At 38.4% G+C, this 70,609-nt stretch overlaps 1 protein-coding gene and 1 long non-coding RNA gene across 2 annotated transcripts; one reads left to right on the plus strand and one right to left on the minus strand.

The window, feature by feature from the left end:
- The first annotated feature begins 26,486 nt into the window (after positions 1–26,486).
- LOC136673297 (uncharacterized) lies at positions 26,487–26,851 on the plus strand. Its single transcript, XR_010795919.1, has 3 exons — positions 26,487–26,599; positions 26,681–26,716; positions 26,803–26,851. It is a non-coding gene; the product is annotated as an uncharacterized lncRNA (long non-coding RNA).
- A 7,791-nt stretch (positions 26,852–34,642) lies between these two features.
- On the minus strand, positions 34,643–35,950 carry LOC136674121 (uncharacterized protein F54H12.2-like). Its single transcript, XM_066649990.1, has one exon. The coding sequence runs from the start codon at positions 35,948–35,950 to the stop codon at positions 34,643–34,645; it is 1,308 nt and encodes a 435-aa protein (XP_066506087.1).
- Between the last annotated feature and the right edge of the window lie 34,659 nt (positions 35,951–70,609).

The raw sequence follows: 70,609 nt of genomic DNA on the forward strand, positions 1-70,609 counted from the left end.
AGTTCAGTTAATAAAACTGTCTTTCTGGTGCTCATTACAAGCAAGCCAGAAAGTGTTTTTCTGTGTTCTACTTGTTAGTATAAACAAAGATGCAGTTTGCTGGAAATAAGCTGTACTCTGACAGTCTTTCTTATGGAGTGCAGTTCAGCTAATAAAACTCTTTCTGCCTTTCATTGCAAGCAAGCCCGAAAGTGTTTTTATGTTTCATACTGGATTGTAAAAGCAAAGTTGCTGTGTGCTGAAAACAAGTTGTTCTTTGACAGTCTTGAATACTGAGTGCAGTTCAGTTAATAAAACTGTCTTTCTGGTGCTCATTGCAAGCAAGCCCGAAAGTGTTTTTATGCTTCATACTGGATTGTAAAAGCAAAGTTGCCGTGTGCTGAAAACAAGTTGTTCTTTGACAGTCTTGAATACTGAGTGCAGTTCAGTTAATAAAACTGTCTTTCTAGTGTTCATTACAAGCAAGCCCGAAAGTGTTTTTATGTTTCATAATGGATTGTAAAAGCAAAGTTGCCGTGTGCTGAAAACATGTTGTTCTTTGACAGTCTTGAATACTGAGTGCAGTTCAGTTAATAAAACTGTCTTTCTGGTGCTCATTGCAAGCAAGCCAGAAAGTGTTTTTATGCTTCATACTGGATTGTAAAAGCAAAGTTGCCGTGTGCTGAAAACAAGTTGTTCTTTGACAGTCTTGAATACTGAGTGCAGTTCAGTTAATAAAACTGTCTTTCTGGTGCTCATTGCAAGCAAGCCAGAAAGTGTTTTTCTGTGTTCTTCTTGTCTGTATAAGCAAAGATGCAGTTTGCTGGAAATAAGCTGTTCTCTGAGAGTCCTTCTTATGGAGTGCAGTTCAGCTAATAAAACTCTATCTGCCTTTCATTGCAAGCAAGCCCGAAAGTGTTTTTATGCTTCATACTGGATTGTAAAAGCAAAGTTGCCGTGTGCTGAAAACAAGTTGTTCTTTGACAGTCTTGAATACTGAGTGCAGTTCAGTTAATAAAACTGTCTTTCTGGTGCTCATTGCAAGCAAGCCAGAAAGTGTTTTTCTGTGTTCTTCTTGTCTGTATAAGCAAAGATGCAGTTTGCTGGAAATAAGCTGTTCTCTGACATTCTTTCTTATGGAGTGCAGTTCAGCTAATAAAACTCTATCTGCCTTTCATTGCAAGCAAGCCCGAAAGTGTTTTTATGTTTCATACTGGATTGTAAAAGCAAAGTTGCTGTGTGCTGAAAACAAGTTGTTCTTTGACAGTCTTGAATACTGAGTGCAGTTCAGTTAATAAAACTGTCTTTCTGGTGCTCATTGCAAGCAAGCCCGAAAGTGTTTTTATGCTTCATACTGGATTGTAAAAGCAAAGTTGCCGTGTGCTGAAAACAAGTTGTTCTTTGACAGTCTTGAATACTGAGTGCAGTTCAGTTAATAAAACTGTCTTTCTGGTGCTCATTGCAAGCAAGCCAGAAAGTGTTTTTCTGTGTTCTTCTTGTCTGTATAAGCAAAGATGCAGTTTGCTGGAAATAAGCTGTTCTCTGACAGTCTTTCTTATGGAGTGCAGTTCAGCTAATAAAACTCTATCTGCCTTTCATTGCAAGCAAGCCCGAAAGTGTTTTTATGTTTCATACTGGATTGTAAAAGCAACGTTGCCGTGTGCTGAAAACAAGTTGTTCTTTGACAGTCTTGAATACTGAGTGCAGTTCAGTTAATAAAACTGTCTTTCTGGTGCTCATTACAAGCAAGCCAGAAAGTGTTTTTCTGTGTTCTACTTGTTAGTATAAACAAAGATGCAGTTTGCTGGAAATAAGCTGTACTCTGACAGTCTTTTTTATGGAGTGCAGTTCAGCTAATAAAACTCTTTCTGCCTTTCATTGCTAGCAAGCCCGAAAGTGTTTTTATGTTTCATACTGGATTGTAAAAGCAAAGTTGCTGTGTGCTGAAAACAAGTTGTTCTTTGACAGTCTTGAATACTGAGTGCAGTTCAGTTAATAAAACTGTCTTTCTGGTGCTCATTGCAAGCAAGCCAGAAAGTGTTTTTCTGTGTTCTTCTTGTCTGTATAAGCAAAGATGCAGATTGCTGGTAATAAGCTGTTCTCTGACAGTCCTTCTTATGGAGTGCAGTTCAGCTAATAAAACTCTATCTGCCTTTCATTGCAAGCAAGCCCGAAAGTGTTTTTATGTTTCATACTGGATTGTAAAAGCAAAGTTGCTGTGTGCTGAAAACAAGTTGTTCTTTGACAGTCTTGAATACTGAGTGCAGTTCAGTTAATAAAACTGTCTTTCTGGTGCTCATTGCAAGCAAGCCCGAAAGTGTTTTTATGCTTCATACTGGATTGTAAAAGCAACGTTGCCGTGTGCTGAAAACAAGTTGTTCTTTGACAGTCTTGAATACTGAGTGCAGTTCAGTTAATAAAACTGTCTTTCTGGTGCTCATTACAAGCAAGCCAGAAAGAGTTTTTCTGTGTTCTACTTGTTAGTATAAACAAAGATGCAGTTTGCTGGAAATAAGCTGTACTCTGACAGTCTTTCTTATGGAGTGCAGTTCAGCTAATAAAACTCTTTCTGCCTTTCATTGCAAGCAAGCCTGAAAGTGTTTTTATGTTTCATAATGGATTGTAAAAGCAAAGTTGCCGTGTGCTAAAAACATGTTGTTCTTTGACAGTCTTGAATACTGAGTGCAGTTCAGTTAATAAAACTGTCTTTCTGGTGCTCATTACAAGCAAGCCAGAAAGTGTTTTTCTGTGTTCTACTTGTTAGTATAAACAAAGATGCAGTTTGCTGGAAATAAGCTGTACTCTGACAGTCTTTCTTATGGAGTGCAGTTCAGCTAATAAAACTCTTTCTGCCTTTCATTGCAAGCAAGCCCGAAAGTGTTTTTATGTTTCATACTGGATTGTAAAAGCAAAGTTGCTGTGTGCTGAAAACAAGTTGTTCTTTGACAGTCTTGAATACTGAGTGCAGTTCAGTTAATAAAACTGTCTTTCTGGTGCTCATTGCAAGCAAGCCCGAAAGTGTTTTTATGCTTCATACTGGATTGTAAAAGCAAAGTTGCCGTGTGCTGAAAACAAGTTGTTCTTTGACAGTCTTGAATACTGAGTGCAGTTCAGTTAATAAAACTGTCTTTCTAGTGTTCATTACAAGCAAGCCCGAAAGTGTTTTTATGTTTCATAATGGATTGTAAAAGCAAAGTTGCCGTGTGCTGAAAACATGTTGTTCTTTGACAGTCTTGAATACTGAGTGCAGTTCAGTTAATAAAACTGTCTTTCTGGTGCTCATTGCAAGCAAGCCAGAAAGTGTTTTTATGCTTCATACTGGATTGTAAAAGCAAAGTTGCCGTGTGCTGAAAACAAGTTGTTCTTTGACAGTCTTGAATACTGAGTGCAGTTCAGTTAATAAAACTGTCTTTCTGGTGCTCATTGCAAGCAAGCCAGAAAGTGTTTTTCTGTGTTCTTCTTGTCTGTATAAGCAAAGATGCAGTTTGCTGGAAATAAGCTGTTCTCTGAGAGTCCTTCTTATGGAGTGCAGTTCAGCTAATAAAACTCTATCTGCCTTTCATTGCAAGCAAGCCCGAAAGTGTTTTTATGCTTCATACTGGATTGTAAAAGCAAAGTTGCCGTGTGCTGAAAACAAGTTGTTCTTTGACAGTCTTGAATACTGAGTGCAGTTCAGTTAATAAAACTGTCTTTCTGGTGCTCATTGCAAGCAAGCCAGAAAGTGTTTTTCTGTGTTCTTCTTGTCTGTATAAGCAAAGATGCAGTTTGCTGGAAATAAGCTGTTCTCTGACAGTCTTTCTTATGGAGTGCAGTTCAGCTAATAAAACTCTATCTGCCTTTCATTGCAAGCAAGCCCGAAAGTGTTTTTATGTTTCATACTGGATTGTAAAAGCAAAGTTGCTGTGTGCTGAAAACAAGTTGTTCTTTGACAGTCTTGAATACTGAGTGCAGTTCAGTTAATAAAACTGTCTTTCTGGTGCTCATTGCAAGCAAGCCCGAAAGTGTTTTTATGCTTCATACTGGATTGTAAAAGCAAAGTTGCCGTGTGCTGAAAACAAGTTGTTCTTTGACAGTCTTGAATACTGAGTGCAGTTCAGTTAATAAAACTGTCTTTCTGGTGCTCATTGCAAGCAAGCCAGAAAGTGTTTTTCTGTGTTCTTCTTGTCTGTATAAGCAAAGATGCAGTTTGCTGGAAATAAGCTGTTCTCTGACAGTCTTTCTTATGGAGTGCAGTTCAGCTAATAAAACTCTATCTGCCTTTCATTGCAAGCAAGCCCGAAAGTGTTTTTATGTTTCATACTGGATTGTAAAAGCAACGTTGCCGTGTGCTGAAAACAAGTTGTTCTTTGACAGTCTTGAATACTGAGTGCAGTTCAGTTAATAAAACTGTCTTTCTGGTGCTCATTACAAGCAAGCCAGAAAGTGTTTTTCTGTGTTCTACTTGTTAGTATAAACAAAGATGCAGTTTGCTGGAAATAAGCTGTACTCTGACAGTCTTTCTTATGGAGTGCAGTTCAGCTAATAAAACTCTTTCTGCCTTTCATTGCTAGCAAGCCCGAAAGTGTTTTTATGTTTCATACTGGATTGTAAAAGCAAAGTTGCTGTGTGCTGAAAACAAGTTGTTCTTTGACAGTCTTGAATACTGAGTGCAGTTCAGTTAATAAAACTGTCTTTCTGGTGCTCATTGCAAGCAAGCCAGAAAGTGTTTTTCTGTGTTCTTCTTGTCTGTATAAGCAAAGATGCAGTTTGCTGGAAATAAGCTGTTCTCTGACAGTCCTTCTTATGGAGTGCAGTTCAGCTAATAAAACTCTATCTGCCTTTCATTGCAAGCAAGCCCGAAAGTGTTTTTATGTTTCATACTGGATTGTAAAAGCAAAGTTGCTGTGTGCTGAAAACAAGTTGTTCTTTGACAGTCTTGAATACTGAGTGCAGTTCAGTTAATAAAACTGTCTTTCTGGTGCTCATTGCAAGCAAGCCCGAAAGTGTTTTTATGCTTCATACTGGATTGTAAAAGCAAAGTTGCCGTGTGCTGAAAACAAGTTGTTCTTTGACAGTCTTGAATACTGAGTGCAGTTCAGTTAATAAAACTGTCTTTCTGGTGCTCATTACAAGCAAGCCAGAAAGTGTTTTTCTGTGTTCTACTTGTTAGTATAAACAAAGATGCAGTTTGCTGGAAATAAGCTGTACTCTGACAGTCTTTCTTATGGAGTGCAGTTCAGCTAATAAAACTCTTTCTGCCTTTCATTGCTAGCAAGCCCGAAAGTGTTTTTATGTTTCATACTGGATTGTAAAAGCAAAGTTGCTGTGTGCTGAAAACAAGTTGTTCTTTGACAGTCTTGAATACTGAGTGCAGTTCAGTTAATAAAACTGTCTTTCTGGTGCTCATTGCAAGCAAGCCAGAAAGTGTTTTTCTGTGTTCTTCTTGTCTGTATAAGCAAAGATGCAGTTTGCTGGAAATAAGCTGTTCTCTGACAGTCCTTCTTATGGAGTGCAGTTCAGCTAATAAAACTCTATCTGCCTTTCATTGCAAGCAAGCCCGAAAGTGTTTTTATGTTTCATACTGGATTGTAAAAGCAAAGTTGCTGTGTGCTGAAAACAAGTTGTTCTTTGACAGTCTTGAATACTGAGTGCAGTTCAGTTAATAAAACTGTCTTTCTGGTGCTCATTGCAAGCAAGCCCGAAAGTGTTTTTATGCTTCATACTGGATTGTAAAAGCAAAGTTGCCGTGTGCTGAAAACAAGTTGTTCTTTGACAGTCTTGAATACTGAGTGCAGTTCAGTTAATAAAACTGTCTTTCTGGTGTTCATTACAAGCAAGCTAGAAAGTGTTTTTCTGTGTTCTACTTGTTAGTATGAACAAAGATGCAGTTTGCTGGAAATAAGCTGTACTCTGACAGTCTTTCTTATGGAGTGCAGTTCAGCTAATAAAACTCTTTCTGCCTTTCATTGCAAGCAAGCCCGAAAGTGTTTTTATGCTTCATACTGGATTGTAAAAGCAAAGTTGCCGTGTGCTGAAAACAAGTTGTTCTTTGACAGTCTTGAATACTGAGTGCAGTTCAGTTAATAAAACTGTCTTTCTGGTGCTCATTACAAGCAAGCCAGAAAGAGTTTTTCTGTGTTCTACTTGTTAGTATAAACAAAGATGCAGTTTGCTGGAAATAAGCTGTACTCTGACAGTCTTTCTTATGGAGTGCAGTTCAGCTAATAAAACTCTTTCTGCCTTTCATTGCAAGCAAGCCTGAAAGTGTTTTTATGTTTCATAATGGATTGTAAAAGCAAAGTTGCCGTGTGCTGAAAACATGTTGTTCTTTGACAGTCTTGAATACTGAGTGCAGTTCAGTTAATAAAACTGTCTTTCTGGTGCTCATTACAAGCAAGCCAGAAAGTGTTTTTCTGTGTTCTACTTGTTAGTATAAACAAAGATGCAGTTTGCTGGAAATAAGCTGTACTCTGACAGTCTTTCTTATGGAGTGCAGTTCAGCTAATAAAACTCTTTCTGCCTTTCATTGCAAGCAAGCCCGAAAGTGTTTTTATGTTTCATACTGGATTGTAAAAGCAAAGTTGCTGTGTGCTGAAAACAAGTTGTTCTTTGACAGTCTTGAATACTGAGTGCAGTTCAGTTAATAAAACTGTCTTTCTGGTGCTCATTGCAAGCAAGCCCGAAAGTGTTTTTATGCTTCATACTGGATTGTAAAAGCAAAGTTGCCGTGTGCTGAAAACAAGTTGTTCTTTGACAGTCTTGAATACTGAGTGCAGTTCAGTTAATAAAACTGTCTTTCTAGTGTTCATTACAAGCAAGCCCGAAAGTGTTTTTATGTTTCATAATGGATTGTAAAAGCAAAGTTGCCGTGTGCTGAAAACATGTTGTTCTTTGACAGTCTTGAATACTGAGTGCAGTTCAGTTAATAAAACTGTCTTTCTGGTGCTCATTGCAAGCAAGCCAGAAAGTGTTTTTATGCTTCATACTGGATTGTAAAAGCAAAGTTGCCGTGTGCTGAAAACAAGTTGTTCTTTGACAGTCTTGAATACTGAGTGCAGTTCAGTTAATAAAACTGTCTTTCTGGTGCTCATTGCAAGCAAGCCAGAAAGTGTTTTTCTGTGTTCTTCTTGTCTGTATAAGCAAAGATGCAGTTTGCTGGAAATAAGCTGTTCTCTGAGAGTCCTTCTTATGGAGTGCAGTTCAGCTAATAAAACTCTATCTGCCTTTCATTGCAAGCAAGCCCGAAAGTGTTTTTATGCTTCATACTGGATTGTAAAAGCAAAGTTGCCGTGTGCTGAAAACAAGTTGTTCTTTGACAGTCTTGAATACTGAGTGCAGTTCAGTTAATAAAACTGTCTTTCTGGTGCTCATTGCAAGCAAGCCAGAAAGTGTTTTTCTGTGTTCTTCTTGTCTGTATAAGCAAAGATGCAGTTTGCTGGAAATAAGCTGTTCTCTGACAGTCTTTCTTATGGAGTGCAGTTCAGCTAATAAAACTCTATCTGCCTTTCATTGCAAGCAAGCCCGAAAGTGTTTTTATGTTTCATACTGGATTGTAAAAGCAAAGTTGCCGTGTGCTGAAAACAAGTTGTTCTTTGACAGTCTTGAATACTGAGTGCAGTGCTCATTGCAAGCAAGCCCGAAAGTGTTTTTATGTTTCATACTGGATTGTAAAAGCAAAGTTGCTGTGTGCTGAAAACAAGTTGTTCTTTGACAGTCTTGAATACTGAGTGCAGTTCAGTTAATAAAACTGTCTTTCTGGTGCTCATTGCAAGCAAGCCAGAAAGTGTTTTTCTGTGTTCTTCTTGTCTGTATAAGCAAAGATGCAGTTTGCTGGAAATAAGCTGTTCTCTGACAGTCTTTCTTATGGAGTGCAGTTCAGCTAATAAAACTCTATCTGCCTTTCATTGCAAGCAAGCCCGAAAGTGTTTTTATGTTTCATACTGGATTGTAAAAGCAACGTTGCCGTGTGCTGAAAACAAGTTGTTCTTTGACAGTCTTGAATACTGAGTGCAGTTCAGTTAATAAAACTGTCTTTCTGGTGCTCATTGCAAGCAAGCCAGAAAGTGTTTTTCTGTGTTCTTCTTGTCTGTATAAGCAAAGATGCAGTTTGCTGGAAATAAGCTGTTCTCTGACAGTCCTTCTTATGGAGTGCAGTTCAGCTAATAAAACTCTATCTGCCTTTCATTGCAAGCAAGCCCGAAAGTGTTTTTATGTTTCATACTGGATTGTAAAAGCAAAGTTGCTGTGTGCTGAAAACAAGTTGTTCTTTGACAGTCTTGAATACTGAGTGCAGTTCAGTTAATAAAACTGTCTTTCTGGTGCTCATTGCAAGCAAGCCCGAAAGTGTTTTTATGCTTCATACTGGATTGTAAAAGCAAAGTTGCCGTGTGCTGAAAACAAGTTGTTCTTTGACAGTCTTGAATACTGAGTGCAGTTCAGTTAATAAAACTGTCTTTCTGGTGCTCATTGCAAGCAAGCCAGAAAGTGTTTTTCTGTGTTCTTCTTGTCTGTATAAGCAAAGATGCAGTTTGCTGGAAATAAGCTGTTCTCTGACAGTCTTTCTTATGGAGTGCAGTTCAGCTAATAAAACTCTATCTGCCTTTCATTGCAAGCAAGCCCGAAAGTGTTTTTATGTTTCATACTGGATTGTAAAAGCAACGTTGCCGTGTGCTGAAAACAAGTTGTTCTTTGACAGTCTTGAATACTGAGTGCAGTTCAGTTAATAAAACTGTCTTTCTGGTGCTCATTGCAAGCAAGCCAGAAAGTGTTTTTCTGTGTTCTTCTTGTCTGTATAAGCAAAGATGCAGTTTGCTGGAAATAAGCTGTTCTCTGACAGTCCTTCTTATGGAGTGCAGTTCAGCTAATAAAACTCTATCTGCCTTTCATTGCAAGCAAGCCCGAAAGTGTTTTTATGTTTCATACTGGATTGTAAAAGCAAAGTTGCTGTGTGCTGAAAACAAGTTGTTCTTTGACAGTCTTGAATACTGAGTGCAGTTCAGTTAATAAAACTGTCTTTCTGGTGCTCATTGCAAGCAAGCCCGAAAGTGTTTTTATGCTTCATACTGGATTGTAAAAGCAAAGTTGCCGTGTGCTGAAAACAAGTTGTTATTTGACAGTCTTGAATACTGAGTGCAGTTCAGTTAATAAAACTGTCTTTCTGGTGTTCATTACAAGCAAGCTAGAAAGTGTTTTTCTGTGTTCTACTTGTTAGTATGAACAAAGATGCAGTTTGCTGGAAATAAGCTGTACTCTGACAGTCTTTCTTATGGAGTGCAGTTCAGCTAATAAAACTCTTTCTGCCTTTCATTGCAAGCAAGCCCGAAAGTGTTTTTATGCTTCATACTGGATTGTAAAAGCAAAGTTGCCGTGTGCTGAAAAAAAGTTGTTCTTTGACAGTCTTGAATACTGAGTGCAGTTCAGTTAATAAAACTGTCTTTCTGGTGCTCATTGCAAGCAAGCCAGAAAGTGTTTTTCTGTGTTCTTCTTGTCTGTATAAGTAAAGATGCAGTTTGCTGGAAATAAGCTGTTCTCTGACAGTCTTTCTTATGGAGTGCAGTTCAGCTAATAAAACTCTATCTGCCTTTCATTGCAAGCAAGCCCGAAAGTGTTTTTATGTTTCATACTGGATTGTAAAAGCAACGTTGCCGTGTGCTGAAAACAAGTTGTTCTTTGACAGTCTTGAATACTGAGTGCAGTTCAGTTAATAAAACTGTCTTTCTGGTGCTCATTACAAGCAAGCCAGAAAGAGTTTTTCTGTGTTCTACTTGTTAGTATAAACAAAGATGCAGTTTGCTGGAAATAAGCTGTACTCTGACAGTCTTTCTTATGGAGTGCAGTTCAGCTAATAAAACTCTTTCTGCCTTTCATTGCAAGCAAGCCTGAAAGTGTTTTTATGTTTCATAATGGATTGTAAAAGCAAAGTTGCCGTGTGCTGAAAACATGTTGTTCTTTGACAGTCTTGAATACTGAGTGCAGTTCAGTTAATAAAACTGTCTTTCTGGTGCTCATTACAAGCAAGCCAGAAAGTGTTTTTCTGTGTTCTACTTGTTAGTATAAACAAAGATGCAGTTTGCTGGAAATAGGCTGTACTCTGACAGTCTTTCTTATGGAGTGCAGTTCAGCTAATAAAACTCTTTCTGCCTTTCATTGCAAGCAAGCCCGAAAGTGTTTTTATGTTTCATACTGGATTGTAAAAGCAAAGTTGCTGTGTGCTGAAAACAAGTTGTTCTTTAACAGTCTTGAATACTGAGTGCAGTTCAGTTAATAAAACTGTCTTTCTGGTGCTCATTGCAAGCAAGCCCGAAAGTGTTTTTATGCTTCATACTGGATTGTAAAAGCAAAGTTGCCGTGTGCTGAAAACAAGTTGTTCTTTGACAGTCTTGAATACTGAGTGCAGTTCAGTTAATAAAACTGTCTTTCTAGTGTTCATTACAAGCAAGCCCGAAAGTGTTTTTATGTTTCATAATGGATTGTAAAAGCAAAGTTGCCGTGTGCTGAAAACATGTTGTTCTTTGACAGTCTTGAATACTGAGTGCAGTTCAGTTAATAAAACTGTCTTTCTGGTGCTCATTGCAAGCAAGCCAGAAAGTGTTTTTATGCCTCATACTGGATTGTAAAAGCAAAGTTGCCGTGTGCTGAAAACAAGTTGTTCTTTGACAGTCTTGAATACTGAGTGCAGTTCAGTTAATAAAACTGTCTTTCTGGTGCTCATTGCAAGCAAGCCAGAAAGTGTTTTTCTGTTTTCTTCTTGTCTGTATAAGCAAAGATGCAGTTTGCTGGAAATAAGCTGTTCTCTGAGAGTCCTTCTTATGGAGTGCAGTTCAGCTAATAAAACTCTATCTGCCTTTCATTGCAAGCAAGCCCGAAAGTGTTTTTATGTTTCATACTGGATTGTAAAAGCAAAGTTGCTATGTGCTGAAAACAAGTTGTTCTTTGACAGTCTTGAATACTGAGTGCAGTTCAGTTAATAAAACTGTCTTTCTGGTGCTTATTGCAAGCAAGCCCGAAAGTGTTTTTATGCTTCATACTGGATTGTGAAAGCAAAGTTGCCGTGTGCTGAAAACATGTTGTTCTTTGACAGTCTTGAATACTGAGTGCAGTTCAGTTAATAAAACTGTCTTTCTGGTGCTCATTACAAACAAGCCAGAAAGTGTTTTTCTGTGTTCTACTTGTTAGTATGAACAAAGATGCAGTTTGCTGGAAATAAGCTGTACTCTGACAGTCTTTCTTATGGAGTGCAGTTCAGCTAATAAAATTCTTTCTGCCTTTCATTGCAAGCAAGCCCGAAAGTGTTTTTATGTTTCATACTGGATTGTAAAAGCAAAGTTGCTGTGTGCTGAAAACAAGTTGTTCTTTGACAGTCTTGAATACTGAGTGCAGTTCAGTTAATAAAAATGTCTTTCTGGTGCTCATTGCAAGCAAGCCCGAAAGTGTTTTTATGCTTCATACTGGATTGTAAAAGCAAAGTTGCCGTGTGCTGAAAACGAGTTGTTCTTTAACAGTCTTGAATACTGAGTGCAGTTCAGTTAATGAAACTGTCTTTCTGGTGCTCATTGCAAGCAAGCCCGAAAGTGTTTTTATGTTTCATACTGGATTGTAAAAGCAAAGTTGCCGTGTGCTGAAAACAAGTTGTTCTTTGACAGTCTTGAATACTGAGTGCAGTTCAGTTAATAAAACTGTCTTTCTAGTGTTCATTACAAGCAAGCCCGAAAGTGTTTTTCTGTGTTCTACTTGTTAGTATGAACAAAGATGCAGTTTGCTGGAAATAAGCTGTACTCTGACAGTCTTTCTTATGGAGTGCAGTTCAGCTAATAAAACTCTTTCTGCCTTTCATTGCAAGCAAGCCCGAAAGTGTTTTTCTGTGTTCTACTTGTTAGTATGAACAAAGATGCAGTTTGCTGGAAATAAGCTGTACTCTGACAGTCTTTCTTATGGAGTGCAGTTCAGCTAATAAAACTCTTTCTGCCTTTCATTGCAAGCAAGCCCGAAAGTGTTTTTATGCTTCATACTGGATTGTAAAAGCAAAGTTGCCGTGTGCTGAAAACAAGTTGTTCTTTAAAAGTCTTGAATACTGAGTGCAGTTCAGTTAATAAAACTGTCTTTCTGGTGCTCATTGCAAGCAAGCCAGAAAGTGTTTTTCTGTGTTCTTCTTGTCTGTATAAGCAAAGATGCAGTTTGCTGGAAATAAGCTGTACTCTGACAGTCTTTCTTATGGAGTGCAGTTCAGCTAATAAAACTCTATCTGCCTTTCATTGCAAGCAAGCCCGAAAGTGTTTTTATGTTTCATACTGGATTGTAAAAGCAACGTTGCCGTGTGCTGAAAACAAGTTGTTCTTTGACAGTCTTGAATACTGAGTGCAGTTCAGTTAATAAAACTGTCTTTCTGGTGCTCATTACAAGCAAGCCAGAAAGAGTTTTTCTGTGTTCTACTTGTTAGTATAAACAAAGATGCAGTTTGCTGGAAATAAGCTGTACTCTGACAGTCTTTGTTATGGAGTGCAGTTTAGCTAATAAAACTCTTTCTGCCTTTCATTGCAAGCAAGCCCGAAAGTGTTTTTATGTTTCATAATGGATTGTAAAAGCAAAGTTGCCGTGTGCTGAAAACATGTTGTTCTTTGACAGTCTTGAATACTGAGTGCAGTTCAGTTAATAAAACTGTCTTTCTGGTGCTCATTACAAGCAAGCCAGAAAGTGTTTTTATGTGTTCTACTTGTTAGTATAAACAGAGTTGCAGTTTGCTGGAAATGAGCTGTACTCTGACAGTCTTTCTTATGGAGTGCAGTTCAGCTAATAAAACTCTTTCTGCCTTTCATTGCAAGCAAGCCCGAAAGTGTTTTTATGCTTCATACTGGATTGTAAAAGCAAAGTTGCCGTGTGCTGAAAACAAGTTGTTCTTTGACAGTCTTGAATACTGAGTGCAGTTCAGTTAATAAAACTGTCTTTCTGGTGCTCATTGCAAACAAGCCAGAAAGTGTTTTTCTGTGTTCTACTTGTCTGTATAAGCAAAGATGCAGTTTGCTGGAAATAAGCTGTTCTCTGACAGTCTTTCTTATGGAGTGCAGTTCAGCTAATAAAACTCTATCTGCCTTTCATTGCAAGCAAGCCCGAAAGTGTTTTTATGTTTCATACTGGATTGTAAAAGCAAAGTTGCTGTGTGCTGAAAACAAGTTGTTCTTTGACAGTCTTGAATACTGAGTGCAGTTCAGTTAATAAAACTGTCTTTCTGGTGCTCATTACAAGCAAGCCAGAAAGTGTTTTTCTGTGTTCTACTTGTTAATATAAACAAAGATGCAGTTTGCTGGAAATGAGCTGTATTCTGACAGTCTTTCTTATGGAGTGCAGTTCAGCTAATAAAACTCTTTCTGCCTTTCATTGCAAGCAAGCCCGAAAGTGTTTTTATGCTTCATACTGGATTGTAAAAGCAAAGTTGCCGTGTGCTGAAAACAAGTTGTTCTTTGACAGTCTTGAATACTGAGTGCAGTTCAGTTAATAAAACTGTCTTTCTGGTGCTCATTGCAAACAAGCCAGAAAGTGTTTTTCTGTGTTCTACTTGTCTGTATAAGCAAAGATGCAGTTTGCTGGAAATAAGCTGTTCTCTGACAGTCTTTCTTATGGAGTGCAGTTCAGCTAATAAAACTCTATCTGCCTTTCATTGCAAGCAAGCCCGAAAGTGTTTTTATGTTTCATACTGGATTGTAAAAGCAAAGTTGCTGTGTGCTGAAAACAAGTTGTTCTTTGACAGTCTTGAATACTGAGTGCAGTTCAGTTAATAAAACTGTCTTTCTGGTGCTCATTGCAAGCAAGCCCGAAAGTGTTTTTATGCTTCATACTGGATTGTAAAAGCAAAGTTGCCGTGTGCTGAAAACAAGTTGTTCTTTGACAGTCTTGAATACTGAGTGCAGTTCAGTTAATAAAACTGTCTTTCTAGTGTTCATTACAAGCAAGCCCGAAAGTGTTTTTATGTTTCATAATGGATTGTAAAAGCAAAGTTGCCGTGTGCTGAAAACATGTTGTTCTTTGACAGTCTTGAATACTGAGTGCAGTTCAGTTAATAAAACTGTCTTTCTGGTGCTCATTGCAAGCAAGCCAGAAAGTGTTTTTATGCTTCATACTGGATTGTAAAAGCAAAGTTGCCGTGTGCTGAAAACAAGTTGTTCTTTGACAGTCTTGAATACTGAGTGCAGTTCAGTTAATAAAACTGTCTTTCTGGTGCTCATTGCAAGCAAGCCAGAAAGTGTTTTTCTGTGTTCTTCTTGTCTGTATAAGCAAAGATGCAGTTTGCTGGAAATAAGCTGTTCTCTGACAGTCCTTCTTATGGAGTGCAGTTCAGCTAATAAAACTCTATCTGCCTTTCATTGCAAGCAAGCCCGAAAGTGTTTTTATGTTTCATACTGGATTGTAAAAGCAAAGTTGCTATGTGCTGAAAACAAGTTGTTCTTTGACAGTCTTGAATACTGAGTGCAGTTCAGTTAATAAAACTGTCTTTCTGGTGCTCATTGCAAGCAAGCCCGAAAGTGTTTTTATGCTTCATACTGGATTGTGAAAGCAAAGTTGCCGTGTGCTGAAAACATGTTGTTCTTTGACAGTCTTGAATACTGAGTGCAGTTCAGTTAATAAAACTGTCTTTCTGGTGCTCATTACAAGCAAGCCAGAAAGTGTTTTTCTGTGTTCTACTTGTTAGTATAAACAAAGATGCAGTTTGCTGGAAATAAGCTGTACTCTGACAGTCTTTCTTATGGAGTGCAGTTCAGCTAATAAAACTCTTTCTGCCTTTCATTGCAAGCAAGCCCGAAAGTGTTTTTATGCTTCATACTGGATTGTAAAAGCAAAGTTGCCGTGTGCTGAAAACAAGTTGTTCTTTGACAGTCTTGAATACTGAGTGCAGTTCAGTTAATAAAACTGTCTTTCTGGTGTTCATTACAAGCAAGCCAGAAAGTGTTTTTCTGTGTTCTACTTGTTAGTATGAACAAAGATGCAGTTTGCTGGAAATAAGCTGTACTCTGACAGTCTTTCTTATGGAGTGCAGTTCAGCTAATAAAACTCTTTCTGCCTTTCATTGCAAGCAAGCCCGAAAGTGTTTTTATGTTTCATACTGGATTGTAAAAGCAAAGTTGCTGTGTGCTGAAAACAAGTTGTTCTTTGACAGTCTTGAATACTGAGTGCAGTTCAGTTAATAAAAATGTCTTTCTGGTGCTCATTGCAAGCAAGCCCGAAAGTGTTTTTATGCTTCATACTGGATTGTAAAAGCAAAGTTGCCGTGTGCTGAAAACGAGTTGTTCTTTGACAGTCTTGAATACTGAGTGCAGTTCAGTTAATAAAACTGTCTTTCTGGTGCTCATTGCAAGCAAGCCCGAAAGTGTTTTTATGCTTCATACTGGATTGTAAAAGCAAAGTTGCCGTGTGCTGAAAACAAGTTGTTCTTTGACAGTCTTGAATACTGAGTGCAGTTCAGTTAATAAAACTGTCTTTCTAGTGTTCATTACAAGCAAGCCCGAAAGTGTTTTTCTGTGTTCTACTTGTTAGTATGAACAAAGATGCAGTTTGCTGGAAATAAGCTGTACTCTGACAGTCTTTCTTATGGAGTGCAGTTCAGCTAATAAAACTCTTTCTGCCTTTCATTGCAAGCAAGCCCGAAAGTGTTTTTATGCTTCATACTGGATTGTAAAAGCAAAGTTGCCGTGTGCTGAAAACAAGTTGTTCTTTGACAGTCTTGAATACTGAGTGCAGTTCAGTTAATAAAACTGTCTTTCTGGTGCTCATTGCAAGCAAGCCAGAAAGTGTTTTTCTGTGTTCTACTTGTCTGTATAAGCAAAGATGCAGTTTGCTGGAAATAAGCTGTTCTCTGACAGTCTTTCTTATGGAGTGCAGTTCAGCTAATAAAACTCTATCTGCCTTTCATTGCAAGCAAGCCCGAAAGTGTTTTTATGTTTCATACTGGATTGTAAAAGCAAAGTTGCTGTGTGCTGAAAACAAGTTGTTCTTTGACAGTCTTGAATACTGAGTGCAGTTCAGTTAATAAAACTGTCTTTCTGGTGCTCATTGCAAGCAAGCCCGAAAGTGTTTTTATGCTTCATACTGGATTGTAAAAGCAAAGTTGCCGTGTGCTGAAAACAAGTTGTTCTTTGACAGTCTTGAATACTGAGTGCAGTTCAGTTAATAAAACTGTCTTTCTGGTGCTCATTGCAAGCAAGCCAGAAAGTGTTTTTATGCTTCATACTGGATTGTAAAAGCAAAGTTGCCGTGTGCTGAAAACAAGTTGTTCTTTGACAGTCTTGAATACTGAGTGCAGTTCAGTTAATAAAACTGTCTTTCTGGTGCTCATTGCAAGCAAGCCCGAAAGTGTTTTTATGCTTCATACTGGATTGTAAAAGCAAAGTTGCCGTGTGCTGAAAACAAGTTGTTCTTTGACAGTCTTGAATACTGAGTGCAGTTCAGTTAATAAAACTGTCTTTCTGGTGCTCATTGCAAGCAAGCCAGAAAGTGTTTTTCTGTGTTCTTCTTGTCTGTATAAGCAAAGATGCAGTTTGCTGGAAATAAGCTGTTCTCTGACAGTCTTTCTTATGGAGTGCAGTTCAGCTAATAAAACTCTATCTGCCTTTCATTGCAAGCAAGCCCGAAAGTGTTTTTATGTTTCATACTGGATTGTAAAAGCAACGTTGCCGTGTGCTGAAAACAAGTTGTTCTTTGACAGTCTTGAATATTGAGTGCAGTTCAGTTAATAAAACTGTCTTTCTGGTGCTCATTACAAGCAAGCCAGAAAGAGTTTTTCTGTGTTCTATTTGTTAGTATAAACAAAGATGCAGTTTGCTGGAAATAAGCTGTACTCTGACAGTCTTTCTTATGGAGTGCAGTTCAGCTAATAAAACTCTTTCTGCCTTTCATTGCAAGCAAGCCCGAAAGTGTTTTTATGTTTCATAATGGATTGTAAAAGCAAAGTTGCCGTGTGCTGAAAACATGTTGTTCTTTGACAGTCTTGAATACTGAGTGCAGTTCAGTTAATAAAACTGTCTTTCTGGTGCTCATTACAAGCAAGCCAGAAAGTGCTTTTCTGTGTTCTACTTGTTAGTATAAACAAAGATGCAGTTTGCTGGAAATAAGCGGTTCTCTGACAGTCCTTCTTATGGAGTGCAGTTCAGCTAATAAAACTCTATCTGCCTTTCATTGCAAGCAAGCCCGAAAGTGTTTTTATGTTTCATACTGGATTGTAAAAGCAAAGTTGCTGTGTGCTGAAAACAAGTTGTTCTTTGACAGTCTTGAATACTGAGTGCAGTTCAGTTAATAAAACTGTCTTTCTGGTGCTCATTGCAAGCAAGCCCGAAAGTGTTTTTATGCTTCATACTGGATTGTGAAAGCAAAGTTGCCGTGTGCTGAAAACATGTTGTTCTTTGACAGTCTTGAATACTGAGTGCAGTTCAGTTAATAAAACTGTCTTTCTGGTGCTCATTACAAGCAAGCCAGAAAGTTTTTTTTCTGTGTTCTACTTGTTAGTATAAACAAAGATGCAGTTTGCTGGAAATAAGCTGTACTCTGACAGTCTTTCTTATGGAGTGCAGTTCAGCTAATAAAACTCTTTCTGCCTTTCATTGCAAGCAAGCCCGAAAGTGTTTTTATGCTTCATACTGGATTGTAAAAGCAAAGTTGCCGTGTGCTGAAAACAAGTTGTTCTTTGACAGTCTTGAATACTGAGTGCAGTTCAGTTAATAAAACTGTCTTTCTGGTGTTCATTACAAGCAAGCCAGAAAGTGTTTTTCTGTGTTCTACTTGTTAGTATGAACAAAGATGCAGTTTGCTGGAAATAAGCTGTACTCTGACAGTCTTTCTTATGGAGTGCAGTTCAGCTAATAAAACTCTTTCTGCCTTTCATTGCAAGCAAGCCCGAAAGTGTTTTTATGTTTCATACTGGATTGTAAAAGCAAAGTTGCTGTGTGCTGAAAACAAGTTGTTCTTTGACAGTCTTGAATACTGAGTGCAGTTCAGTTAATAAAACTGTCATTCTGGTGCTCATTGCAAGCAAGCCCGAAAGTGTTTTTATGCTTCATACTGGATTGTAAAAGCAAAGTTGCCGTGTGCTGAAAACGAGTTGTTCTTTGACAGTCTTGAATACTGAGTGCAGTTCAGTTAATAAAACTGTCTTTCTGGTGCTCATTGCAAGCAAGCCCGAAAGTGTTTTTATGCTTCATACTGGATTGTAAAAGCAAAGTTGCCGTGTGCTGAAAACAAGTTGTTCTTTGACAGTCTTGAATACTGAGTGCAGTTCAGTTAATAAAACTGTCTTTCTAGTGTTCATTACAAGCAAGCCCGAAAGTGTTTTTCTGTGTTCTACTTGTTAGCATGAACAAAGATGCAGTTTGCTGGAAATAAGCTGTACTCTGACAGTCTTTCTTATGGAGTGCAGTTCAGCTAATAAAACTCTTTCTGCCTTTCATTGCAAGCAAGCCCGAAAGTGTTTTTATGCTTCATACTGGATTGTAAAAGCAAAGTTGCCGTGTGCTGAAAACATGTTGTTCTTTGACAGTCTTGAATACTGAGTGCAGTTCAGTTAATAAAACTGTCTTTCTGGTGCTCATTGCAAACAAGCCAGAAAGTGTTTTTCTGTGTTCTACTTGTCTGTATAAGCAAACATGCAGTTTGCTGGAAATAAGCTGTTCTCTGACAGTCTTTCTTATGGATTGCAGTTCAGCTAATAAAACTCTTTCTGCCTTTCATTGCAAGCAAGCCCGAAAGTGTTTTTATGTTTCATACTGGATTGTAAAAGCAAAGTTGCTGTGTGCTGAAAACAAGTTGTTCTTTGACAGTCTTGAATACTGAGTTCAGTTCAGTTAATAAAACTGTCTTTCTGGTGCTCATTGCAAGCAAGCCCGAAAGTGTTTTTATGCTTCATACTGGATTGTAAAAGCAAAGTTGCCGTGTGCTGAAAACAAGTTGTTCTTTGACAGTCTTGAATACTGAGTGCAGTTCAGTTAATAAAACTGTCTTTCTGGTGCTCATTGCAAGCAAGCCCGAAAGTGTTTTTATGCTTCATACTGGATTGTGAAAGCAAAGTTGCCGTGTGCTGAAAACATGTTGTTCTTTGACAGTCTTGAATACTGAGTGCAGTTCAGTTAATAAAACTGTCTTTCTGGTGCTCATTACAAGCAAGCCAGAAAGTGTTTTTCTGTGTTCTACTTGTTAGTATAAACAAAGATGCAGTTTGCTGGAAATAAGCTGTACTCTGACAGTCTTTCTTATGGAGTGCAGTTCAGCTAATAAAACTCTTTCTGCCTTTCATTGCAAGCAAGCCCGAAAGTGTTTTTATGTTTCATAATGGATTGTAAAAGCAAAGTTGCCGTGTGCTGAAAACATGTTGTTCTTTGACAGTCTTGAATACTGAGTGCAGTTCAGTTAATAAAACTGTCTTTCTGGTGCTCATTACAAGCAAGCCAGAAAGTGCTTTTCTGTGTTCTACTTGTTAGTATAAACAAAGATGCAGTTTGCTGGAAATAAGCTGTTCTCTGACAGTCCTTCTTATGGAGTGCAGTTCAGCTAATAAAACTCTATCTGCCTTTCATTGCAAGCAAGCCCGAAAGTGTTTTTATGTTTCATACTGGATTGTAAAAGCAAAGTTGCTGTGTGCTGAAAACAAGTTGTTCTTTGACAGTCTTGAATACTGAGTGCAGTTCAGTTAATAAAACTGTCTTTCTGGTGCTCATTGCAAGCAAGCCCGAAAGTGTTTTTATGCTTCATACTGGATTGTGAAAGCAAAGTTGCCGTGTGCTGAAAACATGTTGTTCTTTGACAGTCTTGAATACTGAGTGCAGTTCAGTTAATAAAACTGTCTTTCTGGTGCTCATTACAAGCAAGCCAGAAAGTTTTTTTTCTGTGTTCTACTTGTTAGTATAAACAAAGATGCAGTTTGCTGGAAATAAGCTGTACTCTGACAGTCTTTCTTATGGAGTGCAGTTCAGCTAATAAAACTCTTTCTGCCTTTCATTGCAAGCAAGCCCGAAAGTGTTTTTATGTTTCATACTGGATTGTAAAAGCAAAGTTGCTGTGTGCTGAAAACAAGTTGTTCTTTGACAGTCTTGAATACAGAGTGCAGTTCAGTTAATAAAACTGTCATTCTGGTGCTCATTGCAAGCAAGCCCGAAAGTGTTTTTATGCTTCATACTGGATTGTAAAAGCAAAGTTGCCGTGTGCTGAAAACGAGTTGTTCTTTGACAGTCTTGAATACTGAGTGCAGTTCAGTTAATAAAACTGTCTTTCTGGTGCTCATTGCAAGCAAGCCCGAAAGTGTTTTTATGCTTCATACTGGATTGTAAAAGCAAAGTTGCCGTGTGCTGAAAACAAGTTGTTCTTTGACAGTCTTGAATACTGAGTGCAGTTCAGTTAATAAAACTGTCTTTCTAGTGTTCATTACAAGCAAGCCCGAAAGTGTTTTTCTGTGTTCTACTTGTTAGTATGAACAAAGATGCAGTTTGCTGGAAATAAGCTGTACTCTGACAGTCTTTCTTATGGAGTGCAGTTCAGCTAATAAAACTCTTTCTGCCTTTCATTGCAAGCAAGCCCGAAAGTGTTTTTATGCTTCATACTGGATTGTAAAAGCAAAGTTGCCGTGTGCTGAAAACATGTTGTTCTTTGACAGTCTTGAATACTGAGTGCAGTTCAGTTAATAAAACTGTCTTTCTGGTGCTCATTGCAAACAAGCCAGAAAGTGTTTTTCTGTGTTCTACTTGTCTGTATAAGCAAACATGCAGTTTGCTGGAAATAAGCTGTTCTCTGACAGTCTTTCTTATGGATTGCAGTTCAGCTAATAAAACTCTTTCTGCCTTTCATTGCAAGCAAGCCCGAAAGTGTTTTTATGTTTCATACTGGATTGTAAAAGCAAAGTTGCTGTGTGCTGAAAACAAGTTGTTCTTTGACAGTCTTGAATACTGAGTTCAGTTCAGTTAATAAAACTGTCTTTCTGGTGCTCATTGCAAGCAAGCCCGAAAGTGTTTTTATGCTTCATACTGGATTGTAAAAGCAAAGTTGCCGTGTGCTGAAAACAAGTTGTTCTTTGACAGTCTTGAATACTGAGTGCAGTTCAGTTAATAAAACTGTCTTTCTGGTGCTCATTGCAAGCAAGCCCGAAAGTGTTTTTATGCTTCATACTGGATTGTGAAAGCAAAGTTGCCGTGTGCTGAAAACATGTTGTTCTTTGACAGTCTTGAATACTGAGTGCAGTTCAGTTAATAAAACTGTCTTTCTGGTGCTCATTACAAGCAAGCCAGAAAGTGTTTTTCTGTGTTCTACTTGTTAGTATAAACAAAGATGCAGTTTGCTGGAAATAAGCTGTACTCTGACAGTCTTTCTTATGGAGTGCAGTTCAGCTAATAAAACTCTTTCTGCCTTTCATAGCAAGCAAGCCCGAAAGTGTTTTTATGCTTCATACTGGATTGTAAAGGCAAAGTTGCCGTGTGCTGAAAACAAGTTGTTCTTTGACAGTCTTGAATACTGAGTGCAGTTCAGTTAATAAAACTGTCTTTCTGGTGCTCATTGCAAACAAGCCAGAAAGTGTTTTTCTGTGTTCTACTTGTCTGTATAAGCAAAGATGCAGTTTGCTGGAAATAAGCTGTTCTCTGACAGTCTTTCTTATGGAGTGCAGTTCAGCTAATAAAACTCTATCTGCCTTTCATTGCAAGCAAGCCCGAAAGTGTTTTTATGTTTCATACTGGATTTTAAAAGCAAAGTTGCTGTGTGCTGAAAACAAGTTGTTCTTTGACAGTCTTGAATACTGAGTGCAGTTCAGTTAATAAAACTGTCTTTCTGGTGCTCATTGCAAGCAAGCCCGAAAGTGTTTTTATTCTTCATACTGGATTGTAAAAGCAAAGTTGCCGTGTGCTGAAAACAAGTTGTTCTTTGACAGTCTTGAATACTGAGTGCAGTTCAGTTAATAAAACTGTCTTTCTGGTGCTCATTGCAAGCAAGCCAGAAAGTGTTTTTATGCTTCATACTGGATTGTAAAAGCAAAGTTGCCGTGTGCTGAAAACAAGTTGTTCTTTGACAGTCTTGAATACTGAGTGCAGTTCAGTTAGTAAAACTGTTTTTCTGGTGCTCATTGCAAGCAAGCCAGAAAGTGTTTTTCTGTGTTCTTCTTGTCTGTATAAGCAAAGATGCAGTTTGCTGGAAATAAGCTGTTCTCTGACAGTCCTTCTTATGGAGTGCAGTTCAGCTAATAAAACTCTATCTGCCTTTCATTGCAAGCAAGCCCGAAAGTGTTTTTATGTTTCATACTGGATTGTAAAAGCAAAGTTGCTGTGTGCTGAAAACAAGTTGTTCTTTGACAGTCTTGAATACTGAGTGCAGTTCAGTTAATAAAACTGTCTTTCTGGTGCTCATTGCAAGCAAGCCCGAAAGTGTTTTTATGCTTCATACTGGATTGTGAAAGCAAAGTTGCCGTGTGCTGAAAACATGTTGTTCTTTGACAGTCTTGAATACTGAGTGCAGTTCAGTTAATAAAACTGTCTTTCTGGTGTTCATTACAAGCAAGCCAGAAAGTGTTTTTCTGTGTCCTGCTTGTTAGTATGAACAAAGATGCAGTTTGCTGGAAATAAGCTGTACTCTGACAGTCTTTCTTATGGAGTGCAGTTCAGCTAATAAAACTCTTTCTGCCTTTCATTGCAAGCAAGCCCGAAAGTGTTTTTATGTTTCATACTGGATTGTAAAAGCAAAGTTGCTGTGTGCTGAAAACAAGTTGTTCTTTGACAGTCTTGAATACTGAGTGCAGTTCAGTTAATAAAAATGTCTTTCTGGTGCTCATTGCAAGCAAGCCCGAAAGTGTTTTTATGCTTCATACTGGATTGTAAAAGCAAAGTTGCCGTGTGCTGAAAACGAGTTGTTCTTTGACAGTCTTGAATACTGAGTGCAGTTCAGTTAATAAAACTGTCTTTCTGGTGCTCATTGCAAGCAAGCCCGAAAGTGTTTTTATGCTTCATACTGGATTGTAAAAGCAAAGTTGCCGTGTGCTGAAAACAAGTTGTTCTTTGACAGTCTTGAATACTGAGTGCAGTTCAGTTAATAAAACTGTCTTTCTAGTGTTCATTACAAGCAAGCCCGAAAGTGTTTTTCTGTGTTCTACTTGTTAGTATGAACAAAGATGCAGTTTGCTGGAAATAAGCTGTACTCTGACAGTCTTTCTTATGGAGTGCAGTTCAGCTAATAAAACTCTTTCTGCCTTTCATTGCAAGCAAGCCCGAAAGTGTTTTTATGCTTCATACTGGATTGTAAAAGCAAAGTTGCCGTGTGCTGAAAACAAGTTGTTCTTTGACAGTCTTGAATACTGAGTGCAGTTCAGTTAATAAAACTGTCTTTCTGGTGCTCATTGCAAGCAAGCCAGAAAGTGTTTTTCTGTGTTCTTCTTGTCTGTATAAGCAAAGATGCAGTTTGCTGGAAATAAGCTGTTCTCTGACAGTCTTTCTTATGGAGTGCAGTTCAGCTAATAAAACTCTATCTGCCTTTCATTGCAAGCAAGCCCGAAAGTGTTTTTATGTTTCATACTGGATTGTAAAAGCAACGTTGCCGTGTGCTGAAAACAAGTTGTTCTTTGACAGTCTTGAATACTGAGTGCAGTTCAGTTAATAAAACTGTCTTTCTGGTGCTCATTACAAGCAAGCCAGAAAGAGTTTTTCTGTGTTCTATTTGTTAGTATAAACAAAGATGCAGTTTGCTGGAAATAAGCTGTACTCTGACAGTCTTTCTTATGGAGTGCAGTTCAGCTAATAAAACTCTTTCTGTCTTTCATTGCAAGCAAGCCCGAAAGTGTTTTTATGTTTCATAATGGATTGTAAAAGCAAAGTTGCCGTGTGCTGAAAACATGTTGTTCTTTGACAGTCTTGAATACTGAGTGCAGTTCAGTTAATAAAACTGTCTTTCTGGTGCTCATTACAAGCAAGCCAGAAAGTGCTTTTCTGTGTTCTACTTGTTAGTATAAACAAAGATGCAGTTTGCTGGAAATAAGCTGTTCTCTGACAGTCCTTCTTATGGAGTGCAGTTCAGCTAATAAAACTCTATCTGCCTTTCATTGCAAGCAAGCCCGAAAGTGTTTTTATGTTTCATACTGGATTGTAAAAGCAAAGTTGCTGTGTGCTGAAAACAAGTTGTTCTTTGACAGTCTTGAATACTGAGTGCAGTTCAGTTAATAAAACTGTCTTTCTGGTGCTCATTGCAAGCAAGCCCGAAAGTGTTTTTATGCTTCATACTGGATTGTGAAAGCAAAGTTGCCGTGTGCTGAAAACATGTTGTTCTTTGACAGTCTTGAATACTGAGTGCAGTTCAGTTAATAAAACTGTCTTTCTGGTGCTCATTACAAGCAAGCCAGAAAGTTTTTTTTCTGTGTTCTACTTGTTAGTATAAACAAAGATGCAGTTTGCTGGAAATAAGCTGTACTCTGACAGTCTTTCTTATGGAGTGCAGTTCAGCTAATAAAACTCTTTCTGCCTTTCATTGCAAGCAAGCCCGAAAGTGTTTTTATGCTTCATACTGGATTGTAAAAGCAAAGTTGCCGTGTGCTGAAAACAAGTTGTTCTTTGACAGTCTTGAATACTGAGTGCAGTTCAGTTAATAAAACTGTCTTTCTGGTGTTCATTACAAGCAAGCCAGAAAGTGTTTTTCTGTGTTCTACTTGTTAGTATGAACAAAGATGCAGTTTGCTGGAAATAAGCTGTACTCTGACAGTCTTTCTTATGGAGTGCAGTTCAGCTAATAAAACTCTTTCTGCCTTTCATTGCAAGCAAGCCCGAAAGTGTTTTTATGTTTCATACTGGATTGTAAAAGCAAAGTTGCTGTGTGCTGAAAACAAGTTGTTCTTTGACAGTCTTGAATACTGAGTGCAGTTCAGTTAATAAAACTGTCTTTCTGGTGCTCATTGCAAGCAAGCCCGAAAGTGTTTTTATGCTTCATACTGGATTGTGAAAGCAAAGTTGCCGTGTGCTGAAAACATGTTGTTCTTTGACAGTCTTGAATACTGAGTGCAGTTCAGTTAATAAAACTGTCTTTCTGGTGTTCATTACAAGCAAGCCAGAAAGTGTTTTTCTGTGTCCTGCTTGTTAGTATGAACAAAGATGCAGTTTGCTGGAAATAAGCTGTACTCTGACAGTCTTTCTTATGGAGTGCAGTTCAGCTAATAAAACTCTTTCTGCCTTTCATTGCAAGCAAGCCCGAAAGTGTTTTTATGTTTCATACTGGATTGTAAAAGCAAAGTTGCTGTGTGCTGAAAACAAGTTGTTCTTTGACAGTCTTGAATACTGAGTGCAGTTCAGTTAATAAAAATGTCTTTCTGGTGCTCATTGCAAGCAAGCCCGAAAGTGTTTTTATGCTTCATACTGGATTGTAAAAGCAAAGTTGCCGTGTGCTGAAAACGAGTTGTTCTTTGACAGTCTTGAATACTGAGTGCAGTTCAGTTAATAAAACTGTCTTTCTGGTGCTCATTGCAAGCAAGCCCGAAAGTGTTTTTATGCTTAATACTGGATTGTAAAAGCAAAGTTGCCGTGTGCTGAAAACAAGTTGTTCTTTGACAGTCTTGAATACTGAGTGCAGTTCAGTTAATAAAACTGTCTTTCTAGTGTTCATTACAAGCAAGCCCGAAAGTGTTTTTCTGTGTTCTACTTGTTAGTATGAACAAAGATGCAGTTTGCTGGAAATAAGCTGTACTCTGACAGTCTTTCTTATGGAGTGCAGTTCAGCTAATAAAACTCTTTCTGCCTTTCATTGCAAGCAAGCCCGAAAGTGTTTTTATGCTTCATACTGGATTGTAAAAGCAAAGTTGCCGTGTGCTGAAAACATGTTGTTCTTTGACAGTCTTGAATACTGAGTGCAGTTCAGTTAATAAAACTGTCTTTCTGGTGCTCTTTGCAAACAAGCCAGAAAGTGTTAGTAGTATATATCCTACACCTTCTGTCAAACACCTCTGTGAATGATTTATGACCCCTTGATTTATGACCCCTGATTTATGACCCAGGTGACAGGTCAGTACAGGATGTCCTTATATGGGCTTCCCCTCACACCTACACCCACCCCCCTGACACCCTCACACCCCCCAACATGTTGGGGGTGGTTGTGCTTGCATATGTATTTAAAATGACCCTGGTGGATTTCTATGGCTAAACGCTTTTTAAAATGTCTACAGTGTGTGTAAATCAGTCTCTTTTAAGAGAATCTACAGTTACACCAACTATTAGTTCTGAAACCAACGTTGCTTTTGCGCCAAGGAAGAAACGGCGTGGTAAAGCATTTGGTAGCAGCCCTCGCGAATATTTTAGGGGTGTTAAAATTAACCAGTTTGATTCTCGGGGTTATGACTGACAGGTCAGTACAGGATGCCCTTATATGGGTTTCCCCTCACACCCACACCACACCCCTGACACACCCACAGCCCCCCATGTATATATAGTTAGCTTGAATCCTGTGTTTGTGAGAAAGCCTATACCGACACTATTTGGAAGTCGCAATGGATTCCTTCATTTTCGGTAAGTGTTAAACTACAGATTTCTACCTAATTTTTTGTCAGAATTTCGGTGATATAATATTTTCTTACCCACTTAACAGGGTTTATCTTGTCTAGGTACATCTGAGTTAGAAACCATCCGTGCCATTAGGAGCATTGAAGGTTTATCACAACTTTGTGAAGGTATGACTCTGCTCTTTATTATTTTATGTGTCTTTTTTGATTTTAGTTGTTATTCATGAGATTATTTTTTCATTTCTTCAGAAACTGTGGATGCTACGGGGTATTTAAATCCTCTTGGTAGGTTGTCTGATACATCTTATAACTCATGGTGTTATATTTTGATTGTGTGTCGCAATAGTGTGTAATTTATATGTTCTCTGTAGTAGGGTTGACACGTTTGGTTGAAGAAACAAATCTCTTAACACCGCCAGGGTTTGAAGTTGTTTCCGGCACCTCTGCCGTTGTTGAACCATTGGATGCTACGTACGCCAACAACGACCAAGCGCCGCAAACATTTACGCCGTGTTTAACAAGCAGTCCCACCCGAGCCAATCAAAGCGTCCCAAGGGACATCAGGGTGCCTGTTCCACAAGGAAAACGTGGTAGTTTTGGATCTGGTGGTGCTCAAACATCGCGCTCAAGTAGTGGTAAACGTCTTAGATTGGACGATATCCACAAAACAAACGGTAATAAAAACACAAATTTAAATATTATTTGTATTATTTATAACATGAGGTTTGTGTGTTAACGAGTGTTTCATTATTTTATCTGTTCATAGATTTGGACATTTTCGATCTGTCGGTGTATGAGGACTGTGTTGATCCTGGTCTGTGCGCCGCTGGATGGTCTGATGAGTTATTTAAAACATGGAATGATAACAGCTTTACAGTAAAGGAGGACAACGGTGCTGCTGTTGTGCCGAATGATGTGTTAAATGATGCTCTGATCGAACCTGGGGACTCTGTTACGGATGAAATAAAATCCAATCAAGATCACGAACAACAACAACAACAACAACAACAACAACAACAACAAAACCAGGTGGGGGGTTGTAATTGTGCTAACAACCCTGTTGAGCTTATAACGTTGATGAGACAGATGTCACAGGAGATCGCTAAAATCTCTATTGAACAGCGTAGGCAGGCTGCTTTAAACCGCAGGCGTGACAATATTATTCAGAAACAGTTTGAATGTATTGAAGCCTTGTGTAAAGAACAAACAGCTAATGCCAATTTAGTTAAGGATATTCATGGTTTGTGTAAGAAACAGGTTGCGCACAGTGAAACAGCGTTAGAATTGTTGTATAAATTAAACAGACTTTTGCAGTTAAAAAAATCAACACGGATCCCTGTTGCAGGACCGTCTTGTAGATGATAATAGTTAATATTATAATTGTTATTATTATTATTATTGTGTTAATAATATACTGTGTTTTTTTTTTTTTTCAAGTATGTGTTAAATAAATCAAATCATTAACGTACATTCAAAAGTAATAGCATTATTTTTAAACCATTGACATTTAAAAACCAACAATTTGTGTATCGAAAACCAAATAGGTCTAAACAGTCATGGCATCTACAGATTTTGCGCTTGATGACCCAATATATGAAGCGTGGAAACAGTTGTCTCCGAGTGAAAAAATGCTTTGTCTTATGGACGAATATGATATGGGTATTGAATCGCTTAGCAACCAGCAAGACGTAGACATACAAGACAGCGATAACAGTAACGCACATGGCTTATTACAAATTACACTGGACGAATGGTTAACAAACACAAGACAAGCATCACATACACAACCGGTTAAGCGTTGTAGATATGATAGTAGTGGCGAACAATCAACAGATTTTGCATGTGATGACGCAACATATGATGCTTGGGGGCGGTTGTCTCCAAGTGAAAAACTACACTGTCTTATCGAAGAATGTGACATGGCTATAGCAGACCTAGAAAATGATATTCAAAATAATACACAACACATAAACAATGAACAAACAGGTAGCGGTGTGACAACACCTGGACATTCAGCATTTGACCCAACAGCTCCTAACTTTGGTTTATCTGACGGTCATATAGCAGAATTGGTGAGAAATGGTGGTGTTGTAGACGATTATACCATAGTGTCTAGGAATCGGTTTAACAGCGTTGTGCTTCACCGGATGCTGAATTTACATGACGCGCCATCCACAGACATAGCTTCATACACGTCCTATATACACGATGTGTTGTCAGAAATTGTGTCATTCTCCAGGGTCTTGGCTGGTGATGGTGGTGTTATCGACATCACCCTAAGAGGTAGTAGTTTAACATCTGATGTAAACACGGTGTTGTCTTCAAGGGACGGTTACAGTGTGGACAGATTTTCAGACGCTATTGAAAGGGTTATGCAGAGCAATAACAGTATTAAAACGGATGAGAGTTTGGCTCTGACTGTCTCGATAGTCGTAGGTAAAAATGGTGGTGTTCGTCGTAAGGTGCGTGACCTAGCACACGATCAGGTGATCAAAAGGAACAGACTGAATCTTTTCTGCCCAACAAACATCTCAAACAATCTGTGTTTTGCAATCTGCATTGCTCTTTTTCTGAATCCGCATGTACCACATAACACATTAGAACCTATAGCCGAACAGATACAGATAAACATTGGCTACACACGTGACCATAGAGTAGGTTTTAATGATATTGGTCGTTTTGAATATAAGTATGGTATTAAAATAGTTGTGTTCCACAAGAGTCGTTCGGGTAAATTAGAAAAGTACCAAACCAAAGACAAACCACATACCAAGACTGCGTTTCTGTACCTCCATGACGGTCATTATTATTTGGTAAAAAATTTGAAAGCGTTCATGGGGGTGCCGCATGTTTGCACGTTTTGTTATACGGGCTACACTAACGCCAGAGATCATAGCTGTAAATATAGTTGCGATGTGTGTCAAGATGCGATGTGTCACAAACACCCCAGGCGTGTGAAATATTGTGATGACTGTTCGCGTTACTGCAAGTCTGTCTATTGCTATGAGCAGCATAAGAAACAAAAACAACAGTCTATTACAGGGGTGATAGCATCCTCATGCAATCTAACTAAGTATTGCAAAAAATGTGGCCATCGTTATCACGTAAGTTTAATAAAACCAAAACCCCACAAGTGTGTGTCGGGTCGTTGTGTTCATTGTGGTGAAGATTTAATATCGGACACCACACATGAATGTTACATACAGCCGATCAAAATAAAAGAACCCAGTAATTCCTACATCTTTTTCGACTTTGAGACACGCTTTGAAAATGGAAAGCATGAAGCTAATTTTGTCTGCGCTATTACATATGATGGTACAGAATTCACTGCAGAGGGGTCTGACTGCATAGAAAGGCTTATGAGAAAGTTTAGACAGCTCAAATATCAAGGGTACACATGGTTAGCACACAATGCGGCCGGTTTTGACAATTTTCTATTATTGGAATATTTTTCTAGTGTGGGTGTCGCTGTCAAAATTACCATGATGGGGTGTAGACTGATCTCCATGTATGATGAAACATACAAACAACGTTACATAGACTCATATTCATTCATTCCAATGCGTTTGGCTAAAACAACATCAGCCTTAAATCTAACATGCTCCGAGAAAGGACATTTCCCACACAAATTCAATTTAAAACAAAATGAGAACTATGTGGGGCCATACCCTGAAAAGGGTTTTTATGGTTATGACACTATGAACGACAAAGGTAAAAAAGAGTTTGACGAATGGTACGACACAGTCTCAAACGGTGTTTTTGACTTCCAAAAGGAGTTGTATGTTTACGGCAGGAACGACGTTGTTTTACTGCGCGAAGCATGTATCAAGTATCGCGAAGAATTCATTCAGTGCACAAAGCTAGACCCGTTTAATTATACGACATTAGCATCATGTTGTATGGCAGTATACAAAACACATTTTCTACCAAAAGACACGCTGGCGCTGACACACAACAACGCATACATTAACCAGCACAAGACATTCTCTAACGTCTCTATTGAATGGCTTGAGTATGTTAAGCATGTAAGAGATGTTGATATGCACCACGCTTTAACTCACGGGGAAATGAAGTTTGGCGCATATTATGTGGATGGTTATTATGAAAAAGATGGTGTGCGAAAAGCTTTAGAATTTAATGGTTGCATGCATCATGGTCATGAATGTCGTTACAACCCGAACCAGTGCCATCCTATGTCAAAGGTCTTGTATGGAGATTTGCGAATGCGGTTTGATACCAAGGTGGAGACGCTTGTTCGTGCATATGGTCTAGAAGTTGAAGTGATGTGGGAATGTCAGTGGGCATCTGCTAAGAGGGATGATTTGGATGTTGCCACGTTCATTTCTAATTACACAGCTCCTGAAAGGCTCAAACCAAGAGACGCACTTTTTGGTGGTCGAACAAATGCGTATAATTTGTATTACAAAGCAAAGGAGGGTGAGAAGATTAGATATTTGGACTTCACCAGCTTGTACCCATTCTGCCAGGCCCGGAAGAAATACCCAGTAGGGCACCCCCAAATATTTTTCAAAGACTTTCAACCTCTTGAGGATTACTATGGTCTAGTCAAGGCAACAGTATATCCGCCAAGAAAACTCCTTCACCCTGTTTTACCATACCGTTGTAATGGAAAGTTAATGTTCCCGCTGTGCCGCACATGTGCCGAGCACGAAAACCAGTTGCATTCATGTATGCATAGTGATGAAGAGAGATCTATAACGGGGTCATGGGTCAGTATTGAACTAGTGAAGGCTGTTGAGAAAGGGTATGTAGTTGCAAAAATCCATGAAGTTTGGCATTTCCCAGACAGTTCAGAGACATTGTTCTGTGAGTATGTAAAGACGTTTTTACAGTACAAGCAGGAGGCCAGTGGTTATCCAGCACATGCTGTCACAGAGGAAGAGAGGGCCGAATACATCAGGGATTATTTTGAAAAGGAAAATATCCAACTGAATCCTGAAAAGATATGCCTTAACCAGGCGCGTCGCTCTATTAACAAATTGTTGTTAAACAGCTTGTGGGGCCGTTTTTCAATGAGGGAAAACCTGCCCGTGTCTGAAGTGTTAACGGACCCTGAACAGTTTTCACAACACATCTTTGGTGACGGCTATGAGGTTAAACACTTTTCATTTGTGTCTGACACCGCAGCATTGATTCAGTGGTGCTATTCGGCTGGAGACAGCTGTCCAACACGTGATATTAATGTATTCCTCGGCGCATTTACAACAGCGCACGCTCGTTTAGAATTGTATAATCTAATGGATAAATTGGGAGACAGATTGTTGTATAGCGACACTGACAGTGTTATTTTTGTTTCTCGTGAAGGTGATTGGGAACCCACTCTGGGGCCTTATTTAGGCGATTTGACAGACGAGATTGGTGGTGGTGATTACATTACAGAGTTCTGCTCGGGAGGTCCTAAGACGTACGGTTATCTTACAGCTGGCGGTAAAACATGCATGAAAGCAAAGGGCATTACGCTAAATTCTGAAAACTCAAAAGTTATTAGACTCGACACACTTATTGACCTTGTTGATAATTATGTGACGAATCGCGATACTAGCCGACACATACTTGCTCGCGCTGACGGCATTGTGAGAAATAAAAAGAACCTCACGCTGAAAAACAAATCAGTAGTGAAGCGGTTTAAAGTTGTGTACAACAAACGTGTCCTGTTGCCTGATTTTTCAACACTTCCTTATGGGTACTAAAGACAGTCGAGGTGTGATAGATGTTGACGGGTTTGATTTTAGATTACAACACCCATTTTCGTGTGTAATAAGCGGACCATCAAATTCCGGAAAAACTTTTTTTGTAAAACAGTTGATTGAGCGTTCTGATGAGTTGATTTCAAATAAAATAGAAAATATAGTATACATTTATGACTGCTGGCAACCCCTTTATGATGAAATGTTAAAGATAAGAAATATTATTTTTGTTCAAGGGATACCAACGTCGCTATGTGACGACACACTTTTACCGCTTAACAGAAATAATTTGTTAATAATTGATGATGTTATGAAAGATGCCAGCAATAATGCCGAAGTGGAAAAGGTGTTTACACAGTATGTACATCACAGAAATTTAAGCGCCATTTACTTAATGCAAAATTTGTTTTTTCAAGGAAAGTCTAGTAGGACAATTAGTTTGAATACAAACTATCTCATATTATTTAAAAATCCAAGAGACAACAATCAGGTTTGTGTATTAGGTAGACAGATGTACCCCGGCAACACCAAATTTTTCATGGAATGTTTTCAAAATGCTGTTAGCAAGCCGTTCGGTCACCTTTTAATTGATTATAAAGCTAAGACTCCTGAAAACTTTCGTCTCAGAACAGATCTGCTTTCAAACACGCCTGTTGTTTACATTCCGAAAATACGCAGATAGATCAGCATGTCGGACAGACTATATAGAAACCTGCCGCTTCTTAAACTTTTATTTAAAGCCACACCAGCACAGAGACGTGTTATTTTACAAACGGCGTCTAATGAACTTATCTTAACTCTGTGTGAGGTTGCCCTTAATGTTCTTAATGGCACTGTACCTCTCACATCAACGCAATATCGAGAGTTAAAGAAGAAGAAGTCTGAAATTAAATTTATCGCTGATAAAAAGGTTGGTGTTTCACGGAAAAAGAAAATAATTAATCAGAAAGGCGGCTTTCTTTTACCATTGTTAAGCGTTGCTTTACCATTTATAGCAAGCTTGATAGCGGGGAGATAAACTGAAGACATGGAGTATGCTGAAAAATTATTTTTGGTACCTCAGCACCAGTTGGATAAGTTAAAGAGTGATAACAGTCGGGGCGCTGTCCGACAAATTGTAGAAAATGATTTGGACGTGTCGATCAGAGATATTTTGGCCAGGAGGGATCTCGACCCCCACGAGAAGGCCAAACTTTATACATCCGTGTTACAGAGATATTTAACCATCGCTAAACATGGTGATATGGAGACCAATACTTTAACATTGTCATTGCCGCATGCGGATACTGTTAATAAGGAAATAAATGTTGTCGATCAGACTGGTAACAAACATTCCATACTCGATGATGTTCTTAGAAATGTATCTTCGCGAAGCAGACAGAATGTTCAGTATGTTTTAGATACAATGTCTAAATCAAAAGATGTGTCTTCCTGGAATGAATTAGGAGAATTTGTCTTAAATGGACGTACGATCCCAGGGTCACATATTCTGGACTTGGTGAAAAGCATCACCGCCGCACACCGTGTTAGCGATGATCGTAGACCTCAGGGGTGGAGCGAGTTTCTAGAGGCTTTTGCTGTTTTAAACATCCCTCTTTCTACCATACCAAATAAGTTTGTCAGACAAAAAATTAATTTGTTAAAAAATAAAAAGTCTGCTGATTATGCTACACCAGTGAAAGGCACTTTGCAATCGCCTGTTAAGAGTGTTGAACACCCCAGATTTCACTCCCCCGTTTTAGACAGAAGTGTTTGGTTAAACTTCTAATTGTTATATATTTTATTTTTATTTTATTTGATGTGTGTGTGATTGTGTTGTTTAATTGATTGTTTTGAATATTTTTCACATTGTTTGAAAACTGTCATTTGTTGTTTTATTATTGTTACATGTATATTTGTAAATAAACGAACCAGAGTTGAAAATCTTTTTTGAAAATCAGTGTTTTTATTCGTCAGCTTTACACTACACAGGGTTATACAATAAACATCTCTCCTTTTTGAACATGTTGTATACAAATAAACGACCTGTTCTTACAAACACACGGATACAAATGTTTCACAAAGGCTGAAACCATATTGTCATTTTTAGTTAAATTAAAACCATATTTTGACATCACTTCTTCATAATTACACAGTCTAACCATGTGGTATAGAAAAAACACACAATGTTGACCGCATGTAGTTGATGTAAAATCTTGAACTTGTCTGGTAGAATACCTCAAAGTCGTGCATGTTGTTTTAAGGAAATCACTAATAATTTTAGGGAACTTGTCATAGGTAGGTGCATTTCCAAAACTGTCAAAAAAACACCCGACACGGTCTTCACTTATGTAGATAGCAAGCCAATGTTCGCCAGGAAGATCAGATGAGTGTGTATTGACAATAGCCGTCACAGGTAATTTCCATATACCATTTGTTGGTAATTGGTCACATGCTAACACACCGAGAAAATGTGTGTTAACAGCCACTTTGTCCATTACAGCAGACAGCTCCAACGTATTCATTAGTAATAATCCACTAAAACTTGTCTTCGGTTAGAGATTTCAATGATGCTGTCAAAAACAGCATACACAACCAAATTTACAGTATGCGGGAGCGGCTGTCTGAAACGAACCTCCAGTCTAATATTACCTGATTTGACCAAAGACACGTGTTGACCGCATTCTTCATCAGGTGTGAGGTTAAAAGCATACAGAGTGTAACCCTGTAGGAAATCCTGCCTATCAATTGGCAATGCCTGGTTTTTCAGATGTCTTCCAGATGCAAGCGCTAACTGGAAGAATTCGCGCACGGCGGAACCAGTGTGGAAATCGGGTTGGTGTGGTTTGGCTGGAAATTGTTGGCCGTCTAAATAGACCGCAAGAAACTCCAAGTTGTAATGTTTAAACGCGAAGGGGTTTTTATTATAGGCGCCTGTGAATGCATCATTATCAACCATGGCTATTATCATAGACTTAGGTAGAGTCCCCAAGAACAAATTTTCTTGGTTAGAAACACGTGTTCCAGCAGGTATGGAAAAATTTTTTAGACACACTCTGTCAATGGGGTATTTAGCCGTTGTTGACAACAATGTCTGGGCATGACCCAACCTTACAGCTGGTGACACAGATACTTTTTTGACAAATAACGATGCAGAGAGAATATTCACTTTGTATGCTAACGCGTCATGCCGCATTAGACAGAAATCATCCTTATTACGAGTCATGCGTATTTTTATATCAACACCGTTAAGCATCAATTTCTCCTGAAAAAATATGTCGCTATGAATCGGGGTCAGCAGTTCTACCACATTACTAGCGTTTGTAAATGCGGCCCTCTTTGCCAAACCGCGATTGTTCCTTGCGGGGTTTGTTTCATCCATATGCCCTGCAGTGTCCAGATAAAAGAGGCCTGCAGAGAAGACAGTTTCCAGGGTGTCCCGACCATAGTTGGCGAGACATTCTATCATGCTACGGTATGGGTAGGTACTTGAACTCTGTGATACCAGCCTGTCTCCTAGGGACACGTCGACCTGTGAAAATATTGTAGCTCCAGGATAGTTTATCAACCCCACAGCGGCTCCGTCATCAATGTCGCTTCCGTCAGGTTTTGTGATTTTAAGACGAAGGTATAATAGTGTGTTATTTAGATCCATATAATCTTCACCATGGCCGGCTATGAAAAACTCCAGTGGGGCTGTGTCGGATATTGCTGACAGCGGCGGAATTTCGACATAAGTGTTTTTCTCAATAGCGGTTTGTGTTAAAGGTACTGTAAACAAGTCCAGTTCTGATTTAATACACTCCTCAGACATGCGATGAAGTAGAGCCATGATCAGAAAATGGTTTTAACAGGTTTCCTACAGGTCGAGGTTGTTGTCTGCTTCCCCTTACTCTTTCTTTTTGACACTATGTGTTTTTTCATCTCAAGCTTGGTTTTCTTAGCAGGACGGCCACGCCTCTTACCAGGGGGTCGTTTCACAGATTTTCGAGCCATCACCAACATACCCGACCCATCTTGATTGTGTGCCATCATACGCGTCAGACCGTTACTGACAACATCGCTTACAATGTTTTTAGCAGCTGTTTTTAGATGTGGTTTGGCTATATTAAAACCCTTCTTGAACAACGGTATAGCCATTCTGAATAAATTTCTAAAAATCCCACCAAATCCCGCACCATACATTGTTGGGCTACCTGTATAGCCGGGCATGTGGCCTCCGGCCTGACTTTGATAGTAAGAAACGTAACGTTCAGGATCCATGGCCAGTCTGTTGAAAGATTCCATTTTCAAAACCTAATTCCTTGTTTTACAGGTCTAAAGTGTAGCTTTACAACCACTTTCCCATAAGAAAAATTTACGTGCTGGTTCTGATCGGTTTTCACTTCTATAGCGATATCGTTTATCTGTGATTTTGTTGTCGACACGTAGTGTGGCTTACTGTATCTAACTGTGACAATATCATGGTTGTTCCCTGATATATGTACACATCTTAACAGAGGTACAAAACTGTCACCAATTAATTGGTAATCAACAATGTCTGTGTAAACAAACATTGAGTAGAAACCACCATAGATGTCGACAGGGTGTGGCGCGTACTCTTTTTGTACGACATCCGGGTCATTTGTTTTAACTACACACTCTAGTATCACACCCGGTTTAAAACCCAAGATGATGGCTAGTTTACCATTAAATATCAAACCGATATCAGATAACGTCTTAATAAATAACCTGTGACTTATTTGGTCATAAACAAGACCTATTGAATGGTCTGCTAGATGGATATTAATCTCAGCAACTAATGCCGGTATATGGTTATAATACCCTGTAGGTAGTGTTATTTGTGTTGTTTTGCCAGATTTTTTATCAATTACGCTAAATGTGGCATCTAGCTCACAAAAGGTTGTCCACGTTCGTGGGTATTGAAACTCTATCACCCCTACTTCCCAGTCACCTTTTAGATCGATTGGTTTTGCTAGTTTTGTTCTATAATTAGAAATTTGATTATCGGGGTATACCGACATAGACGAATTGCTCGGCAGTGTGACGCAAAAACCATTGTCCCCCATATTTGTCCTTTGATGTAAATGAACTAGTTCACAAAGTACAACACCTTTTAAGGCCTTTGTATGTCCACAACATCATTTTCAGGAACCCAGCTGTTAAATTTTGACGGCCAACCTAACCATTTCACTAAAACCATTGTTTTTCTACCCTGTTTTTTTTTATCCAAAATCTTTTCAACTTTGAATGCTTTTTCTGTAGACATGCGTATTTTTTGCAACTCTTCTTCATAGAAACGGCCGTGTATAATGTCACCGTCATAATCTTTCAATTTATAAACGGGTGGTTGTCGTCGGATACATTCTGATATAGTGAAAAACTCCTGTGTATAGTTCTCCTCATACCCCTTTGTAAACGGACCCCTGACTTTAGAAATACGCACAACGTCACCAGTCTTGTACTTAAATATGGTTTTCTTGTCTAATTTGTTTCTCACACCATACAGCGTTTTAAACACGCTAGATTCGTTTTCTTTCGTCACATCAGCTGGCTTGGTTTTGATACTACGGTGGTAACTATTATTGTAACCGCTCATAATATCTTGTAAAACATCAATGTACCTTTTGGAGTTTACAGCTGTTAGATAACGCCACATACGACTTTTTAGCGTTCTATTAAACCGCTCTATGACACTGGCTTTTAGCTCACTACCTGTAGCAAAATGTGTGATTTTGTTTTTTGATACTAAATTTTGAAAATGTTTGTTGAAAAACTCTTTACCCCTGTCAGTCTGTAACTTTTGAGGAACTCTGCCTTCTTCTAATATGTTCGCAAATGCCTTTGAGACTTCTATACCAGACTTATTTTTTAACAGTCGAGCCCACGCATATTTGCTGAACACGTCAATACATGTCAACATATATTTATATCCGTCATTTTCCCTAGAATACGCACTCATATCAACAAGATCAGCTTGGAATTGAGCGTCAATGCCATATACTATAACCCGGTTTCTTTTGTAATTATGTCGTATGGGTTTGTGGAGTGTGTATGCATCCTCTCCAGATAACCAGTCTGAAACCTGTTGATCAGACAGACACAATCCTGTATTCTCTAAAACACCCCGTTTCAAACGATTTTTACCGCCTAATGAACCAGAATTAGACGGCGTGTAATATACCGTTCTCATAAGATTTGATGTGTCGATAGATGACATTGTTGAAAATAATGACCCCAGATTTGTTTGTTTGACTGTTTTATTCACAATGCATCAATGAAATCTAAAAAGTTTGCACACACATCTACATTTTTCTCAACTAGATATTCAACAAATGTTTCAATCACTTTACAAACATCAATCGGTTTCTTTGTTGAAAGTTTTATCACACAAATGTCTATTATATATGTACATAGACAAAGCACATAACCAATTTTTACCACATTTTCACTCTTAGGCATGAGAGACAGTAATTTACTAATAGTCACAAGGGTTGTTTCGTCAGAATCTATACATAACTGTGTCAAATGACACCAATCATGCGATGTTGATTTAACAATATTCATTTGGTTCTTGAAATTTTGTAAACGTTTAACATTGACATCATACACACTATTAATGAGTGTAAAATCATCCACACTATCGTCAATACATTTATACAACAAACGTGTCAATTCGCAGTTCACACGGTGTTTCAGCACACGCTTTGACAGACTTTGGTGTCCGCAAACTATCCCCATTTTCACTTAAACAGCTCTGCAAGTCTTTGAATCACCTTCCCAACAGTCAACGGCATCGCTGACAAACTGTTCAGAGGTTTGATCAATCAGACTTTCTCTTAGTTCCTGCAGCTTTTCCACAATGTACGGCTCGCATTGTAATTCACAGACGACTGTTTCAACACATCCTTGAATTTTTAGAAGGGGTAGTTCTATTCCAAAACACTTTAGAAGCCCAGCTATGGCATGTTTTAAGGCGGGCGTGAACAATGTCCTTGTTATATCTTTATAGTATTTTTCAAAAAAGAAGATATCAGGTTCAAACAGACACGAATGTCGAAGTTGACTAGGGTGATCCACTTCACAACCAAGACATGTTTCCTTCAGCTTGTTGTTTATGATGTGTTGTAGGATTACAATGACAGTGGACTTTATCAGTTTTAGCGCCGTAGAGCTTACTTGCCCGTCCACCACATCAATCGGAGCAGATATAGCGTTGTCTTCAGGAGCTTCAGCGATTGTCAGTTGTCTAGCCATCAACGTTGCCAAATCATCCACCGGGTCTTGTCGAAAAACATGCGGGTTCGCAATGTCCACACAACTGAGTTCATCACCATATTGACCCAACAAACTGTTGTCTGATACCGCTTTGGCAACCGCCGTCGATTCACCATAGCTGTAGTTTACAACCCCATGACCCGTGTCAATCGGCGTATATTCAATGTCCGACAGTCGATAATTTTCACACCACATAGGTCCACGGGTGTCGGGATGGTCTGCTGGAAGAATGTCCTCAAACATGATGGCTTGCGTGTTGTTCGTGTCTTGACTTCGTGTGGTTTCAGTGTCGGCTTATGTTTCTTTTAACAGACATCACTGGAAGGCGTTGATCCACTTTTGACCATCCCACAAACGTCATAAGCCCGAGAATCAAACAGGTTAATTTTAACATCCCTAAAATATTCGCGAGGGCTGCTACCAAATGCTTTACCACGCCGTTTCTTCCTTGGCGCAAAAGCAACGTTGGTTTCAGAACTAATAGTTGGTGTAACTGCAGATTCTCTTAAAAGAGACTGATTTACACACACTGTAGACATTTTAAAAAGCGTTTAGCCATAGAAATCCACCAGGGTCATTTTAAATACATATGCAAGCACAACCACCCCCAACATGTTGGGGGGTGTGAGGGTGTCAGGGGGGTGGGTGTAGGTGTGAGGGGAAGCCCATATAAGGACATCCTGTACTGACCTGTCACCTGGGTCATAAATCAGGGGTCATAAATCAAGGGGTCATAAATCATTCACAGAGGTGTTTGACAGAAGGTGTAGGATATATACTACTAGTGTTTTTCTGTGTTCTACTTGTCTGTATAAGCAAACATGCAGTTTGCTGGAAATAAGCTGTTCTCTGACAGTCTTTCTTATGGATTGCAGTTCAGCTAATAAAACTCTTTCTGCCTTTCATTGCAAGCAAGCCCGAAAGTGTTTTTATGTTTCATACTGGATTGTAAAAGCAAAGTTGCTGTTTGCTGAAAACAAGTTGTTCTTTGACAGTCTTGAATACTGAGTTCAGTTCAGTTAATAAAACTGTCTTTCTGGTGCTCATTGCAAGCAAGCCCGAAAGTGTTTTTATTCTTCATACTGGATTGTAAAAGCAAAGTTGCCGTGTGCTGAAAACAAGTTGTTCTTTGACAGTCTTGAATACTGAGTGCAGTTCAGTTAATAAAACTGTCTTTCTAGTGTTCATTACAAGCAAGCCCGAAAGTGTTTTTATGTTTCATAATGGATTGTAAAAGCAAAGTTGCCGTGTGCTGAAAACATGTTGTTCTTTGACAGTCTTGAATACTGAGTGCAGTTCAGTTAATAAAACTGTCTTTCTGGTGCTCATTGCAAGCAAGCCAGAAAGTGTTTTTATGCTTCATACTGGATTGTAAAAGCAAAGTTGCCGTGTGCTGAAAACAAGTTGTTCTTTGACAGTCTTGAATACTGAGTGCAGTTCAGTTAATAAAACTGTCTTTCTGGTGCTCATTGCAAGCAAGCCAGAAAGTGTTTTTCTGTGTTCTTCTTGTCTGTATAAGCAAAGATGCAGTTTGCTGGAAATAAGCTGTTCTCTGACAGTCCTTCTTATGGAGTGCAGTTCAGCTAATAAAACTCTATCTGCCTTTCATTGCAAGCAAGCCCGAAAGTGTTTTTATGTTTCATACTGGATTGTAAAAGCAAAGTTGCCGTGTGCTGAAAACAAGTTGTTCTTTGACAGTCTTGAATACTGAGTGCAGTTCAGTTAATAAAACTGTCTTTCTGGTGTTCATTACAAGCAAGCCAGAAAGTGTTTTTCTGTGTTCTACTTGTTAGTATGAACAAAGATGCAGTTTGCTGGAAATAAGCTGTACTCTGACAGTCTTTCTTATGGAGTGCAGTTCAGCTAATAAAACTCTTTCTGCCTTTCATTGCAAGCAAGCCCGAAAGTGTTTTTATGTTTCATACTGGATTGTAAAAGCAAAGTTGCTGTGTGCTGAAAACAAGTTGTTCTTTGACAGTCTTGAATACTGAGTGCAGTTCAGTTAATAAAACTGTCTTTCTGGTGCTCATTGCAAGCAAGCCCGAAAGTGTTTTTATGCTTCATACTGGATTGTGAAAGCAAAGTTGCCGTGTGCTGAAAACATGTTGTTCTTTGACAGTCTTGAATACTGAGTGCAGTTCAGTTAATAAAACTGTCTTTCTGGTGTTCATTACAAGCAAGCCAGAAAGTGTTTTTCTGTGTCCTGCTTGTTAGTATGAACAAAGATGCAGTTTGCTGGAAATAAGCTGTACTCTGACAGTCTTTCTTATGGAGTGCAGTTCAGCTAATAAAACTCTTTCTGCCTTTCATTGCAAGCAAGCCCGAAAGTGTTTTTATGTTTCATACTGGATTGTAAAAGCAAAGTTGCTGTGTGCTGAAAACAAGTTGTTCTTTGACAGTCTTGAATACTGAGTGCAGTTCAGTTAATAAAAATGTCTTTCTGGTGCTCATTGCAAGCAAGCCCGAAAGTGTTTTTATGCTTCATACTGGATTGTAAAAGCAAAGTTGCCGTGTGCTGAAAACGAGTTGTTCTTTGACAGTCTTGAATACTGAGTGCAGTTCAGTTAATAAAACTGTCTTTCTGGTGCTCATTGCAAGCAAGCCCGAAAGTGTTTTTATGCTTAATACTGGATTGTAAAAGCAAAGTTGCCGTGTGCTGAAAACAAGTTGTTCTTTGACAGTCTTGAATACTGAGTGCAGTTCAGTTAATAAAACTGTCTTTCTAGTGTTCATTACAAGCAAGCCCGAAAGTGTTTTTCTGTGTTCTACTTGTTAGTATGAACAAAGATGCAGTTTGCTGGAAATAAGCTGTACTCTGACAGTCTTTCTTATGGAGTGCAGTTCAGCTAATAAAACTCTTTCTGCCTTTCATTGCAAGCAAGCCCGAAAGTGTTTTTATGCTTCATACTGGATTGTAAAAGCAAAGTTGCCGTGTGCTGAAAACATGTTGTTCTTTGACAGTCTTGAATACTGAGTGCAGTTCAGTTAATAAAACTGTCTTTCTGGTGCTCATTGCAAACAAGCCAGAAAGTGTTTTTCTGTGTTCTACTTGTCTGTATAAGCAAACATGCAGTTTGCTGGAAATAAGCTGTTCTCTGACAGTCTTTCTTATGGATTGCAGTTCAGCTAATAAAACTCTTTCTGCCTTTCATTGCAAGCAAGCCCGAAAGTGTTTTTATGTTTCATACTGGATTGTAAAAGCAAAGTTGCTGTGTGCTGAAAACAAGTTGTTCTTTGACAGTCTTGAATACTGAGTTCAGTTCAGTTAATAAAACTGTCTTTCTGGTGCTCATTGCAAGCAAGCCCGAAAGTGTTTTTATTCTTCATACTGGATTGTAAAAGCAAAGTTGCCGTGTGCTGAAAACAAGTTGTTCTTTGACAGTCTTGAATACTGAGTGCAGTTCAGTTAATAAAACTGTCTTTCTAGTGTTCATTACAAGCAAGCCCGAAAGTGTTTTTATGTTTCATAATGGATTGTAAAAGCAAAGTTGCCGTGTGCTGAAAACATGTTGTTCTTTGACAGTCTTGAATACTGAGTGCAGTTCAGTTAATAAAACTGTCTTTCTGGTGCTCATTGCAAGCAAGCCAGAAAGTGTTTTTATGCTTCATACTGGATTGTAAAAGCAAAGTTGCCGTGTGCTGAAAACAAGTTGTTCTTTGACAGTCTTGAATACTGAGTGCAGTTCAGTTAATAAAACTGTCTTTCTGGTGCTCATTGCAAGCAAGCCAGAAAGTGTTTTTCTGTGTTCTTCTTGTCTGTATAAGCAAAGATGCAGTTTGCTGGAAATAAGCTGTTCTCTGACAGTCCTTCTTATGGAGTGCAGTTCAGCTAATAAAACTCTATCTGCCTTTCATTGCAAGCAAGCCCGAAAGTGTTTTTATGTTTCATACTGGATTGTAAAAGCAAAGTTGCTGTGTGCTGAAAACAAGTTGTTCTTTGACAGTCTTGAATACTGAGTGCAGTTCAGTTAATAAAACTGTCTTTCTGGTGCTCATTACAAGCAAGCCAAAAAGAGTTTTTCTGTGTTCTACTTGTTAGTATAAACAAAGATGCAGTTTGCTGGAAATAAGCTGTACTCTGACAGTCTTTCTTATGGAGTGCAGTTCAGCTAATAAAACTCTTTCTGCCTTTCATTGCAAGCAAGCCCGAAAGTGTTTTTATGTTTCATACTGGATTGTAAAAGCAAAGTTGCTGTGTGCTGAAAACAAGTTGTTCTTTGACAGTCTTGAATACTGAGTGCAGTTCAGTTAATAAAAATGTCTTTCTGGTGCTCATTGCAAGCAAGCCCGAAAGTGTTTTTATGCTTCATACTGGATTGTAAAAGCAAAGTTGCCGTGTGCTGAAAACGAGTTGTTCTTTGACAGTCTTGAATACTGAGTGCAGTTCAGTTAATAAAACTGTCTTTCTGGTGCTCATTGCAAGCAAGCCCGAAAGTGTTTTTATGCTTCATACTGGATTGTAAAAGCAAAGTTGCCGTGTGCTGAAAACAAGTTGTTCTTTGACAGTCTTGAATACTGAGTGCAGTTCAGTTAATAAAACTGTCTTTCTGGTGCTCATTGCAAGCAAGCCAGAAAGTGTTTTTCTGTGTTCTTCTTGTCTGTATAAGCAAAGATGCAGTTTGCTGGAAATAAGCTGTTCTCTGACAGTCTTTCTTATGGAGTGCAGTTCAGCTAATAAAACTCTATCTGCCTTTCATTGCAAGCAAGCCCGAAAGTGTTTTTATGTTTCATACTGGATTGTAAAAGCAACGTTGCCGTGTGCTGAAAACATGTTGTTCTTTGACAGTCTTGAATACTGAGTGCAGTTCAGTTAATAAAACTGTCTTTCTGGTGCTCATTACAAGCAAGCCAGAAAGTGCTTTTCTGTGTTCTACTTGTTAGTATAAACAAAGATGCAGTTTGCTGGAAATAAGCTGTTCTCTGACAGTCCTTCTTATGGAGTGCAGTTCAGCTAATAAAACTCTATCTGCCTTTCATTGCAAGCAAGCCCGAAAGTGTTTTTATGTTTCATACTGGATTGTAAAAGCAAAGTTGCTGTGTGCTGAAAACAAGTTGTTCTTTGACAGTCTTGAATACTGAGTGCAGTTCAGTTAATAAAACTGTCTTTCTGGTGCTCATTGCAAGCAAGCCCGAAAGTGTTTTTATGCTTCATACTGGATTGTGAAAGCAAAGTTGCCGTGTGCTGAAAACATGTTGTTCTTTGACAGTCTTGAATACTGAGTGCAGTTCAGTTAATAAAACTGTCTTTCTGGTGCTCATTACAAGCAAGCCAGAAAGTTTTTTTTCTGTGTTCTACTTGTTAGTATAAACAAAGATGCAGTTTGCTGGAAATAAGCTGTACTCTGACAGTCTTTCTTATGGAGTGCAGTTCAGCTAATAAAACTCTTTCTGCCTTTCATTGCAAGCAAGCCCGAAAGTGTTTTTATGCTTCATACTGGATTGTAAAAGCAAAGTTGCCGTGTGCTGAAAACAAGTTGTTCTTTGACAGTCTTGAATACTGAGTGCAGTTCAGTTAATAAAACTGTCTTTCTGGTGTTCATTACAAGCAAGCCAGAAAGTGTTTTTCTGTGTTCTACTTGTTAGTATGAACAAAGATGCAGTTTGCTGGAAATAAGCTGTACTCTGACAGTCTTTCTTATGGAGTGCAGTTCAGCTAATAAAACTCTTTCTGCCTTTCATTGCAAGCAAGCCTGAAAGTGTTTTTATGTTTCATACTGGATTGTAAAAGCAAAGTTGCTGTGTGCTGAAAACAAGTTGTTCTTTGACAGTCTTGAATACTGAGTGCAGTTCAGTTAATAAAACTGTCTTTCTGGTGCTCATTGCAAGCAAGCCCGAAAGTGTTTTTATTCTTCATACTGGATTGTAAAAGCAAAGTTGCCGTGTGCTGAAAACAAGTTGTTCTTTGACAGTCTTGAATACTGAGTGCAGTTCAGTTAATAAAACTGTCTTTCTGGTGCTCATTGCAAGCAAGCCAGATAGTGTTTTTATGCTTCATACTGGATTGTAAAAGCAAAGTTGCCGTGTGCTGAAAACAAGTTGTTCTTTGACAGTCTTGAATACTGAGTGCAGTTCAGTTAATAAAACTGTTTTTCTGGTGCTCATTGCAAGCAAGCCAGAAAGTGTTTTTCTGTGTTCTTCTTGTCTGTATAAGCAAAGATGCAGTTTGCTGGAAATAAGCTGTTCTCTGACAGTCCTTCTTATGGAGTGCAGTTCAGCTAATAAAACTCTATCTGCCTTTCATTGCAAGCAAGCCCGAAAGTGTTTTTATGTTTCATACTGGATTGTAAAAGCAAAGTTGCTGTGTGCTGAAAACAAGTTGTTCTTTGACAGTCTTGAATACTGAGTGCAGTTCAGTTAATAAAACTGTCTTTCTGGTGCTCATTGCAAGCAAGCCCGAAAGTGTTTTTATGCTTCATACTGGATTGTGAAAGCAAAGTTGCCGTGTGCTGAAAACATGTTGTTCTTTGACAGTCTTGAATACTGAGTGCAGTTCAGTTAATAAAACTGTCTTTCTGGTGTTCATTACAAGCAAGCCAGAAAGTGTTTTTCTGTGTCCTGCTTGTTAGTATGAACAAAGATGCAGTTTGCTGGAAATAAGCTGTACTCTGACAGTCTTTCTTATGGAGTGCAGTTCAGCTAATAAAACTCTTTCTGCCTTTCATTGCAAGCAAGCCCGAAAGTGTTTTTATGTTTCATACTGGATTGTAAAAGCAAAGTTGCTGTGTGCTGAAAACAAGTTGTTCTTTGACAGTCTTGAATACTGAGTGCAGTTCAGTTAATAAAAATGTCTTTCTGGTGCTCATTGCAAGCAAGCCCGAAAGTGTTTTTATGCTTCATACTGGATTGTAAAAGCAAAGTTGCCGTGTGCTGAAAACGAGTTGTTCTTTGACAGTCTTGAATACTGAGTGCAGTTCAGTTAATAAAACTGTCTTTCTGGTGCTCATTGCAAGCAAGCCCGAAAGTGTTTTTATGCTTCATACTGGATTGTAAAAGCAAAGTTGCCGTGTGCTGAAAACAAGTTGTTCTTTGACAGTCTTGAATACTGAGTGCAGTTCAGTTAATAAAACTGTCTTTCTAGTGTTCATTACAAGCAAGCCCGAAAGTGTTTTTCTGTGTTCTACTTGTTAGTATGAACAAAGATGCAGTTTGCTGGAAATAAGCTGTACTCTGACAGTCTTTCTTATGGAGTGCAGTTCAGCTAATAAAACTCTTTCTGCCTTTCATTGCAAGCAAGCCCGAAAGTGTTTTTATGCTTCATACTGGATTGTAAAAGCAAAGTTGCCGTGTGCTGAAAACAAGTTGTTCTTTGACAGTCTTGAATACTGAGTGCAGTTCAGTTAATAAAACTGTCTTTCTGGTGCTCATTGCAAGCAAGCCAGAAAGTGTTTTTCTGTGTTCTTCTTGTCTGTATAAGCAAAGATGCAGTTTGCTGGAAATAAGCTGTTCTCTGACAGTCTTTCTTATGGAGTGCAGTTCAGCTAATAAAACTCTATCTGCCTTTCATTGCAAGCAAGCCCGAAAGTGTTTTTATGTTTCATACTGGATTGTAAAAGCAACGTTGCCGTGTGCTGAAAACAAGTTGTTCTTTGACAGTCTTGAATACTGAGTGCAGTTCAGTTAATAAAACTGTCTTTCTGGTGCTCATTACAAGCAAGCCAGAAAGAGTTTTTCTGTGTTCTACTTGTTAGTATAAACAAAGATGCAGTTTGCTGGAAATAAGCTGTACTCTGACAGTCTTTCTTATGGAGTGCAGTTCAGCTAATAAAACTCTTTCTGCCTTTCATTGCAAGCAAGCCCGAAAGTGTTTTTATGTTTCATAATGGATTGTAAAAGCAAAGTTGCCGTGTGCTGAAAACATGTTGTTCTTTGACAGTCTTGAATACTGAGTGCAGTTCAGTTAATAAAACTGTCTTTCTGGTGCTCATTACAAGCAAGCCAGAAAGAGTTTTTCTGTGTTCTATTTGTTAGTATAAACAAAGATGCAGTTTGCTGGAAATAAGCTGTACTCTGACAGTCTTTCTTATGGAGTGCAGTTCAGCTAATAAAACTCTTTCTGCCTTTCATTGCAAGCAAGCCCGAAAGTGTTTTTATGTTTCATAATGGATTGTAAAAGCAAAGTTGCCGTGTGCTGAAAACATGTTGTTCTTTGACAGTCTTGAATACTGAGTGCAGTTCAGTTAATAAAACTGTCTTTCTGGTGCTCATTACAAGCAAGCCAGAAAGTGCTTTTCTGTGTTCTACTTGTTAGTATAAACAAAGATGCAGTTTGCTGGAAATAAGCTGTTCTCTGACAGTCCTTCTTATGGAGTGCAGTTCAGCTAATAAAACTCTATCTGCCTTTCATTGCAAGCAAGCCCGAAAGTGTTTTTATGTTTCATACTGGATTGTAAAAGCAAAGTTGCTGTGTGCTGAATACAAGTTGTTCTTTGACAGTCTTGAATACTGAGTGCAGTTCAGTTAATAAAACTGTCTTTCTGGTGCTCATTGCAAGCAAGCCCGAAAGTGTTTTTATGCTTCATACTGGATTGTGAAAGCAAAGTTGCCGTGTGCTGAAAACATGTTGTTCTTTGACAGTCTTGAATACTGAGTGCAGTTCAGTTAATAAAACTGTCTTTCTGGTGCTCATTACAAGCAAGCCAGAAAGTTTTTTTTCTGTGTTCTACTTGTTAGTATAAACAAAGATGCAGTTTGCTGGAAATAAGCTGTACTCTGACAGTCTTTCTTATGGAGTGCAGTTCAGCTAATAAAACTCTTTCTGCCTTTCATTGCAAGCAAGCCCGAAAGTGTTTTTATGCTTCATACTGGATTGTAAAAGCAAAGTTGCCGTGTGCTGAAAACAAGTTGTTCTTTGACAGTCTTGAATACTGAGTGCAGTTCAGTTAATAAAACTGTCTTTCTGGTGTTCATTACAAGCAAGCCAGAAAGTGTTTTTCTGTGTTCTACTTGTTAGTATGAACAAAGATGCAGTTTGCTGGAAATAAGCTGTACTCTGACAGTCTTTCTTATGGAGTGCAGTTCAGCTAATAAAACTCTTTCTGCCTTTCATTGCAAGCAAGCCCGAAAGTGTTTTTATGTTTCATACTGGATTGTAAAAGCAAAGTTGCTGTGTGCTGAAAACAAGTTGTTCTTTGACAGTCTTGAATACTGAGTGCAGTTCAGTTAATAAAACTGTCATTCTGGTGCTCATTGCAAGCAAGCCCGAAAGTGTTTTTATGCTTCATACTGGATTGTAAAAGCAAAGTTGCCGTGTGCTGAAAACGAGTTGTTCTTTGACAGTCTTGAATACTGAGTGCAGTTCAGTTAATAAAACTGTCTTTCTGGTGCTCATTGCAAGCAAGCCCGAAAGTGTTTTTATGCTTCATACTGGATTGTAAAAGCAAAGTTGCCGTGTGCTGAAAACAAGTTGTTCTTTGACAGTCTTGAATACTGAGTGCAGTTCAGTTAATAAAACTGTCTTTCTAGTGTTCATTACAAGCAAGCCCGAAAGTGTTTTTCTGTGTTCTACTTGTTAGTATGAACAAAGATGCAGTTTGCTGGAAATAAGCTGTACTCTGACAGTCTTTCTTATGGAGTGCAGTTCAGCTAATAAAACTCTTTCTGCCTTTCATTGCAAGCAAGCCCGAAAGTGTTTTTATGCTTCATACTGGATTGTAAAAGCAAAGTTGCCGTGTGCTGAAAACATGTTGTTCTTTGACAGTCTTGAATACTGAGTGCAGTTCAGTTAATAAAACTGTCTTTCTGGTGCTCATTGCAAACAAGCCAGAAAGTGTTTTTCTGTGTTCTACTTGTCTGTATAAGCAAACATGCAGTTTGCTGGAAATAAGCTGTTCTCTGACAGTCTTTCTTATGGATTGCAGTTCAGCTAATAAAACTCTTTCTGCCTTTCATTGCAAGCAAGCCCGAAAGTGTTTTTATGTTTCATACTGGATTGTAAAAGCAAAGTTGCTGTGTGCTGAAAACAAGTTGTTCTTTGACAGTCTTGAATACTGAGTTCAGTTCAGTTAATAAAACTGTCTTTCTGGTGCTCATTGCAAGCAAGCCCGAAAGTGTTTTTATGCTTCATACTGGATTGTAAAAGCAAAGTTGCCGTGTGCTGAAAACAAGTTGTTCTTTGACAGTCTTGAATACTGAGTGCAGTTCAGTTAATAAAACTGTCTTTCTGGTGCTCATTGCAAGCAAGCCCGAAAGTGTTTTTATGCTTCATACTGGATTGTGAAAGCAAAGTTGCCGTGTGCTGAAAACATGTTGTTCTTTGACAGTCTTGAATACTGAGTGCAGTTCAGTTAATAAAACTGTCTTTCTGGTGCTCATTACAAGCAAGCCAGAAAGTGTTTTTCTGTGTTCTACTTGTTAGTATAAACAAAGATGCAGTTTGCTGGAAATAAGCTGTACTCTGACAGTCTTTCTTATGGAGTGCAGTTCAGCTAATAAAACTCTTCCTGCCTTTCATAGCAAGCAAGCCCGAAAGTGTTTTTATGCTTCATACTGGATTGTAAAGGCAAAGTTGCCGTGTGCTGAAAACAAGTTGTTCTTTGACAGTCTTGAATACTGAGTGCAGTTCAGTTAATAAAACTGTCTTTCTGGTGCTCATTGCAAACAAGCCAGAAAGTGTTTTTCTGTGTTCTACTTGTCTGTATAAGCAAAGATGCAGTTTGCTGGAAATAAGCTGTTCTCTGACAGTCTTTCTTATGGAGTGCAGTTCAGCTAATAAAACTCTATCTGCCTTTCATTGCAAGCAAGCCCGAAAGTGTTTTTATGTTTCATACTGGATTGTAAAAGCAAAGTTGCTGTGTGCTGAAAACAAGTTGTTCTTTGACAGTCTTGAATACTGAGTGCAGTTCAGTTAATAAAACTGTCTTTCTGGTGCTCATTGCAAGCAAGCCCGAAAGTGTTTTTATTCTTCATACTGGATTGTAAAAGCAAAGTTGCCGTGTGCTGAAAACAAGTTGTTCTTTGACAGTCTTGAATACTGAGTGCAGTTCAGTTAATAAAACTGTCTTTCTGGTGCTCATTGCAAGCAAGCCAGAAAGTGTTTTTATGCTTCATACTGGATTGTAAAAGCAAAGTTGCCGTGTGCTGAAAACAAGTTGTTCTTTGACAGTCTTGAATACTGAGTGCAGTTCAGTTAATAAAACTGTCTTTCTAGTGTTCATTACAAGCAAGCCCGAAAGTGTTTTTCTGTGTTCTACTTGTTAGTATGAACAAAGATGCAGTTTGCTGGAAATAAGCTGTACTCTGACAGTCTTTCTTATGGAGTGCAGTTCAGCTAATAAAACTCTTTCTGCCTTTCATTGCAAGCAAGCCCGAAAGTGTTTTTATGCTTCATACTGGATTGTAAAAGCAAAGTTGCCGTGTGCTGAAAACAAGTTGTTCTTTGACAGTCTTGAATACTGAGTGCAGTTCAGTTAATAAAACTGTCTTTCTGGTGCTCATTGCAAGCAAGCCAGAAAGTGTTTTTCTGTGTTCTTCTTGTCTGTATAAGCAAAGATGCAGTTTGCTGGAAATAAGCTGTTCTCTGACAGTCTTTCTTATGGAGTGCAGTTCAGCTAATAAAACTCTATCTGCCTTTCATTGCAAGCAAGCCCGAAAGTGTTTTTATGTTTCATACTGGATTGTAAAAGCAACGTTGCCGTGTGCTGAAAACAAGTTGTTCTTTGACAGTCTTGAATACTGAGTGCAGTTCAGTTAATAAAACTGTCTTTCTGGTGCTCATTACAAGCAAGCCAGAAAGAGTTTTTCTGTGTTCTATTTGTTAGTATAAACAAAGATGCAGTTTGCTGGAAATAAGCTGTACTCTGACAGTCTTTCTTATGGAGTGCAGTTCAGCTAATAAAACTCTTTCTGCCTTTCATTGCAAGCAAGCCCGAAAGTGTTTTTATGTTTCATAATGGATTGTAAAAGCAAAGTTGCCGTGTGCTGAAAACATGTTGTTCTTTGACAGTCTTGAATACTGAGTGCAGTTCAGTTAATAAAACTGTCTTTCTGGTGCTCATTGCAAACAAGCCAGAAAGTGTTTTTCTGTGTTCTACTTGTCTGTATAAGCAAACATGCAGTTTGCTGGAAATAAGCTGTTCTCTGACAGTCTTTCTTATGGATTGCAGTTCAGCTAATAAAACTCTTTCTGCCTTTCATTGCAAGCAAGCCCGAAAGTGTTTTTATGTTTCATACTGGATTGTAAAAGCAAAGTTGCTGTGTGCTGAAAACAAGTTGTTCTTTGACAGTCTTGAATACTGAGTTCAGTTCAGTTAATAAAACTGTCTTTCTGGTGCTCATTGCAAGCAAGCCCGAAAGTGTTTTTATTCTTCATACTGGATTGTAAAAGCAAAGTTGCCGTGTGCTGAAAACAAGTTGTTCTTTGACAGTCTTGAATACTGAGTGCAGTTCAGTTAATAAAACTGTCTTTCTAGTGTTCATTACAAGCAAGCCCGAAAGTGTTTTTATGTTTCATAATGGATTGTAAAAGCAAAGTTGCCGTGTGCTGAAAACATGTTGTTCTTTGACAGTCTTGAATACTGAGTGCAGTTCAGTTAATAAAACTGTCTTTCTGGTGCTCATTGCAAGCAAGCCAGAAAGTGTTTTTATGCTTCATACTGGATTGTAAAAGCAAAGTTGCCGTGTGCTGAAAACAAGTTGTTCTTTGACAGTCTTGAATACTGAGTGCAGTTCAGTTAATAAAACTGTCTTTCTGGTGCTCATTGCAAGCAAGCCAGAAAGTGTTTTTCTGTGTTCTTCTTGTCTGTATAAGCAAAGATGCAGTTTGCTGGAAATAAGCTGTTCTCTGACAGTCCTTCTTATGGAGTGCAGTTCAGCTAATAAAACTCTATCTGCCTTTCATTGCAAGCAAGCCCGAAAGTGTTTTTATGTTTCATACTGGATTGTAAAAGCAAAGTTGCTGTGTGCTGAAAACAAGTTGTTCTTTGACAGTCTTGAATACTGAGTGCAGTTCAGTTAATAAAACTGTCTTTCTGGTGCTCATTACAAGCAAGCCAGAAAGAGTTTTTCTGTGTTCTACTTGTTAGTATAAACAAAGATGCAGTTTGCTGGAAATAAGCTGTACTCTGACAGTCTTTCTTATGGAGTGCAGTTCAGCTAATAAAACTCTTTCTGCCTTTCATTGCAAGCAAGCCCGAAAGTGTTTTTATGTTTCATACTGGATTGTAAAAGCAAAGTTGCTGTGTGCTGAAAACAAGTTGTTCTTTGACAGTCTTGAATACTGAGTGCAGTTCAGTTAATAAAAATGTCTTTCTGGTGCTCATTGCAAGCAAGCCCGAAAGTGTTTTTATGCTTCATACTGGATTGTAAAAGCAAAGTTGCCGTGTGCTGAAAACGAGTTGTTCTTTGACAGTCTTGAATACTGAGTGCAGTTCAGTTAATAAAACTGTCTTTCTGGTGCTCATTGCAAGCAAGCCCGAAAGTGTTTTTATGCTTCATACTGGATTGTAAAAGCAAAGTTGCCGTGTGCTGAAAACAAGTTGTTCTTTGACAGTCTTGAATACTGAGTGCAGTTCAGTTAATAAAACTGTCTTTCTAGTGTTCATTACAAGCAAGCCCGAAAGTGTTTTTCTGTGTTCTACTTGTTAGTATGAACAAAGATGCAGTTTGCTGGAAATAAGCTGTACTCTGACAGTCTTTCTTATGGAGTGCAGTTCAGCTAATAAAACTCTTTCTGCCTTTCATTGCAAGCAAGCCCGAAAGTGTTTTTATGCTTCATACTGGATTGTAAAAGCAAAGTTGCCGTGTGCTGAAAACAAGTTGTTCTTTGACAGTCTTGAATACTGAGTGCAGTTCAGTTAATAAAACTGTCTTTCTGGTGCTCATTGCAAGCAAGCCAGAAAGTGTTTTTCTGTGTTCTTCTTGTCTGTATAAGCAAAGATGCAGTTTGCTGGAAATAAGCTGTTCTCTGACAGTCTTTCTTATGGAGTGCAGTTCAGCTAATAAAACTCTATCTGCCTTTCATTGCAAGCAAGCCCGAAAGTGTTTTTATGTTTCATACTGGATTGTAAAAGCAACGTTGCCGTGTGCTGAAAACAAGTTGTTCTTTGACAGTCTTGAATACTGAGTGCAGTTCAGTTAATAAAACTGTCTTTCTGGTGCTCATTACAAGCAAGCCAGAAAGAGTTTTTCTGTGTTCTACTTGTTAGTATAAACAAAGATGCAGTTTGCTGGAAATAAGCTGTACTCTGACAGTCTTTCTTATGGAGTGCAGTTCAGCTAATAAAACTCTTTCTGCCTTTCATTGCAAGCAAGCCCGAAAGTGTTTTTATGTTTCATAATGGATTGTAAAAGCAAAGTTGCCGTGTGCTGAAAACATGTTGTTCTTTGACAGTCTTGAATACTGAGTGCAGTTCAGTTAATAAAACTGTCTTTCTGGTGCTCATTACAAGCAAGCCAGAAAGTGCTTTTCTGTGTTCTACTTGTTAGTATAAACAAAGATGCAGTTTGCTGGAAATAAGCTGTTCTCTGACAGTCCTTCTTATGGAGTGCAGTTCAGCTAATAAAACTCTATCTGCCTTTCATTGCAAGCAAGCCCGAAAGTGTTTTTATGTTTCATACTGGATTGTAAAAGCAAAGTTGCTGTGTGCTGAAAACAAGTTCTTCTTTGACAGTCTTGAATACTGAGTGCAGTTCAGTTAATAAAACTGTCTTTCTGGTGCTCATTGCAAGCAAGCCCGAAAGTGTTTTTATGCTTCATACTGGATTGTGAAAGCAAAGTTGCCGTGTGCTGAAAACATGTTATTCTTTGACAGTCTTGAATACTGAGTGCAGTTCAGTTAATAAAACTGTCTTTCTGGTGCTCATTACAAGCAAGCCAGAAAGTTTTTTTCTGTGTTCTACTTGTTAGTATAAACAAAGATGCAGTTTGCTGGAAATAAGCTGTACTCTGACAGTCTTTCTTATGGAGTGCAGTTCAGCTAATAAAACTCTTTCTGCCTTTCATTGCAAGCAAGCCCGAAAGTGTTTTTATGCTTCATACTGGATTGTAAAAGCAAAGTTGCCGTGTGCTGAAAACAAGTTGTTCTTTGACAGTCTTGAATACTGAGTGCAGTTCAGTTAATAAAACTGTCTTTCTGGTGTTCATTACAAGCAAGCCAGAAAGTGTTTTTCTGTGTTCTACTTGTTAGTATGAACAAAGATGCAGTTTGCTGGAAATAAGCTGTACTCTGACAGTCTTTCTTATGGAGTGCAGTTCAGCTAATAAAACTCTTTCTGCCTTTCATTGCAAGCAAGCCCGAAAGTGTTTTTATGTTTCATACTGGATTGTAAAAGCAAAGTTGCTGTGTGCTGAAAACAAGTTGTTCTTTGACAGTCTTGAATACTGAGTGCAGTTCAGTTAATAAAACTGTCATTCTGGTGCTCATTGCAAGCAAGCCCGAAAGTGTTTTTATGCTTCATACTGGATTGTAAAAGCAAAGTTGCCGTGTGCTGAAAACGAGTTGTTCTTTGACAGTCTTGAATACTGAGTGCAGTTCAGTTAATAAAACTGTCTTTCTGGTGCTCATTGCAAGCAAGCCCGAAAGTGTTTTTATGCTTCATACTGGATTGTAAAAGCAAAGTTGCCGTGTGCTGAAAACAAGTTGTTCTTTGACAGTCTTGAATACTGAGTGCAGTTCAGTTAATAAAACTGTCTTTCTAGTGTTCATTACAAGCAAGCCCGAAAGTGTTTTTCTGTGTTCTACTTGTTAGTATGAACAAAGATGCAGTTTGCTGGAAATAAGCTGTACTCTGACAGTCTTTCTTATGGAGTGCAGTTCAGCTAATAAAACTCTTTCTGCCTTTCATTGCAAGCAAGCCCGAAAGTGTTTTTATGCTTCATACTGGATTGTAAAAGCAAAGTTGCCGTGTGCTGAAAACAAGTTGTTCTTTGACAGTCTTGAATACTGAGTGCAGTTCAGTTAATAAAACTGTCTTTCTGGTGCTCATTGCAAGCAAGCCAGAAAGTGTTTTTCTGTGTTCTTCTTGTCTGTATAAGCAAAGATGCAGTTTGCTGAAAGTAAGCTGTTCTCTGACAGTCTTTCTTATGGAGTGCAGTTCAGCTAATAAAACTCTATCTGCCTTTCATTGCAAGCAAGCCCGAAAGTGTTTTTATGTTTCATACTGGATTGTAAAAGCAACGTTGCCGTGTGCTGAAAACAAGTTGTTCTTTGACAGTCTTGAATACTGAGTGCAGTTCAGTTAATAAAACTGTCTTTCTGGTGCTCATTACAAGCAAGCCAGAAAGAGTTTTTCTGTGTTCTACTTGTTAGTATAAACAAAGATGCAGTTTGCTGGAAATAAGCTGTACTCTGACAGTCTTTCTTATGGAGTGCAGTTCAGCTAATAAAACTCTTTCTGCCTTTCATTGCAAGCAAGCCCGAAAGTGTTTTTATGTTTCATAATGGATTGTAAAAGCAAAGTTGCCGTGTGCTGAAAACATGTTGTTCTTTGACAGTCTTGAATACTGAGTGCAGTTCAGTTAATAAAACTGTCTTTCTGGTGCTCATTACAAGCAAGCCAGAAAGTGCTTTTCTGTGTTCTACTTGTTAGTATAAACAAAGATGCAGTTTGCTGGAAATAAGCTGTTCTCTGACAGTCCTTCTTATGGAGTGCAGTTCAGCTAATAAAACTCTATCTGCCTTTCATTGCAAGCAAGCCCGAAAGTGTTTTTATGTTTCATACTGGATTGTAAAAGCAAAGTTGCTGTGTGCTGAAAACAAGTTGTTCTTTGACAGTCTTGAATACTGAGTGCAGTTCAGTTAATAAAACTGTCTTTCTGGTGCTCATTGCAAGCAAGCCCGAAAGTGTTTTTATGCTTCATACTGGATTGTGAAAGCAAAGTTGCTGTGTGCTGAAAACATGTTGTTCTTTGACAGTCTTGAATACTGAGTGCAGTTCAGTTAATAAAACTGTCTTTCTGGTGCTCATTACAAGCAAGCCAGAAAGTTTTTTTCTGTGTTCTACTTGTTAGTATAAACAAAGATGCAGTTTGCTGGAAATAAGCTGTACTCTGACAGTCTTTCTTATGGAGTGCAGTTCAGCTAATAAAACTCTTTCTGCCTTTCATTGCAAGCAAGCCCGAAAGTGTTTTTATGTTTCATACTGGATTGTAAAAGCAACGTTGCCGTGTGCTGAAAACAAGTTGTTCTTTGACAGTCTTGAATACTGAGTGCAGTTCAGTTAATAAAACTGTCTTTCTGGTGCTCATTACAAGCAAGCCAGAAAGAGTTTTTCTGTGTTCTACTTCTTAGTATAAACAAAGATGCAGTTTGCTGGAAATAAGCTGTACTCTGACAGTCTTTCTTATGGAGTGCAGTTCAGCTAATAAAACTCTTTCTGCCTTTCATTGCAAGCAAGCCCGAAAGTGTTTTTATGTTTCATACTGGATTGTAAAAGCAAAGTTGCTGTGTGCTGAAAACAAGTTGTTCTTTGACAGTCTTGAAAACTGAGTGCAGTTCAGTTAATAAAACTGTCTTTCTGGTGCTCATTGCAAGCAAGCCCGAAAGTGTTTTTATGCTTTATACTGGATTGTGAAAGCAAAGTTGCCGTGTGCTGAAAACATGTTGTTCTTTGACAGTCTTGAATACTGAGTGCAGTTCAGTTAATAAAACTGTCTTTCTGGTGCTCATTACAAGCAAGCCAGAAAGTTTTTTTCTGTGTTCTACTTGTTAGTATAAACAAAGATGCAGTTTGCTGGAAATAAGCTGTACTCTGACAGTCTTTCTTATGGAGTGCAGTTCAGCTAATAAAACTCTTTCTGCCTTTCATTGCAAGCAAGCCCGAAAGTGTTTTTATGCTTCATACTGGATTGTAAAAGCAAAGTTGCCGTGTGCTGAAAACAAGTTGTTCTTTGACAGTCTTGAATACTGAGTGCAGTTCAGTTAATAAAACTGTCTTTCTGGTGTTCATTACAAGCAAGCCAGAAAGTGTTTTTCTGTGTTCTACTTGTTAGTATGAACAAAGATGCAGTTTGCTGGAAATAAGCTGTACTCTGACAGTCTTTCTTATGGAGTGCAGTTCAGCTAATAAAACTCTTTCTGCCTTTCATTGCAAGCAAGCCCGAAAGTGTTTTTATGTTTCATACTGGATTGTAAAAGCAAAGTTGCTGTGTGCTGAAAACAAGTTGTTCTTTGACAGTCTTGAATACTGAGTGCAGTTCAGTTAATAAAACTGTCTTTCTGGTGCTCATTGCAAGCAAGCCCGAAAGTGTTTTTATGTTTCATACTGGATTGTAAAAGCAAAGTTGCTGTGTGCTGAAAACAAGTTGTTCTTTGACAGTCTTGAATACTGAGTGCAGTTCAGTTAATAAAACTGTCTTTCTGGTGCTCATTGCAAGCAAGCCCGAAAGTGTTTTTATTCTTCATACTGGATTGTAAAAGCAAAGTTGCCGTGTGCTGAAAACAAGTTGTTCTTTGACAGTCTTGATTACTGAGTGCAGTTCAGTTAATAAAACTGTCTTTCTGGTGCTCATTGCAAGCAAGCCAGAAAGTGTTTTTATGCTTCATACTGGATTGTAAAAGCAAAGTTGCCGTGTGCTGAAAACAAGTTGTTCTTTGACAGTCTTGAATACTGAGTGCAGTTCAGTTAATAAAACTGTTTTTCTGGTGCTCATTGCAAGCAAGCCAGAAAGTGTTTTTCTGTGTTCTTCTTGTCTGTATAAGCAAAGATGCAGTTTGCTGGAAATAAGCTGTTCTCTGACAGTCCTTCTTATGGAGTGCAGTTCAGCTAATAAAACTCTATCTGCCTTTCATTGCAAGCAAGCCCGAAAGTGTTTTTATGTTTCATACTGGATTGTAAAAGCAAAGTTGCTGTGTGCTGAAAACAAGTTGTTCTTTGACAGTCTTGAATACTGAGTGCAGTTCAGTTAATAAAACTGTCTTTCTGGTGCTCATTGCAAGCAAGCCCGAAAGTGTTTTTATGCTTCATACTGGATTGTGAAAGCAAAGTTGCCGTGTGCTGAAAACATGTTGTTCTTTGACAGTCTTGAATACTGAGTGCAGTTCAGTTAATAAAACTGTCTTTCTGGTGCTCATTACAAGCAAGCCAGAAAGTTTTTTTCTGTGTTCTACTTGTTAGTATAAACAAAGATGCAGTTTGCTGGAAATAAGCTGTACTCTGACAGTCTTTCTTATGGAGTGCAGTTCAGCTAATAAAACTCTTTCTGCCTTTCATTGCAAGCAAGCCCGAAAGTGTTTTTATGCTTCATACTGGATTGTAAAAGCAAAGTTGCCGTGTGCTGAAAACAAGTTGTTCTTTGACAGTCTTGAATACTGAGTGCAGTTCAGTTAATAAAACTGTCTTTCTGGTGTTCATTACAAGCAAGCCAGAAAGTGTTTTTCTGTGTTCTACTTGTTAGTATGAACAAAGATGCAGTTTGCTGGAAATAAGCTGTACTCCGACAGTCTTTCTTATGGAGTGCAGTTCAGCTAATAAAACTCTTTCTGCCTTTCATTGCAAGCAAGCCCGAAAGTGTTTTTATGTTTCATACTGGATTGTAAAAGCAAAGTTGCTGTGTGCTGAAAACAAGTTGTTCTTTGACAGTCTTGAATACTGAGTGCAGTTCAGTTAATAAAACTGTCTTTCTGGTGCTCATTGCAAGCAAGCCCGAAAGTGTTTTTATGTTTCATACTGGATTGTAAAAGCAAAGTTGCTGTGTGCTGAAAACAAGTTGTTCTTTGACAGTCTTGAATACTGAGTGCAGTTCAGTTAATAAAACTGTCTTTCTGGTGCTCATTGCAAGCAAGCCCGAAAGTGTTTTTATTCTTCATACTGGATTGTAAAAGCAAAGTTGCCGTGTGCTGAAAACAAGTTGTTCTTTGACAGTCTTGAATACTGAGTGCAGTTCAGTTAATAAAACTGTCTTTCTGGTGCTCATTGCAAGCAAGCCAGAAAGTGTTTTTATGCTTCATACTGGATTGTAAAAGCAAAGTTGCCGTGTGCTGAAAACAAGTTGTTCTTTGACAGTCTTGAATACTGAGTGCAGTTCAGTTAATAAAACTGTTTTTCTGGTGCTCATTGCAAGCAAGCCAGAAAGTGTTTTTCTGTGTTCTTCTTGTCTGTATAAGCAAAGATGCAGTTTGCTGGAAATAAGCTGTTCTCTGACAGTCCTTCTTATGGAGTGCAGTTCAGCTAATAAAACTCTATCTGCCTTTCATTGCAAGCAAGCCCGAAAGTGTTTTTATGTTTCATACTGGATTGTAAAAGCAAAGTTGCTGTGTGCTGAAAACAAGTTGTTCTTTGACAGTCTTGAATACTGAGTGCAGTTCAGTTAATAAAACTGTCTTTCTGGTGCTCATTGCAAGCAAGCCCGAAAGTGTTTTTATGCTTCATACTGGATTGTGAAAGCAAAGTTGCCGTGTGCTGAAAACATGTTGTTCTTTGACAGTCTTGAATACTGAGTGCAGTTCAGTTAATAAAACTGTCTTTCTGGTGTTCATTACAAGCAAGCCAGAAAGTGTTTTTCTGTGTCCTGCTTGTTAGTATGAACAAAGATGCAGTTTGCTGGAAATAAGCTGTACTCTGACAGTCTTTCTTATGGAGTGCAGTTCAGCTAATAAAACTCTTTCTGCCTTTCATTGCAAGCAAGCCCGAAAGTGTTTTTATGTTTCATACTGGATTGTAAAAGCAAAGTTGCTGTGTGCTGAAAACAAGTTGTTCTTTGACAGTCTTGAATACTGAGTGCAGTTCAGTTAATAAAAATGTCTTTCTGGTGCTCATTGCAAGCAAGCCCGAAAGTGTTTTTATGCTTCATACTGGATTGTAAAAGCAAAGTTGCCGTGTGCTGAAAACGAGTTGTTCTTTGACAGTCTTGAATACTGAGTGCAGTTCAGTTAATAAAACTGTCTTTCTGGTGCTCATTGCAAGCAAGCCCGAAAGTGTTTTTATGCTTAATACTGGATTGTAAAAGCAAAGTTGTCGTGTGCTGAAAACAAGTTGTTCTTTGACAGTCTTGAATACTGAGTGCAGTTCAGTTAATAAAACTGTCTTTCTAGTGTTCATTACAAGCAAGCCCGAAAGTGTTTTTCTGTGTTCTACTTGTTAGTATGAACAAAGATGCAGTTTGCTGGAAATAAGCTGTACTCTGACAGTCTTTCTTATGGAGTGCAGTTCAGCTAATAAAACTCTTTCTGCCTTTCATTGCAAGCAAGCCCGAAAGTGTTTTTATGCTTCATACTGGATTGTAAAAGCAAAGTTGCCGTGTGCTGAAAACAAGTTGTTCTTTGACAGTCTTGAATACTGAGTGCAGTTCAGTTAATAAAACTGTCTTTCTGGTGCTCATCGCAAGCAAGCCAGAAAGTGTTTTTCTGTGTTCTTCTTGTCTGTATAAGCAAAGATGCAGTTTGCTGGAAATAAGCTGTTCTCTGACAGTCTTTCTTATGGAGTGCAGTTCAGCTAATAAAACTCTATCTGCCTTTCATTGCAAGCAAGCCCGAAAGTGTTTTTATGTTTCATACTGGATTGTAAAAGCAACGTTGCCGTGTGCTGAAAACAAGTTGTTCTTTGACAGTCTTGAATACTGAGTGCAGTTCAGTTAATAAAACTGTCTTTCTGGTGCTCATTACAAGCAAGCCAGAAAGAGTTTTTCTGTGTTCTATTTGTTAGTATAGACAAAGATGCAGTTTGCTGGAAATAAGCTGTACTCTGACAGTCTTTCTTATGGAGTGCAGTTCAGCTAATAAAACTCTTTCTGCCTTTCATTGCAAGCAAGCCCGAAAGTGTTTTTATGTTTCATAATGGATTGTAAAAGCAAAGTTGCCGTGTGCTGAAAACATGTTGTTCTTTGACAGTCTTGAATACTGAGTGCAGTTCAGTTAATAAAACTGTCTTTCTGGTGCTCATTACAAGCAAGCCAGAAAGTGCTTTTCTGTGTTCTACTTGTTAGTATAAACAAAGATGCAGTTTGCTGGAAATAAGCTGTTCTCTGACAGTCCTTCTTATGGAGTGCAGTTCAGCTAATAAAACTCTATCTGCCTTTCATTGCAAGCAAGCCCGAAAGTGTTTTTATGTTTCATACTGGATTGTAAAAGCAAAGTTGCTGTGTGCTGAAAACAAGTTGTTCTTTGACAGTCTTGAATACTGAGTGCAGTTCAGTTAATAAAACTGTCTTTCTGGTGCTCATTGCAAGCAAGCCCGAAAGTGTTTTTATGCTTCATACTGGATTGTGAAAGCAAAGTTGCCGTGTGCTGAAAACATGTTGTTCTTTGACAGTCTTGAATACTGAGTGCAGTTCAGTTAATAAAACTGTCTTTCTGGTGCTCATTACAAGCAAGCCAGAAAGTTTTTTTCTGTGTTCTACTTGTTAGTATAAACAAAGATGCAGTTTGCTGGAAATAAGCTGTACTCTGACAGTCTTTCTTATGGAGTGCAGTTCAGCTAATAAAACTCTTTCTGCCTTTCATTGCAAGCAAGCCCGAAAGTGTTTTTATGCTTCATACTGGATTGTAAAAGCAAAGTTGCCGTGTGCTGAAAACAAGTTGTTCTTTGACAGTCTTGAATACTGAGTGCAGTTCAGTTAATAAAACTGTCTTTCTGGTGTTCATTACAAGCAAGCCAGAAAGTGTTTTTCTGTGTTCTACTTGTTAGTATGAACAAAGATGCAGTTTGCTGGAAATAAGCTGTACTCTGACAGTCTTTCTTATGGAGTGCAGTTCAGCTAATAAAACTCTTTCTGCCTTTCATTGCAAGCAAGCCCGAAAGTGTTTTTATGTTTCATACTGGATTGTAAAAGCAAAGTTGCTGTGTGCTGAAAACAAGTTGTTCTTTGACAGTCTTGAATACTGAGTGCAGTTCAGTTAATAAAACTGTCTTTCTGGTGCTCATTGCAAGCAAGCCCGAAAGTGTTTTTATTCTTCATACTGGATTGTAAAAGCAAAGTTGCCGTGTGCTGAAAACAAGTTGTTCTTTGACAGTCTTGAATACTGAGTGCAGTTCAGTTAATAAAACTGTCTTTCTGGTGCTCATTGCAAGCAAGCCAGAAAGTGTTTTTATGCTTCATACTGGATTGTAAAAGCAAAGTTGCCGTGTGCTGAAAACAAGTTGTTCTTTGACAGTCTTGAATACTGAGTGCAGTTCAGTTAATAAAGCTGTTTTTCTGGTGCTCATTGCAAGCAAGCCAGAAAGTGTTTTTCTGTGTTCTTCTTGTCTGTATAAGCAAAGATGCAGTTTGCTGGAAATAAGCTGTTCTCTGACAGTCCTTCTTATGGAGTGCAGTTCAGCTAATAAAACTCTATCTGCCTTTCATTGCAAGCAAGCCCGAAAGTGTTTTTATGTTTCATACTGGATTGTAAAAGCAAAGTTGCTGTGTGCTGAAAACAAGTTGTTCTTTGACAGTCTTGAATACTGAGTGCAGTTCAGTTAATAAAACTGTCTTTCTGGTGCTCATTGCAAGCAAGCCCGAAAGTGTTTTTATGCTTCATACTGGATTGTGAAAGCAAAGTTGCCGTGTGCTGAAAACATGTTGTTCTTTGACAGTCTTGAATACTGAGTGCAGTTCAGTTAATAAAACTGTCTTTCTGGTGTTCATTACAAGCAAGCCAGAAAGTGTTTTTCTGTGTCCTGCTTGTTAGTATGAACAAAGATGCAGTTTGCTGGAAATAAGCTGTACTCTGACAGTCTTTCTTATGGAGTGCAGTTCAGCTAATAAAACTCTTTCTGCCTTTCATTGCAAGCAAGCCCGAAAGTGTTTTTATGTTTCATACTGGATTGTAAAAGCAAAGTTGCTGTGTGCTGAAAACAAGTTGTTCTTTGACAGTCTTGAATACTGAGTGCAGTTCAGTTAATAAAAATGTCTTTCTGGTGCTCATTGCAAGCAAGCCCGAAAGTGTTTTTATGCTTCATACTGGATTGTAAAAGCAAAGTTGCCGTGTGCTGAAAACGAGTTGTTCTTTGACAGTCTTGAATACTGAGTGCAGTTCAGTTAATAAAACTGTCTTTCTGGTGCTCATTGCAAGCAAGCCCGAAAGTGTTTTTATGCTTAATACTGGATTGTAAAAGCAAAGTTGCCGTGTGCTGAAAACAAGTTGTTCTTTGACAGTCTTGAATACTGAGTGCAGTTCAGTTAATAAAACTGTCTTTCTAGTGTTCATTACAAGCAAGCCCGAAAGTGTTTTTCTGTGTTCTACTTGTTAGTATGAACAAAGATGCAGTTTGCTGGAAATAAGCTGTACTCTGACAGTCTTTCTTATGGAGTGCAGTTCAGCTAATAAAACTCTTTCTGCCTTTCATTGCAAGCAAGCCCGAAAGTGTTTTTATGCTTCATACTGGATTGTAAAAGCAAAGTTGCCGTGTGCTGAAAACAAGTTGTTCTTTGACAGTCTTGAATACTGAGTGCAGTTCAGTTAATAAAACTGTCTTTTTGGTGCTCATTGCAAGCAAGCCAGAAAGTGTTTTTCTGTGTTCTTCTTGTCTGTATAAGCAAAGATGCAGTTTGCTGGAAATAAGCTGTTCTCTGACAGTCTTTCTTATGGAGTGCAGTTCAGCTAATAAAACTCTATCTGCCTTTCATTGCAAGCAAGCCCGAAAGTGTTTTTATGTTTCATACTGGATTGTAAAAGCAACGTTGCCGTGTGCTGAAAACAAGTTGTTCTTTGACAGTCTTGAATACTGAGTGCAGTTCAGTTAATAAAACTGTCTTTCTGGTGCTCATTACAAGCAAGCCAGAAAGAGTTTTTCTGTGTTCTATTTGTTAGTATAAACAAAGATGCAGTTTGCTGGAAATAAGCTGTACTCTGACAGTCTTTCTTATGGAGTGCAGTTCAGCTAATAAAACTCTTTCTGCCTTTCATTGCAAGCAAGCCCGAAAGTGTTTTTATGTTTCATAATGGATTGTAAAAGCAAAGTTGCCGTGTGCTGAAAACATGTTGTTCTTTGACAGTCTTGAATACTGAGTGCAGTTCAGTTAATAAAACTGTCTTTCTGGTGCTCATTACAAGCAAGCCAGAAAGTGCTTTTCTGTGTTCTACTTGTTAGTATAAACAAAGATGCAGTTTGCTGGAAATAAGCTGTTCTCTGACAGTCCTTCTTATGGAGTGCAGTTCAGCTAATAAAACTCTATCTGCCTTTCATTGCAAGCAAGCCCGAAAGTGTTTTTATGTTTCATACTGGATTGTAAAAGCAAAGTTGCTGTGTGCTGAAAACAAGTTGTTCTTTGACAGTCTTGAATACTGAGTGCAGTTCAGTTAATAAAACTGTCTTTCTGGTGCTCATTGCAAGCAAGCCCGAAAGTGTTTTTATGCTTCATACTGGATTGTGAAAGCAAAGTTGCCGTGTGCTGAAAACATGTTGTTCTTTGACAGTCTTGAATACTGAGTGCAGTTCAGTTAATAAAACTGTCTTTCTGGTGCTCATTACAAGCAAGCCAGAAAGTTTTTTTCTGTGTTCTACTTGTTAGTATAAGCAAAGATGCAGTTTGCTGGAAATAAGCTGTACTCTGACAGTCTTTCTTATGGAGTGCAGTTCAGCTAATAAAACTCTTTCTGCCTTTCATTGCAAGCAAGCCCGAAAGTGTTTTTATGCTTCATACTGGATTGTAAAAGCAAAGTTGCCGTGTGCTGAAAACAAGTTGTTCTTTGACAGTCTTGAATACTGAGTGCAGTTCAGTTAATAAAACTGTCTTTCTGGTGTTCATTACAAGCAAGCCAGAAAGTGTTTTTCTGTGTTCTACTTGTTAGTATGAACAAAGATGCAGTTTGCTGGAAATAAGCTGTACTCTGACAGTCTTTCTTATGGAGTGCAGTTCAGCTAATAAAACTCTTTCTGCCTTTCATTGCAAGCAAGCCCGAAAGTGTTTTTATGTTTCATACTGGATTGTAAAAGCAAAGTTGCTGTGTGCTGAAAACAAGTTGTTCTTTGACAGTCTTGAATACTGAGTGCAGTTCAGTTAATAAAACTGTCATTCTGGTGCTCATTGCAAGCAAGCCCGAAAGTGTTTTTATGCTTCATACTGGATTGTAAAAGCAAAGTTGCCGTGTGCTGAAAACGAGTTGTTCTTTGACAGTCTTGAATACTGAGTGCAGTTCAGTTAATAAAACTGTCTTTCTGGTGCTCATTGCAAGCAAGCCCGAAAGTGTTTTTATGCTTCATACTGGATTGTAAAAGCAAAGTTGCCGTGTGCTGAAAACAAGTTGTTCTTTGACAGTCTTGAATACTGAGTGCAGTTCAGTTAATAAAACTGTCTTTCTAGTGTTCATTACAAGCAAGCCCGAAAGTGTTTTTCTGTGTTCTACTTGTTAGTATGAACAAAGATGCAGTTTGCTGGAAATAAGCTGTACTCTGACAGTCTTTCTTATGGAGTGCAGTTCAGCTAATAAAACTCTTTCTGCCTTTCATTGCAAGCAAGCCCGAAAGTGTTTTTATGCTTCATACTGGATTGTAAAAGCAAAGTTGCCGTGTGCTGAAAACATGTTGTTCTTTGACAGTCTTGAATACTGAGTGCAGTTCAGTTAATAAAACTGTCTTTCTGGTGCTCATTGCAAACAAGCCAGAAAGTGTTTTTCTGTGTTCTACTTGTCTGTATAAGCAAACATGCAGTTTGCTGGAAATAAGCTGTTCTCTGACAGTCTTTCTTATGGATTGCAGTTCAGCTAATAAAACTCTTTCTGCCTTTCATTGCAAGCAAGCCCGAAAGTGTTTTTATGTTTCATACTGGATTGTAAAAGCAAAGTTGCTGTGTGCTGAAAACAAGTTGTTCTTTGACAGTCTTGAATACTGAGTTCAGTTCAGTTAATAAAACTGTCTTTCTGGTGCTCATTGCAAGCAAGCCCGAAAGTGTTTTTATTCTTCATACTGGATTGTAAAAGCAAAGTTGCCGTGTGCTGAAAACAAGTTGTTCTTTGACAGTCTTGAATACTGAGTGCAGTTCAGTTAATAAAACTGTCTTTCTAGTGTTCATTACAAGCAAGCCCGAAAGTGTTTTTATGTTTCATAATGGATTGTAAAAGCAAAGTTGCCGTGTGCTGAAAACATGTTGTTCTTTGACAGTCTTGAATACTGAGTGCAGTTCAGTTAATAAAACTGTCTTTCTGGTGCTCATTGCAAGCAAGCCCGAAAGTGTTTTTATGCTTCATACTGGATTGTAAAAGCAAAGTTGCCGTGTGCTGAAAACAAGTTGTTCTTTGACAGTCTTGAATACTGAGTGCAGTTCAGTTAATAAAACTGTCTTTCTGGTGCTCATTGCAAGCAAGCCAGAAAGTGTTTTTCTGTGTTCTTCTTGTCTGTATAAGCAAAGATGCAGTTTGCTGGAAATAAGCTGTTCTCTGACAGTCCTTCTTATGGAGTGCAGTTCAGCTAATAAAACTCTATCTGCCTTTCATTGCAAGCAAGCCCGAAAGTGTTTTTATGTTTCATACTGGATTGTAAAAGCAAAGTTGCTGTGTGCTGAAAACAAGTTGTTCTTTGACAGTCTTGAATACTGAGTGCAGTTCAGTTAATAAAACTGTCTTTCTGGTGCTCATTACAAGCAAGCCAGAAAGAGTTTTTCTGTGTTCTACTTGTTAGTATAAACAAAGATGCAGTTTGCTGGAAATAAGCTGTACTCTGACAGTCTTTCTTATGGAGTGCAGTTCAGCTAATAAAACTCTTTCTGCCTTTCATTGCAAGCAAGCCCGAAAGTGTTTTTATGTTTCATACTGGATTGTAAAAGCAAAGTTGCTGTGTGCTGAAAACAAGTTGTTCTTTGACAGTCTTGAATACTGAGTGCAGTTCAGTTAATAAAAATGTCTTTCTGGTGCTCATTGCAAGCAAGCCCGAAAGTGTTTTTATGCTTCATACTGGATTGTAAAAGCAAAGTTGCCGTGTGCTGAAAACGAGTTGTTCTTTGACAGTCTTGAATACTGAGTGCAGTTCAGTTAATAAAACTGTCTTTCTGGTGCTCATTGCAAGCAAGCCCGAAAGTGTTTTTATGCTTCATACTGGATTGTAAAAGCAAAGTTGCCGTGTGCTGAAAACAAGTTGTTCTTTGACAGTCTTGAATACTGAGTGCAGTTCAGTTAATAAAACTGTCTTTCTGGTGCTCATTACAAGCAAGCCAGAAAGTTTTTTTCTGTGTTCTACTTGTTAGTATAAACAAAGATGCAGTTTGCTGGAAATAAGCTGTACTCTGACAGTCTTTCTTATGGAGTGCAGTTCAGCTAATAAAACTCTTTCTGCCTTTCATTGCAAGCAAGCCCGAAAGTGTTTTTATGCTTCATACTGGATTGTAAAAGCAAAGTTGCCGTGTGCTGAAAACAAGTTGTTCTTTGACAGTCTTGAATACTGAGTGCAGTTCAGTTAATAAAACTGTCTTTCTGGTGCTCATTACAAGCAAGCCAGAAAGTGCTTTTCTGTGTTCTACTTGTTAGTATAAACAAAGATGCAGTTTGCTGGAAATAAGCTGTTCTCTGACAGTCCTTCTTATGGAGTGCAGTTCAGCTAATAAAACTCTATCTGCCTTTCATTGCAAGCAAGCCCGAAAGTGTTTTTATGTTTCATACTGGATTGTAAAAGCAAAGTTGCTGTGTGCTGAAAACAAGTTGTTCTTTGACAGTCTTGAATACTGAGTGCAGTTCAGTTAATAAAACTGTCTTTCTGGTGCTCATTGCAAGCAAGCCCGAAAGTGTTTTTATGCTTCATACTGGATTGTGAAAGCAAAGTTGCTGTGTGCTGAAAACATGTTGTTCTTTGACAGTCTTGAATACTGAGTGCAGTTCAGTTAATAAAACTTTCTTTCTGGTGCTCATTACAAGCAAGCCAGAAAGTTTTTTTCTGTGTTCTACTTGTTAGTATAAACAAAGATGCAGTTTGCTGGAAATAAGCTGTACTCTGACAGTCTTTCTTATGGAGTGCAGTTCAGCTAATAAAACTCTTTCTGCCTTTCATTGCAAGCAAGCCCGAAAGTGTTTTTATGTTTCATACTGGATTGTAAAAGCAACGTTGCCGTGTGCTGAAAACAAGTTGTTCTTTGACAGTCTTGAATACTGAGTGCAGTTCAGTTAATAAAACTGTCTTTCTGGTGCTCATTACAAGCAAGCCAGAAAGAGTTTTTCTGTGTTCTACTTGTTAGTATAAACAAAGATGCAGTTTGCTGGAAATAAGCTGTACTCTGACAGTCTTTCTTATGGAGTGCAGTTCAGCTAATAAAACTCTTTCTGCCTTTCATTGCAAGCAAGCCCGAAAGTGTTTTTATGTTTCATAATGGATTGTAAAAGCAAAGTTGCCGTGTGCTGAAAACATGTTGTTCTTTGACAGTCTTGAATACTGAGTGCAGTTCAGTTAATAAAACTGTCTTTCTGGTGCTCATTACAAGCAAGCCAGAAAGTGCTTTTCTGTGTTCTACTTGTTAGTATAAACAAAGATGCAGTTTGCTGGAAATAAGCTGTTCTCTGACAGTCCTTCTTATGGAGTGCAGTTCAGCTAATAAAACTCTATCTGCCTTTCATTGCAAGCAAGCCCGAAAGTGTTTTTATGTTTCATACTGGATTGTAAAAGCAAAGTTGCTGTGTGCTGAAAACAAGTTGTTCTTTGACAGTCTTGAATACTGAGTGCAGTTCAGTTAATAAAACTGTCTTTCTGGTGCTCATTGCAAGCAAGCCCGAAAGTGTTTTTATGCTTTATACTGGATTGTGAAAGCAAAGTTGCCGTGTGCTGAAAACATGTTGTTCTTTGACAGTCTTGAATACTGAGTGCAGTTCAGTTAATAAAACTGTCTTTCTGGTGCTCATTACAAGCAAGCCAGAAAGTTTTTTTCTGTGTTCTACTTGTTAGTATAAGCAAAGATGCAGTTTGCTGGAAATAAGCTGTACTCTGACAGTCTTTCTTATGGAGTGCAGTTCAGCTAATAAAACTCTTTCTGCCTTTCATTGCAAGCAAGCCCGAAAGTGTTTTTATGCTTCATACTGGATTGTAAAAGCAAAGTTGCCGTGTGCTGAAAACAAGTTGTTCTTTGACAGTCTTGAATACTGAGTGCAGTTCAGTTAATAAAACTGTCTTTCTGGTGTTCATTACAAGCAAGCCAGAAAGTGTTTTTCTGTGTTCTACTTGTTAGTATGAACAAAGATGCAGTTTGCTGGAAATAAGCTGTACTCTGACAGTCTTTCTTATGGAGTGCAGTTCAGCTAATAAAACTCTTTCTGCCTTTCATTGCAAGCAAGCCCGAAAGTGTTTTTATGTTTCATACTGGATTGTAAAAGCAAAGTTGCTGTGTGCTGAAAGCAAGTTGTTCTTTGACAGTCTTGAATACTGAGTGCAGTTCAGTTAATAAAACTGTCATTCTGGTGCTCATTGCAAGCAAGCCCGAAAGTGTTTTTATGCTTCATACTGGATTGTAAAAGCAAAGTTGCCGTGTGCTGAAAACGAGTTGTTCTTTGACAGTCTTGAATACTGAGTGCAGTTCAGTTAATAAAACTGTCTTTCTGGTGCTCATTGCAAGCAAGCCCGAAAGTGTTTTTATGCTTCATACTGGATTGTAAAAGCAAAGTTGCCGTGTGCTGAAAACAAGTTGTTCTTTGACAGTCTTGAATACTGAGTGCAGTTCAGTTAATAAAACTGTCTTTCTAGTGTTCATTACAAGCAAGCCCGAAAGTGTTTTTCTGTGTTCTACTTGTTAGTATGAACAAAGATGCAGTTTGCTGGAAATAAGCTGTACTCTGACAGTCTTTCTTATGGAGTGCAGTTCAGCTAATAAAACTCTTTCTGCCTTTCATTGCAAGCAAGCCCGAAAGTGTTTTTATGCTTCATACTGGATTGTAAAAGCAAAGTTGCCGTGTGCTGAAAACATGTTGTTCTTTGACAGTCTTGAATACTGAGTGCAGTTCAGTTAATAAAACTGTCTTTCTGGTGCTCATTGCAAACAAGCCAGAAAGTGTTTTTCTGTGTTCTACTTGTCTGTATAAGCAAACATGCAGTTTGCTGGAAATAAGCTGTTCTCTGACAGTCTTTCTTATGGATTGCAGTTCAGCTAATAAAACTCTTTCTGCCTTTCATTGCAAGCAAGCCCGAAAGTGTTTTTATGTTTCATACTGGATTGTAAAAGCAAAGTTGCTGTGTGCTGAAAACAAGTTGTTCTTTGACAGTCTTGAATACTGAGTTCAGTTCAGTTAATAAAACTGTCTTTCTGGTGCTCATTGCAAGCAAGCCCGAAAGTGTTTTTATTCTTCATACTGGATTGTAAAAGCAAAGTTGCCGTGTGCTGAAAACAAGTTGTTCTTTGACAGTCTTGAATACTGAGTGCAGTTCAGTTAATAAAACTGTCTTTCTAGTGTTCATT

This window comes from Hoplias malabaricus, chromosome 17 (genome assembly GCF_029633855.1).
Source record: "Hoplias malabaricus isolate fHopMal1 chromosome 17, fHopMal1.hap1, whole genome shotgun sequence".
In the NCBI taxonomy this organism is placed as follows: domain Eukaryota; kingdom Metazoa; phylum Chordata; class Actinopteri; order Characiformes; family Erythrinidae; genus Hoplias; species Hoplias malabaricus.

Bases quoted from the DNA above. Each gene is read 5' to 3' on its own strand.
- LOC136674121 (XM_066649990.1), bottom strand. From the start codon at position 35,950: ATGGCTCTACTTCATCGCATGTCTGAGGAGTGTATTAAATCAGAACTG.